This window comes from Brachycentrus maculatus, unplaced genomic scaffold (genome assembly GCF_059751285.1).
Source record: "Brachycentrus maculatus isolate JH-2025_06_01 unplaced genomic scaffold, ASM5975128v1 h1tg000166l, whole genome shotgun sequence".
NCBI classification, from domain to species: domain Eukaryota; kingdom Metazoa; phylum Arthropoda; class Insecta; order Trichoptera; family Brachycentridae; genus Brachycentrus; species Brachycentrus maculatus.
In genome coordinates, this window is record NW_028280919.1 from 414,588 (window position 1) to 486,676 (window position 72,089).

Here is a 72,089-nt window from a genome sequence, read left to right on the forward strand (position 1 = left end):
ATTTATAGTGTGACCAGAAATATGAAAGACCTCATTTGTATGCATTCAAATACCAACTTTTGGTCACCGTATACCTCTTATCTCTACTTTAAAAGTATTTGTTAATACTACATGGTTTTATAACCAAAAGTATTCCTGTAATAGAATATACATTTTTATTGCAGTTGTAGGTTTTGTAATTTAGAGTTTCATGAGATTTTTTTCTATATTTAATGCAAACACGTGGTAAGTAAATTTTAATACTTATTCGGCTACATTCGACAGGATTATTTAAGTCCACCGATTTATAACAGAAAGTGAAACTTGGAATATCCATTTAAAACATTTTTTTCAAAAGAAGTCGGTTTTTCGTTTACTTTTTGGATTCGATCGTGTAAATTTAATCACGCCAATCGGTTCACTAAAGTCTTTGCGTATTTCGTATTTTAGATCCTTATATATTTGATAATTTGACATAAAACTTTGGTAAAATTTGAAAAGAAAAATTGAGAAAAAGTTACGAATACTATTCCAATTGGAAAATTGAACAGTGACGCAGTTTAGCTGGGACAGTTTTCGTTCAATAAAGCACTGCTTCCTATACTGCCTATTATAATATATACTCGTACCTAAAAGTGGGCAAATTAGTATGAATATAAAATTAGTATGAATAATTCATTAGGAAAGCTTCCGTCAAACAAAATAATAGTAATATATTTTCATATTTTACCTAATATGAAATTATTAGTCTCATTTGTATGTATCTATCATTTCTGTAAACGGTATCGATTTTTTTTTCAATTCTAATATTATGTATTAATAATAATCAAACAATTACTATAAATAATTAGAAATATATGAATAAAAAATATTATAACTACATTTTTATATCTCCACATAGATGACGAAAAATATGAAAGTCTGTGATTTATAGGGCTTATGACCTGTCATAGGCTGGTAAAATGATCACTTTACACACGTGCAACACAATTCAACCCATGATTGTTAATCTCATGACGCTGTACATATGAGCTGACAAGAGCCATCTTTGTTGGATTGAGAAAGCTTCTAGTTTAGCAGAAACCCTTTTTGAATATATTTTTCTTCATCTATGTTGAGATGTCAAAAAAGTGAAATATTACACCTAAGTGGATAAAACCCAGATTCATGAACAAGTATTTGGACACAAAATGTTGTATTAACAACTGTTTTATCCAGTCAAACTAAGCGGTGGGTGCGATACTCAGTCAGCCATATTTTGTTTACAAAAATAATATTACTATAGAAATATTACAATATTAACCCATGTTAAACAAATATTTTAAAATATATATTAATAAAAAAAATGGGTATATAAAACAGTTCGCTGAGTGCAGTTGAGCTCCAATCCTGCCAAATGTCCTAAACCCTCTCTAAAAGCACTTAGAGCAGTGGTTCTTAACCGTGTTGGATACTGAACCCCACAAGTTTCATATGCGCGTTCGACGAATCCTTCATTGGAAAAATAATATATAATTCTTTCAAATTCAAAACAAAGGTTGAATATCGCTCACTCCTTTCAAGAACGTCATGAATAAAAAATCGTCAATTTTCAGTTATGCATGTTTTGGAATTCCTAGAAAATGAACTATATCCCAGCAAAGGAGGCATATTTTTAACTTAATATTTACCCGCTACAGGATAGACAGTGTTGTTTTTGCATTTTGAAGAGAAGGTATTGTTTAATTATTTTTTTAAATATATTAAATATTTTTCAAATGGAGAAAAAACCTTCAGGTTTTACCTAAGAAGGTCTGCTGCACAGTAAAAAGTTCAAAAAGTGGCTTGATATTTATTTTTAATACATTGTGTTATATTTTTAAACTTAAAAAACGTTCCCCTGAAAAACCAAGTATTTTGATTTATGACGTTCTTGAAAGGAGTGAGCGATATATACGATAGTTACAATTCGGCTATTGCGAGGCACTGTTTGCCAGGAAATTATCACTTCTCTATTCGATGTGATTCCCCGATTTCGTAAATCACATTTCGCAATGACGACACGTTATGACAATAGATCTCGTATGTACATTTGTTTAAAACTATTATATTAATCATATTGACTTATTTTAAGTCCTATACTAGTAAAAAAAGTACGATGCAGATAACGTGCATTATTTCTAGCATTTGAGCTTTTATATTATTATTATTGCTAGATTGATATATTCCTTTCAAATCATATACTAGATCCATTGGGTAAATGATCCATTGGGTAAATGAAAATGATACGAAGCGTCGTATCATTTTTCATTATATCGAACCCAGACTAAGAACCACTGATTTAGAGCTTTTCATCAGCCTCCCTCTGAAGCCTGAAATGTTATGTCTATGAAAACCATCTTAGTAAAAATAGTTTATACCGTAGTTTAAATATATTATAATTATAGTAGATATAAAAAACTTTATTCCAAATTTGTACCTATTTAAAAAAACAAGTTTGTTTATGTTTTTAATTTTCCGAGAGGAAATTGAAAGTATTCGTGAAAGATAAATTTCTGAATATTTTAACTGGCAAATGTTTGAATTAAATATATATATATATATATATATATATATATATATATATATATATATATATATATATATATATGTATTTATATATATAAATATATATATTTATATATATATATATATATATATGTATATATATATATATATATATATATATATATATATATATATATATATATATATATATATATATATATATATATATATATCGAGGGTGTCCTATTAATATCTGACACGACCAATTGGAACAATTTTTGATAAGGACAACGTCAGAAACCTCAATAATATATTAACTGAAATTCAGAATATGAAACGAAGAATACGGAACAGAATGAAGAACCAAATTCATATATTTATCTAAAGAACTTGAATTGTTTTAAAAAAAAATTCTCCTGTAAATGTGTAAAAATATGATTTATTGTGATTAAAAAATGTAGGAAAACAAATATAAAATATTTGTTGCTTTCGGCCTGTAACCATACATAGTAAGAGACCTAGAAAAATTAAATTAAATTGTCCACTTTTATATTTCAGCTACAAAATGTCTGCTGCAGTAATATCGCTAACCATTTTCAACACAAATTATGTTTAGCATATTTTTACGTAAAAAGCTCAAAATAAAATAAATCGATAAAATTACAATATGTATTATATTTAATTTATAATAATGACATTTTATGTTTTAAAAAATAAGCTTCTTTTAGATTTTTCCAATTTTATTTTTTTGACTAGTGACCGGGTTGCATCGTTACCACCATCAGTTTTCTGACAATATGAACTATCTATTAAATTTAATTTTGTCTTAAAAATTATATACAACCATGGATTTCAACCCATGCCTTGTTGTACATATAACATTGGTACTTTTTCTAGCCTCCCAATAATATGATGATGTCGATAACTACGAAACCCGATCACTGGTCAAATAAAATAAGAGTGTCAAATTGTTGTTTTATAATATTTTGTCTTATTTTGTTGGATACTGCTTATGTACATTAGAAATATAATTTAATGTGCTTTAACATTATTTTATTTAGTACATAGATAAACATATTTAATGTAATCAACTTTTATTGGTGGATAAAAATTAGTATTTAAAAATTTCATTTCAACAAAAATAATTTATTTACATATTAAAATTCTATAGAACTATGAAGTTATAATTATGTACATTTTAAATTCTTATAAGTAGAAAAATAAATTTGCAAAATTTAAGTAATAATATTATATTTAGTAGACGTAAATAGCGGCTGAAATAAATTAAATTAACGACCTATTAATTAAAATTAACTTATCTTGTCGGCGTTCAGTGATAAGAAGGGTATGAATAAGTAATATAATATGTAAACAACTTCATTATGATGTATTAGTGAATTAAATAAGTAAATATGTATATATTTGTAAATAAATAAATGTCTAAAATGAAAACAATGTTTATTTAAGGTTTTGATGTTGCTATTTTTAACGACAGCATCCCCTACAGGCCCCCCTGATGAAGTCAGCTTTGATTTGATAAGTCCATCTCTTCTTCTATAGCCTTTAACCCTTTCCATAATTATTTATTTTCAACGCGAAGGACTCGTCTCAAATTAACGGAGGAAAGCCTATCTTTTCAATGAGTTCTTCATTTATATAATAGGTTAGCGGATGCTTAAAGGACTACAGGCTATAAGGAGAGATGTCATGAAGCTAGTCCTTGAAGATGAGATAAAGAATAATAATTATATTGTTTAGCCCCGGGCATTGCCACATTAATAATGTTTGAGGTCTTGTGGTTGGCTGGCAACACCACCAGAGACAAAAATAAGACTAGGATCATCCCCAGCCATCTGCAGTTGGATCATCCATCCACAACGACAAGAAGATTATATTACATTACGTTACATCATCAATTCAGAACATTTGAATAAGTTAGGTTTTTCGATTACAGTATACTTTAATATATATGATGAGACGTGCCCATCTCATAATCAGGACAATAACACCACTATTCACATACACTTACACCTACACAAAATATTATACAAAAACCTTTTGACTTGTACAAAAGACCATCACGCATTAAGGGGTTTATCAAAATGAGGTAAAAACAATTTACATTTTGATAAAATATCGTACCAGAAAGATTCATAATTATAAATAAAATATATACTTATAGTACGGAATAATAAAAATGATTTAAAAAATAAAAATGTAATACCATACGAGTATTTTATATATATCATTATAATGGTATTTTAAATATTGATGTGAAAAATAATTTCTCATTAATGAAGGTCAAAATTACGGGAAGATTGTATAGCTTGTACCCTTGAGGTGATTTCTGACGAAAACGGCATTATATAAATTGTCCAAAAATGAAATAAATATTTTACCACACAATATTTTACCAAAGCAGTATTTTTCAAGAAATCGTCTACGATTAGATCACCATTAATCTTGTTAACCGAATAATAAGCATAACACTGCTATTAACGTCAGAATGGAGAGCGACACGCGGGGTGTTGGGGTGATAAATTATTCTGATCATTTATTGCACCCTAATCCAGTGCAGCTACCCCATCTGTACTCTTACCCCCGCATACAAACAAGCAATCTCTTTATGCGCCTTAGGGGATGGGAATAGTGCTTGCAAATCGAAACTTTGCTGTTATACATCATGAAATAAAAACGGTTTCTGCTACATGCTAAAATAATATTTTATAAAATAAAACTATGGATTTATTTTGACATCTCAACAAAGGTAAGGGAGAACATGACAGTCTGGTTATTTACAGGGCTCACGACCCATCATAGGCTAGTTTGAGTGATCACATTATACACAAATAACATTACTATTCTACCCATGATTGACAACCACACTACTCATATTTTTAACTATATGTATATACTTATATCATTAATTTCACACGTCATTTCATGTGTGAGCTCGCGGCAGTATCTACGGTTGATTGGTTGATTTGAAAATGTTTCTTATTTGGATCTCTACCAAATTATTTTATATGCAAAAACGCCTGAATAGATTTATGTAATGGACTTTTTATTTATTGTTTAATAAGAATATGACACGTCCTGTTACATACATATGTCACATTCTTCGTTAAACAAAATATAAGATAAAAAAATAAAAATCCCAACCGTTTATAAAAAAAATATTTAAAAAAATCTAATTCTATCAACATAATCGTTTACTTCAAAAATAAAAATCGTTTGCTAGATTTCATTATTGAGGTTTTATATTTTTTCAATCTTCAATTTTTAACGCGATTCAATTCAAAACAGTGTACATCCCTACTCGCAATCAATCTTCCCATCCAACTAGGGTGGTAAATGAACACCATGAATGAGAAGTCTTTCACCATCATTTCAACTGCCGCAAAGTAATCTTATTTACTCACCAGATTCAGTTCAAATATCTGCACTTAATGTTTACTCTATGCAAATTTTCCTGAGTGAATTCAAATGTAAATAATAATTTGATTTCCTTGCTGCTTACACAGGATAATAGCCTTGTTTAGACAGATTTATTAGGATGACTTTGATAAATGTATACAGAATGTCATATTAGGTACAAACGGTTACAGATCGACCTGTAATGATTGAATAATAATATAATTTTAATATTTAATATGTAATATTTGATTTTGTTATAATTACGGATATTAAAAGTAATCGATTGTCGAGGTCGATATTGAAATTATTATTTCGCTTGTGATACACTTGAAGAAAAAATATTACAGTCTATTTTGAAGTGTTTGAGTTAGACGTAAAATTAGAAAAATGAAAAAAAAACAATAAAATTGGTAGTAAAAATATGAAAATAGTAGTAAAATAATTCAAATTTAAGAGTATGTAACTCAATTAAAAATTAATACATATTTTTTATTGACCCCAAAATAAATATTAGTTTTTTTATTTATTATTACATTAAGGAAAATACTTATATTTTAATTATTTTCCTGCCAAAAATTCAAAGCCTTTGTTCTTTGTCCCTAGCAAATATCTTTATAGGCCCAATTGCTAGTGCTTATTTATTATATTTTATCGTTAATAATTTTTTTAAATCCATAAATTAGAAAACATTGATTTATGAACATTTATATGGAAAATTAAACCATAAAATTTTCAATTTAAATAATCAATATGTGATTTTGAAATGTTTGTTTTAATTAAACTAATCACAGAATATTCTGTAGCGCTGCTAAGAAAACAATGCTATATAATTATAAATTAATAAAAATTAGATTACCAAAATAACGCATGCTTCATTTACATATATGAATGCTTATTCTGATCCGAGTGGGGTGGAAACTTGACGCGAGGGAAAATATAATTAAGGGCTGTTCGTGACAGCACAGAAATAGTATTATGGATACAGTAGGTACCTAATTATTATTCTGATCGTTCCTACCTGTCAAAAAAGTGTAATTTTATTATGGTAATGTGTTTTATCAGAAAGTTTTGGAATTAGTACTAGAAAAATAACCAATTATAATCCAATATCGTGTTTAATCCTTCCTCCAAATGTTTAATACAATGGCTGAATGAAAACGCTACTTTTATTTAAAATACTCATGCATAATTTCGAATAAATATTGCGATAAAATAAAGTTTTTGTTAATTCTGGTCTCTGCAGTAAGGACCATAGGGCATGAAGAGAGGAATAGGCCGGTCCAGAAAATATGGGCAGATGACATTGTCCTCGTCGCGGGTTATATGTGGATTGAAGAAGCCCAAACGAGAGAAGTCTGGAAAAAAATAAAAGAGGCCTTCATCCAGCAGTGGAGAGCCGGCATATAAAGAAGAAATAAAGTTTTATCAAGAAAGAATCAATAAAAAACACAAAATTACATATTTTTTAATGCAAACCTTACTTCGTTAACATGAATGTACTGTTTTCAGCAGTTATCACACTTTACCAATAAATAAACGTACTAAAATATGTACTTTGGTACTGATTTTATTTTGTGTATATTTTTTTTAATTCTCCACCGTATTTTTAGAATTATTTGATACCTGAAACAGATTAATAAGAAATTACTTATTTTAAAGAAAAAGGTAAGGTGAGAAAGAAAAGCAAATGCATGAGAAATTTGTGAAATAGTTTGAACGTTGTTTTTTTTAACTCTAATTTAAATCATTACATAAAATCAAAAATATATAAACGTTTGTAGGTGTATTAGCAGTAGGCAACCAGAAATGCAGAACTAATCTCAAGAATTTTATGCCTAAAACACCATAAAAATCTGAAAAAATATTAAGTTTAATAATTATAAACTGTTTCACAATGGTTATTCATAAAAACAATAAACATGAATCTATGTTAAATGTTTATATATATATATTTATATATATATATATATATATATATATATATATATATATATATATATATATATATATATATATATATATATATATATATATATATATATATATATATATATATATATATATATATATATATATATATATATATATATATATATATATATATATATATATATATATATATATATATATATATATATATATATATATATATATATATATATATATATATATATATATATAGAGCGATATGTGGAGAACATATCGCTTTTTTGAGAATATTTTAAAATCAGTGTTAGTTTATGTATTAAGTATTTTAAGTATTTTATGGAGAACGCATCTACCTACATATTCTTTTTTGTTTATATAACCCAAAAACTACGGTAGTACATCAAACAGTAAATTAAGAGGAAATTATATTTTAGGTTATGAACGTCGCATTTAACAAATACCTATTCAAGCGTCTTAAAATAATAATAAAATAGTAAAATAGGTATCTCTATTTGAGATGAAACTTTATATGAAACATTTTATACTTTCATCTGCTTTAATAAAAAAATAAAATAATAAAAATTAAAACGGTGTTTCATTTCAAGTTGAGACGGAAAAAATATTTATGTATCATCCGTAGAGTAAATAATCCAGTGTTTGATAATAATAATAAATTGACAAGAATAGACCCAAAAAAATAATTAACCGGAAGCTCAAATGTTCATTACGCGTGTGTACATTAAAAATGTGTAAAACCTTGACGAGACGTAGAACTATATGTTGGGATGAGACGTTCAAGAAGGTTCGATAGTATTGTGAATGGATTTTTCCTGTTCGAAACAGCACAGAGCTTTCAGTGAACGAAAGATTTGGGGGTTGTTCGCGAAAGCGCGCGCAAGCCTCGTCAGTCTGGGCCCGGACACCGCGAGGCACACACCCCGCGATCGCGTCGGTCAAACTATTCATGCTCTTGGGTCACATATTGAGATAAATCTGGTTAATTCGACGTTCCGTTCGTGCTTTGAGCGGTCTTGCGACCGTCACGTGTCTCATCCACCTCCCTAGACAGTGTTGGGCAACTACTTCGCCTTTTTATATCCATTCCCGAATAGTGGGAGTGTACGCTGTCAGCCAAGTGCGTCGTACTAAAAGAGGTAAATTTGAATTAAAAATATAATATCATCATTTCATGTTACAACCAATATATTTAGACTGAAATTTAATAAATAAAAAAATGACAGCATGCAAATATAATAATTACATTTTTTCTCAAGAAAAACTTGATATTTTTTATACATATTCACTTGCAAACAAAGAGAAAGGAACACAAGTATTTTGCATGCATTAACTTGAATTATAATAAAAACCATTTATTACTTCATTCACATTCAATATATTATTTTTTATTTTCAAATCTCAAACTTAATTTTCAGGAAATTTATTTACATTTTCGTTGTATGCTACATTAAATTATATTTTTTTGTTTCTGAAATTTCAGGACACTTCCATATCAAACAGTTGCTGAAAAGTATTTTTATAAATTATGTACGCGTAATTTAAAGTTATAAATATATTGTGTAGGTGTAGGATTTTGTTAGATGGGGTAGTTTCACTGCGCCTGCGCAGTGGTGGTAAAATCGATGGAAAAATCAAACGGATACCTCTTATCAAAACATATCCCCTAAAAATATCTGTTTTAATTTAGAATTACGAGTATTCATATATTTTTTTAAATGGGCAAAATATTTCACCTTAAATTACGCCATTATTTTTTTATATAACGATATGGTATCCATTTTTATTTTAATTCGTTAACGCCCTTTCGTCTTCTCAAAAAGAAATATAGTTTCTAAGATACAATTACTATTTCAAATAATATTGAAGATGATTTAACTTTTCCCTCATTTAACACATGTGATTCGTTATCCATAATGTATATTTTTTATCGTTCAATCCTAGTTTTATGTTTCGGGTTTTATTCTAGATGAATTTCATAAAAATACACTTTATATTAAGACACATTGTTTTAAAAAAAAAATTAATGAGTTATATGCATGATAATCGAAAAAAACACAAATTGAAAAAAAAACACCATAAAGTATTACAATATTTTACAACATTTTGAGTGTGTCCAAATACTTGTTCACAAATCTGGATTATCTCCAATTATATGAGTCATTTTTTATATTATTTTTAATTGGTGAATGTTACATGTGTGTAAAGCGATCACTTTAACCAGCCTATGACGGTTGTCAGCCCCGTAAATGCCCAGACTTCCATATTCTTCTCCATCTATGATGAGATGTCAAAAAAAAGTAATAATATTTTTTTTAAATATCACTCGCAAACATAAACAATAAATAACAAGTGTAAGTCCCAAGAACCAGAGATTAGTCTCTTTATTTGAGAGAACAGCGTACTTTATTTTAACATTAATTAGTAGAAATATCTATAAAACTAATTAAATTATAAAAATACTTTTATTACTGTATTAAAAAGTTAAGAAATTAATAAATACCATAGACTGAAACCAGAACTTAGGAGAGAGCAAATATTAAAGTAATGCCGAAATATTTTAATGCGGTTTATTATTAATATTTTATTTCTCTTTTTTGTATGTATATTAGGTTAAAATCGTTAAAAACAATTAAAATGTATTAAAAAAGAACTCCACCGACAAGACACAAGGTGGCTTGGTGGGTCTCTGCAAAAAAAGTTCTAAATATATATTAATTGTGATTTTAATCAATGTTTACAAATAAAAATAAAATAAATAAATAAAAGTTTCCTTAACATTATCGAATGCGAATAATGAAATATTTTTCTTTTTATTTCGCGTTTCGTTTTTTTGACATTTTTTTCACATTTGAAAGTTTTCGTATTATTTTTTGACATCTCATCAAAGATGAAGAAGAATATTGAAGTCTGGGCATTTACGGGGCTGATGACCTTCATAGGCTGGTTTAAGTGATCACTTTACACACGTGTAACATTCACCAATTCTACCCATTATTGACAACCACACTACTCAAACTTTTGGAAGTTCCATATTTATGAACCAATTTAGAAACCTTGTTCTTGAATCACTAGAACTTCATTAGAGACATCTATTAGTGAGATGAAAAGAAGCTTTTTATTCAGCAGAAACTTTAATATTAGTATGTGAGGTCCGAACCTGGATTATAATCACATACACGAGAAACGCCAGAAAACATCATAATCATTTTTATTATTTTAGCTTATAATTTGACCAGTTAATTTATTTACAACATTTTGAGTGTGTCCAAATTCACAAATCTGGATTATCTTTAATTATAGGAGTTATTTTTCATATTTTTTTGATATCTCATCAATTAATTTTATTCTTATTCTTCTTAATCTTTGATGAGATATATACTCCTATAATTGAAGATAATCCAGATTTGTGAACAAGTATTTGGACACAATAAAAATGTTGCAACTTTTCGTATCATTGAACCACGACTCGATGTTGAGGTGAAACTCTCTCACACGGCTGAATGCATTCCTTCAAGAATTGAGTATACTTTTCAGCAAGTGAGAAATGCCCATTCAATAATATAAATACGTCTACAGACCAATTCCGTGCAATCATAACTAAAACGCGAATTACTTCTTTAAAGAAAATTTGTTTTAATATACAATATAATGTGAACACAAACCAATTCCAAAGAGAAAAGCTATGCTTATTAACCTAATCTGTTAAAATACTCCTGGGGGTTATACCCCTTAAATAAAAGACTTACCGTATAACGGGGCTACTTGAACTTTGATGTGTTACTTGAGCCTAGTACAAAAAAGAGATTTAAATCTGTATTTGGTCTACAATAATAAACGTATCGTGACAATAAGTGTCACCTGTCAGGGAAACAATGAATCATCTCGATACGTTCATTATTAGAGACCAAATACAGATCTAAATATTTTTTTGTACTGGGCACAAAAAAAATAATTTGAACTGTATTTGTAGCACATCAAAGTTCAAGTAGTCCCGTTCTACGGTAATCATAGGGTTTAGACCAATATTTTTTTTTTAAAGAAATATTTGTGTTTTAATTATTTTCAAAAATACTTCAATTTCAAAATATTTTCTTGAGCCTAAGAGGCTCATTAGGAAAAATGAGTATCAAATTGTGGTAGTGTGGGTTCGAACACAGAAACTCAATGACTCAAGAGTCCGCAACACTAACCACGGGACCACAACTCAACTTTTATGATTATATATACTCTCTTAAGTTCTTAAGCTAGACGATGTGTCATTTTTTATTCTGCATAATTTACCTTGGATAATTCCTAGGGACCGATAGTATTCAAATGACATCTCCCCCTCATGTTTAAAAATAAAAATCGTGTTTAAAATTAGATTCGAAATTATAGGTAGGTATATTATAAATATGGAAGCATTTCTTTTCTTAACAAAAGGGGCGAATAATCCTTTTCCAGATATGAGTCTCGGTTGGAAGTATTAAAGTAAAGATCAGTAAAATCCTTTTACCTTCCTTCTACAGGTGGTTCACGTTTTTCACCGAATTTAGAGGGGTAAACCATCCCCTAAAGTAATGATATTTTTCAGAGGGAGGTTTCCTAAAAGCCATCATTAACTTAATGAGAAAAATAAACTAATTTTAGACGTAATAATAAAGTAATGATGTTCCTGGAACCAAACCGTTATTTTGGGAATGCCGTGTAGGCGTAACTTTTTCTTTTTTTGTTAATAGCTTTTTACCCCTCAGGATTAGATTTCCAATATGGCTGTAAAGAAATTATATTTAAGTGAAAATAAATTTATTTGATTTAAATAATTTCTTCATAAACCTGTTTTGAAGAAATTTCAACAGGAAGTTGCAAGAACATTTTTGAATTATTATAGGTGAAACATTTATCTTTTTCTATGAAAGAAGATAGAGTTCTGAGCATCCTAGGGCTAACGACCTGGCATTTGACTGTCTTATGTGATCACTTTATACACTTGTGTAACGTTCACCATTTTGCTGTTACACAAGTTCTGAATGTTGAAATGCACAAGTTTAAAATGTGACGCCAGCCAAATGCCAGTTCGTAAGCTTATAGTATGCTCAAACTTCCATCTTCTTGAAAATATAAAACACCTTCAACATTGATATATCATCCGTGAAGTGTCTGAAAGAATAGATATCATTAATTGTTTTTTTTTAATGTTTACGATTGTTAACGACGGAATACCAAATTTTACAGTATAAGTATATATTTAAGTTTTGTATTGACATTTCTTGGTGGAACTGCATTTTACATAATAAAATACAACTATGTTATTTTTTCTACATTAATTTTATTTGACCAGTAACCGGGTAACCGACATCATCAGACATGTCAATGATGTCGGTTAAGACGAAACCCGGTTGTTGGTCAAATAAAATTCACGTGGAAAAAATTACAAAGTTTGAATTTTCTTGTAATATACATCTTTTTATATATTTTTATTTTATTATTAGCCGTATTTTTATCATTTTTGTGCCGTTGGTACTTATCATTTTTATATCAGCCGAATTCAAATGAAAACAGCTGAACTGCGATTCAGAAAAAGGCGCGCTAAAAACTTTAAAGTAGATTGGACATATTTTTTTAATTTTCAAAATCAATTAGACGAAACAATGTTTGTGCTTACTTAATTACAGTCTACATTCATATAATCCGTCAAAATGATAAAATATGGTATTGTAATGAATATTCAAATAATATTTGAATACATATTTTTTTTTAAAAGCCCTGCATTTATGTATTGTATTGTATTACCGTAAGTATACATCAATGTTTTGTATTGTATTTACAATTTGAGCGCGCAGTTTTTATTTTGGCTCGAGGTTCTATGTTGACCCCCATACCTAATTGGTCGCGTCAATCTCATAACACTTGGGTGAATATTCAATATTTATAAATAGATTTATTATTAATGGCTGCTATGCCAATCAAATCCATCGCATTAATCCCCAAAATAATTATGTAATCCATATTAAAGCTAATTGCGTTACAAAGCATTATTTATAATACCAGGAATACAACCTAATCTATTTCAAGTAAATTGTGTATTGATTTAGCCATCTTGTTTGTTAGTTTATTACATCGCAAGTACCTTATAATAATAAATATAAGTGATTTTCACTCTCGTTTGTATTTAATGCTAGCTGTAACCACCCACGCGTTGCTGCGACTCAAATTGGTAAAAGAAAATAGAAAGCACACATTCCATATGTATTTAATGTCACAATGCTTGTAAAGCAATTGAAATATCAAAAATCTACGAAACGATTTGTCATCGAAAACATTGTGATTTTAAAGACAGAGCAGTTTTAAGAAGCATGCTCTCTGTCGTCAGTAACGTTCGGTGTTGCGTATGTTTCTGTTACGTTCAAGAGATGGCGCTGCCATTGAGTTGTAAAAGGTTTAAATTTTTTTAAATACTTTGATAATAATAAAACTCTAACATAATAAAATAATTCAAATTTAACCGTCAAAATTTCACAACAGTCAGTGAATAATTTTAGGAAATTTAAGACTTCCAATCAGAGGGACTTCTATTTTATTTTATATAAAAAGTGCGATAGATGTTTCATACCAAGTTAAGATATCTATAATCCTTATATATCGTTGGTAAAGTGAAAAATCCAGTCTCCAATTTTTATTAGGTTTTTTTTTCAGTTAACTTATGATAAAGATTTTATTACATCAATCGTTTTTAAAGGGACGAAAAAAAGTATTAAAAAATGTTTTTAAATAATAGTTAGCATACTGAAGAATATATTGTTCTAACCCAACAAAAGCTTGCCATAATTGTCTACATTTGTCCATTTCGAACTATTTAAATTAATGGGAATTTAGTACTCATAAAATTAATAAAAAATATCCAGTGAATTTAATGTTTATAAAATATCCAGATATCAGGCGTATTTCTTAGAAATTTTTAGTTTTCAAGTTTCGGTAAATCAAAACTGAAACATTTTGATTCAATATTCTCCCCCACAAACTCTCCCTTCAGTTCCCGTTGTTTGTGTAAACCTGTGGTTCTATATGCAAAACAATTTAAATTTACTAATGAAATGGGTTTAGTCACGCTAATACTCAATTATATGCCACAGAATGCACCCTTCCCTGCTCATTAAATAATTTATCAGGATTATATGCAAAGGGAAACATTTTTTACTTTGTAATAATGACTGGGGATCATAAATAATAATGACTTTGCACAGGTACAGAAATAATAACTTGACTGGAAATGTTTGAAAGAAAGTTTGATAAAGATATAGAACGGAGAAGAAATGATGGGAATGCATGACTGTATGACTCATGAATGCATGACTGTATGACTAATTACATTACATAATTACATGATTATTCTTACTCATTACATGATTATTACTAATTACATTACATGGCACGATCAGGTATGCCAAATACTTGAAAGTGGTCAGGTTAGGAGTCGTAACAATCGGCGAGTATGTATGAGAAGATGCATGAACGTGGAAGAGGCGAAGAATGTTTGCAAAGACAGAGTGGTGTGGCGTTATATTCTCTCTGCCTATCCCTGCGGGGAAGCGGAGTGATGGTTAGTTAGTTAGTTTGTTACATTACATGATCATTACTGATTAAAATTTTGAGTTCGTCCAAATACTTGTTGACAGATCTGAATTATCTCCACTTATAGGAGTTTTTTTTACATTTTTGACATCTCAACACAGATGATGGTGAATTTGGAAGTCTAGGTATTTACAGGACCTATGATTTAAGTCACATACCTAGGTCATAAGCCCTGTAAATACCCTGACTTCCAAATTCTTCCCATCTATATTGATATGTCAAATATATAAAATTAACTCCTAAGTGGAGGTGATCCAGATTTGTGAACTAGTATTCTGACACACTCAAAACGTTGTAGATAAAATAACTGGTCAAATTATAACATATTTAAAAAAAACATGTTTTCATACGGTTCTCAGTATGTGAATTTAGTCCAGGGTTCGGACCTTGCATACAAATAAAAAGGGTTTCATCAATCCAACATAGATAACTGTTGTGAACTCATATGTACGGTGTCACGATATTGGTCAATATATTTAGGAGCTCCAAAAATTTGAGTAGTGTGGTTGTCAATCATGGGTAGAATTGGTGAATGTTGCACGTGTGTAAAGTGATCACTTAACCAGTTTATGATAGGTCATATACCCTGTAAATGCACAGAGTTCAAATGGAGAAAAAACGTTCAGGTTATACGAGTACCTAAAAAGATCTATTGCACAGTAAAAAGTTCAATAAGTAGCTTGATATTTATTTTCAATACATTTTATTATATTTTTAAACATTAAAAACGATCTCCAGGAAAATTAAGTTTTTTTTATATATGACGTTATTGAAAGAAGTGAGCGATGTGTGAATGGAAATCTTCAAAACACTCTGGGCTCAATGGTTTTTGGTTTGCAAACTTAATGATTTTTCTTCCTTCAGTCGCTATGGTGGCATTTTGATCAAGCAAGTCTCAAAGTAATTTACTGTAAAGAAATTTGGAAGATAAGTGCTTTTTTAACAATTTGGCGACCCTTTTAACGTAGCTATTTATAAGACCTCATATGTAGGAGATGGTTGATGTTTTAAATATTAAAAATATTACTTATTTTTCATTTATTTTCATTATTAAGTGCTACATGTACATTTTTTGCGGTTTTTACTATAATAAAGTATTCTTCCATTCAAAATTCGGAAATTTTACCATCACAAAATTCTTTTTTCATTCGCAGACTATCACAAAACTCTTTTTCTCACATCTCACACTTTTTTTGATTTCATAAAGCTCTAATCCTTTGACATTTCGCTTTCTTTTTCAAACTTCTCTCATTTTTACGTCTTCCAGTTTTTACTATATATATGTATGTACTTTCTCGTTTTTAAATATTGTCGCCGTGACTATACTATGAACAACTAATGAAAATACGCTCTTAAACTATTTTTATTTTAGATTTATAATAGATTAAAACCGAAACGCTTTTTGTTACAGATATCATCGTTGAAACATTGTCCTGAACCTTGGATGCGCCACTTATAATAATAAAAAATTATCTTAAAGACATACTAATAAGTGCAGTTTAAAAATAATCATTAATAAATGTGTCGGAATCCTCCGAAGAAACTATTAATACATTTAAGTGAGACCGTAGAAACTAATTTGTTGTAGAAATGTGAAAAAGTGCAACATAGCGAAATTAATGGCGGCAATGTATACTACACTCAGCGCATTGTCCGTCCGCCATCTCGAAGGGACTCGCCATGGAAGGACTACGAAGCTCTTGCTGCGTCGTCACCAACTTGGTGGGCAGACCTTTTGGACACCCCTGACCGCGTTGGCGATGTGCCTCTACTTTCTGGGAAGTGTGGACTGCCAAGGTGAGGTTTTGCCTCCTGTCACCATTTTTTTAATTTCCTATGTGTATTTTTTCTCACGAATATTTTTTTTGTCTTTGTACTTATATAACATATCTTTTTCTTCTCGCTGTAGGCCTTACGGCCTGTTTTTAAGAGGGATTAGCCTCCTGCGGTGCCGATTCCCAGCTCTTTGGTTGCCTGCCCAGGAGTCACCTACCTTGGGGTTTGCCGTGCAGTGCAATGTTGGGGAGGCTGGATGGTTTCATTCTCCTCACATGCGCATACCATTGTCTTCTTCGTTGTCTTTCCCACATGACGACATCTTTGATCTCGCAAATATTTTTATCTTGTTCTGGTATTCCTTATTCTATCTCGTAGACTCTTGTCTGATATGGTCCTTAGAGTCTTCATTTCTGACACTGAGTCATTTGATATAACATATGCTTTGTATTATGTGCGGTAGGGCGAATTGGCTTGGATCAGACCAAAAAGTAAAATGCTTTCCCTTCTCCGAATTGAAGGGAAATAGTGGAATAATCGTTTCTACTCTATCCTTCGCATACATCATGGTAATGCGTAGCATAGGGAACCAGTAAAAGCTTGCATATTATACTGTACATTAACTGGACACGATTTTATATTTACTGCTTTAACAATTGTTAGTAAAAAAAAATTGATAAGATTTAAGGATTAAAATTTCAATTTGAAATTGAACACAGACAAAGGTCAAAGATTTAGCATTATATATTTGTAAGGTGATGGATATTCCGAATTTTCATTAAAAAATATACATGAAGTCGAGATGGACAACTGTATTCAATAAAACTGGTAGGTACCTTGTTTTGATTGCTGTGATAGAAAAGACATTTTCTCATAAATAAAATCAAGATAATAGCAACTAAATTTCCATAGTCTTTCAACTTTTTACAAAGAGCAAAAACTAATATCAGTTTACTGTGGGTTAAAAGGCATATAACACACACATTTCTCTGCGGAGCATCAAAATTTTCTCGTAGACTATCACTTTGATGACCTATGTAGTATGCCCTCAAAACTACAGGTCTTCGATCATCAGGTAAAAAGTGTTTTTAGGGTGCTAGGATTTCCTTATTTTTCCTTAATTCTCTTTATAATGTATCAGCCTCTGAATTATTTAATACAAGACCAAATTATCATTACTTATTGATAACCCAGTAAGCACACAATAAAGATAGTTTATTCTTAACGGAATGTCTTAAAATCAATATATGTATTAATATATCATACGTTTGATGATGTAATAATTTAAAAAAAGAATAAATACTGCCATTTTAAAGACAATAAACATATCTATATCATTTGAAAAATTATTTTTATTTTAAACCTCCACTCATTTGTAAGTTTTTTTAGTTTAATTCCCTAAGTGGAATAAAAATAACACAACACGAGGAGTAATTAAAATAATGAAAGAGTTTAATATATTTTTATTTTAAAGTAATATAATAATAATAAAAAACCCTTATCCGCACCCCAATGGTGCATAGGGCACTGCTTCATATGAACACAGTGTTATCTTGATCGTTTACACACGAAGGAAAGGTGATCAGCCCTCCGCTTCAGGTACCAGTCCAGGGTAATATTGAATAAATATTACAGTGAAAAAATCACTAATATTTATTTGACCCCCCTGGGAATCGAACCCGGGACCTCCAGAACGGTAGCCGAGCGTGCTGACCATTACACTACAGAGGCGGACATTAAAAGTAATAATCAAGTAATAATATAAATATCATAGGTGTCTTAACTTGATATGAAATATCTATCATTCTTTTTATTTCAATGTCTATAATATTGATATATCATCCGTAGGGTGAATAATCTAGTTTCTAATAGAATAAATAACAAAAATATTGTTGATAAATTAGAATTTAAAATTGACTGTAAAATAGGATGAATTTTTAAATTTCAATATTAATTTTACAAAACATTAAAAATCATCAAAAAAGCAAATAAATATCTAACTAATCATCACGCCCCTTCTCGCAGGGGTAGGCAGACCGAATAGAACGCCATACCAATCTGTCTTTGCAAACAATCTTTACCTTTTCTACATTCATGCATGTTAAAATGAAAAAATAATCTCAATTTTCTTTATTAATATACATATAACTTTCACCTAAGGGTTAGTATGTATAAAAATACTTAATAAATTTTCTATGACGCTGAAGTCGACAGATTGGAAATGTATGTAGTGTATACTGTGAAGTGTCTTGGCCATTTATCAGGCGACAAGAAATGTAGCTTTACAGCATCCAGCCTCGCTTTTGAAGGGCGGGGGCGGGTATCGATCGGCCGCGCATGCGCCGCCCTTTCATTCACCGGCTCTCAGAAGGACACTCTCGCCCTAAACATATTGTTATTAGTGATACGCATAACCGACTAATGACAGAGCTCGTTCATTATGCTAATAACCGATTAATTAGCTCATATTTCGGTTATTCTAAAAATAGTCATTCAAAATAGAAACTGAATATAAATGGATAATGCAAGTATGTTGATCTGAAATAGATTACATCATTTGGCCATCTCTTGTTTGATTAAATGTATTAATCAATTTTCTGTCATGCATTTCTTTAATATCTTAACATAGGTCCTAAGTGGAGAGAACCCAGATTTGATAAGTATTTAGACACACTCAAAATGTTGTGAATAAAAGAGGTATTATTCATAATGGATAATGGAAGTGTGTAGATCTGAAAAAGACCGCATCATTTGACCATGTCGTATTTCATTGCATATTTTAATTAATTTTCTTTCATACAATTTTATAAATAAGTATTGTAAAATATGCCCTCGGCACGGAAATACTCGGTGAGGGCACATTATTGTAATTTCTAATTATGTGAATGGTGAATAAAAATAAAATAAATTCAAAATACTTTTTTTTCAATCAGTATCATCTCTAACTTCGACAAAATTGCATGAAATTTCCCAAACATCCGCTTCTAAACCTTTCAAAATCATTTTCATTCAATAAATTCAGAATAACAAAAATATAGAGTAAGGAACACCAGGAAAAGAAAAATATAAGAGATCGAATATGTCGTTAGGTGGAGAAGGCAACGAATAAGATAATAGTACCGTAAAAATTGCTCTAGGAGTATCAGAAATAAAGACTTTAAGGAGCATTTCTCGCAAGAGTCTACGAAATAGAATAAGGAACACCAGGATAAGAAAGACATAAAAAAAGAACCAAAAAAATAATAAAAACCATCCAGAATCCCACTGTGGGGGACATTGCACTGCACGGCCAACTCCAAAGTAGACCACAAAGAAACGGATTGACAGCTGGGAATTGACATTGCAGGAGGCTAATTCCCTTTAAAAACAGGCCACAAGGCCTAAAAAATTCTGGACGTTTAAGTATTCAATTTATAAATTTCAAAAAACAAAATACGTGTTGCATAAGCTGGAATAATTTTGTACAGTAAACTAATATTGAAGATTTTGCTATTAAAGATGACTAAAATATTATCATCCAAAGCAGATTTTTGTTGAAAAGCGTTAGAGAACTAGAGGGCCTAAATATTTTATAATATCAGGACTTTTATATGATAATATTATCGACCATTCCTCGACGCCTACTGAAGAATTGTTTTTGATAAAAAAAAATTTAATACGTAAGCGAAATAGCGAGATGTTTTGACATCACGTTATAATCTTTGTGAGGGATAAACAAAATTATATTTTTCCACCCCATTGGGCGTTTGTCAATGAATATTAAGTCTATTTATAAGCTAAAAATAGGATTTTTATTTTAATGACGCTTTAGATTCAGATTCATGTAGGAACCTTCCATCGTATCTATTCATAAGATTCTATCAATATTAATGACTGTTTTTTGGCAGTAAACAATCAACAAAATTACACAAGGCCACGTTTGGACTGTCACAGCATTAATGAAAATGATATTATTTTAAGCCATCACATCGAAGATGAAGAAGAATATGGAAGTCTGAGCATTTACGGGGCTGAGACTGTCATAGGCTGGTTTAAGTAATCACTTTACACATGTGTAACATTCACCAATTCTAACCATTATTGACAACCACACTTCTGAAATTCTTGGAAGTTCTATATATATGAACCAATTTTGAAACATTGTTCTTGAATCACTAGAACTTCACTAGACATCTATTGGTGAGATAAAAATTTCGTTTATGAAAATGGCTGATGGAGGACAAACTTCGAGCATATAATTTCACTGTTGGTACCAGCTTTAAGCATTTATGTACATAAAGCAGTGCAATATATTTAATGTGAAATGGCATACTGGACTCATGTTCGTAATAATACATTAATAATTAATACAAGTGATGTTTCATTTTTTCTTCTTCCTGGCTCCATCCCAACTCATCGTCTCTGTAGACTGTTGGGGTTAGCTCTCCTCGTCCTCAGGTTGTAGGACCTACAACCTTGGATGATCTTGTTTCCTCTGATTTACTTTGCTTGCCCCAAAATCACCCTCGACAGAGTAGTGATTTTTCACTTTAATATTTATTTAATACTACCCTGGGCTGGTACCTGAATCGGGGACTGATCACCTTGCCTTCATATAATAAATGACCAAATTAACATTGCATTATTTGATGCAATGCCATATTCAACATTGGGTGCTGGTAAGGGTCAGTAGTAGTGGTAGCGAGTAAAATTAACCAAAAGAATTTTTTAAGGTATGGGAGAACACGTAGTGACGGAGCCCCCGGTCCAGCGGGGGGCCGCCCGCATCATGTACGGCTCCGGGTCTGTGAGGGCCGCCGCGCCCCCGTCCCACATGGCGGCCCCGCCGCCGCCGCCCACCGCGCCCGTCCCGCGGCCGCACGACCCCTACAACCCGCCGCCGGCGCACATGGTCCCGCTGCCGGGCTACGAACTGCCCGACCAGCCGTTACCGCCGGAGTACGAGGTCCCGTACGCGCGCAGCGGCGTGCGCGTGCCCAACGGCGCGCCCTACGGCAGCGCCGGCCACGTGCCGCCCGTCGGCACGGGCAGGGCCGGGGAGCGCGGCGGCATCTACGGCAGGGCCGACCACATCATCGTGCCCGGCAAGGGCAGGGGCCTGAACCCCGGCATCAACCCGATCCACAGGCAAGAGCACGTCGCATACGGGATGAACCCTAACAGGGGATCCATCGTCCACGGAAAGATGATAGACCACCCGCTCGGCGGACGAGGTAACAGATTGATGCAGGGAGAAGACGACGACCTCGTAGAAGAAGGAGGAGACTTAGACGTCGACGGAGGTTGCAGAGCCGTGTGCGGAAGAGGGGAGTTCGAGTGCTCGAGCAGCTGCGCCTGCATCAGGCTGGACCGCCGCTGCGACGGAGTCTCCGACTGCGCCGGGGGAGAGGACGAGGCCGACTGCAGACCCGGCCCCGCCCGGGCCCCCTGTCTGGAGACCGCGGGCCGCCTGAGGTGCCCGCGCTCTTCCTTGTGCATCTCTCGGGATTGGCTCTGCGACGGAGACGACGATTGCGGAGACTTCTCCGACGAAACGCATTGCGGTTAGTTTATAATCCTTTCTATTTTCTTATGTGCGCCAAAACGATGCATGCTAAATGTTCGAATGCTGAAATAAGGAAAGAATGCAATACTGAGATATTAACATTATTGATAAAATTAAGAAAGATGTCTTGTGCGTTGTGAGATGCTTTGGACATTTGGAATAAATGAGTGACGATAGATTAACGGTTAAGCAAATTGATGAGGCGAATGAAGTTAGAAATAGGAGCAAACCGAGAAAGATCGAGGAGAACTTGGCATGATCAAGTATGTCAAATACTTGAACGTGGTCGGGTTAGGAGACAGAATAATCGGTAGGTATGTATGAGGCGCATGAATGAAGATGCGAAGATTGATTAAAAAGATAAAGTGGTGTAACATTCTCTATGCCTACCTCTGTGGAGAAGCGGTGTGATAGTATGTTAGTAAGTAAGTTCTCTTATCTCATCCACAAGCCTGCGTTTGTCGATATCTAATATGTATTATAGAAGGAATGAACGAAGAAAAACAAATCATATCAATAAATTAATTTTACCCATAATTTAGTTGCAGATTTTTATCACTTAGATCTAAGGACACTTCAATCACCCGTAACTAATTTTAGGAATATGACGCCTTATCAATTTGTAGACATATTTAGCTAGTATATTCATCAACACAAAAGACATAATTTACTTTTTTCCAGGCGCCCCAGCTAACTGCAGCGCTGACCAGTTCGAGTGTGCCAACGGATTGTGCGTCCACAAGAGTTGGCTGTGTGATGATGATAACGACTGCAAGGATAATTCCGACGAACTGAACTGCACCAAGACAGAGTAAGTACCAATATTCATTTTATAGTGATTTCGAAGATATTTACTGTTGTTGGGTAATATATCCAAAATAAAACAAGGTTTTTTGGATTGAATTCTACATTTATTTATGTATATGTTAATACGTGACACCTTCCGTCTTATTAGGACATTACCAAAACACTCCTGTTTTTGATAATGTCCTAAGAAGACGAAACGCATCACGTATTAACATATACATAAATAAATGTAGAATTGAATCCAACAAACCTTGTTTTATTTTGGATATATTACCCAACAATTCAATATGGAATTCTACCAACTGTCTGCGTTACATTAAATATTTAATGTTTTCGCTAGAAGGTGTTTACCAAGTATTCAAAATTACTATTTTTTACATAATGAAAAACAGCAAAAAATTGATGTCTTAACAAAGGCAAAGAAGAATATCTGAGTATTTACAGGTCTTACGACCTGTCATGGGCTGGTTAAAGTGGATTATTCACTTTTATAGACAATTCAATATTATTGACGATTGTCAATTATGCTATTAAAATTTCGGAAGTAGTATTCATGCTTCAATCAATCTAGGTCCCAACACTTTATTTCACGTGCTATTTCCGGACTCCATCTATGGTTGAGTTAAGCAAGTTTTTAATTAGCGAAGACCTCTATGAAATGCACTTAAGATTCATCCCGATTTTTTTTTACATATTAAGAGAAGCTTTAAAACATTATTTCTAATTTTTATTAAACTTATATTTCGACCAGTCATTTATTCTTTGTTCACAAATCTGGGTTTGTTCACTTAGGAGTTATATATATTGATATTCATATCTCAATATATATAAACAAGACTTTAAAAATCTGGGTAAAAATTTACGGCTTATGACCTGCAAAGGCTGGTTTTAAATCACTGAATTCTACCCATGATTGACAACCACACTCAAATTATAGAAGTTGCATTTATGCTTCAATTGATAGCTTTCTTTATATGCTTGTTCTTGGTACAATTTATGGTCGAGTCGAGTAAGTTTTTAATTAGCAGAGACCTTCATGAAAATACTTCATTGAAAATACAAACATACAAACATTCATACAAACATCGTCACATAATCCACTGAGAACACCATAGTCTCATTTTAATTTTACGCCCGTGATATGCAAGCTGGTTTACAACAATACATCCGACCCTCCCTAAATTTTAATAATAGTCACCGTTTGATTAGGCGTAGTACGAGCTATTCGGATGTCCAAACTCAAAACACAGTAAAGGAGATTTTTTTGTAGCATTTTTTTTTGCATTTTTGGACTAAGTAGATTCTACTTAGTCCAAAAATTCTACTTAGTCCAAATGCAAAAAAAACATACTACAAAAAAAATGTCCCTTACTGTGTTTTAAGTTTGGACAGCCGTATTGCACATAATCACAAAAGTCAAAATATAGGGTCGACGAAATGCGGGCAAAAGACAGATCTCCTGGCTCTCGAATATACAAGATTGAACGGGGATCAGGACTGTTGAGGCGCAGTATAGAGCTACCTAAGACAAGGACAATTACTCTCAAGTGATAGTCGACGATAACTATCAGCTAAGGCAGTGCTCCGCAACCGGTGTGCCGTGACACACTGGTGTGCCGCGAGTACAATGCAGGTGTGCTGCGGTCAAATTAATTTATTTGGCATTTTATAATTATTCATCATATATTTAATACAAAATGACAAATTAATTTTAATAATTTTGTCTATTTTTGAAAATGTAGCAAAGAATGATTATTATAACAAAATAATTTTTCAATCGTCTATATTTTTTAGCTTTTGGTGTGCCGCGGAATTCTAGGAAGAATTTTGGTGTGTCGTAGGTGGGAAAAGGTTACGGAGCACTTAGCTAAGACACCAAATATAGGATTGTGTGCTTTTGCGTTAAATTTTAGCTAGTTTTAAATAATTTGTAGTAGGTAAGTAAGGATATGAAAAATTGAGGGTAAAGCCACTTTTGCGTTGACAGCCTCAACTACTCTAAAGTGATAGTCGACGTCAGGTGAACCTGATATGACCCAACTCAGAAAAAAATAGAAGAAGTTATCATTTACAAAATAATAATATTCTTTTGTGATAAATAGCTTTCTCGGATCTGTCAAGTCATCAAAACATGTATATCTTAATTGATTTCTGGCGTTTGTACCATTCGGTGACATTGCTAAATCCAGCCACCGAAATAAGTCGTAATTCGAGGTCGGGGATAGAATTACCTTCGCCGAAGGGACAGGGTCGGAGCGGAGGGTGGAGTTAGGGGTAGATTCTTGTGTGGGCGTACCCCCCGCGCCCCCGCGCCCCGCGCCCCGCGCCGCTCCCGCTCTATTCATCTCCGCTTGAATGACTGTTTTTACCCTAACATTTACGCAATAAATATCTTTAGAATTTCGGCGCTAGAAAAAAACCTTTGTAGATCCTCGTATTTGTGCGATACCTTACAAATATTAATTAAGTTTTTTTTTCACACAGCGATGACTGATGAAATTATAATTGTGATAATATCACGCGGTTTTACATACCTCTTCTCACAACATTTTGAGTGTGTCCAAACTCTTTCATTTGTATGTGAGGTCCGAATCCTGGATTATAATCAGATACACGAGAAACGTTAGAAAATATGCTTTTCATTTTCTTATTTTAGCTTATAATTTGACCAGTGAATTTAATTACAATATTTTGAGTGTGTCCAAATACTAGTTCACAAATCTAGATTATCTCCAATTAGAAGTTATTTTTTACATTATTTGTTGACAACTTAACGTAGATGAAGAATAATATGAAAGTCTGGCCATTTACAGGGCTTACGACCGTCAAAGTCTTGGTTAAGTGATCACTTAACACACGTGAAACATTTATCAATTCTACCCATGATTGACGATCACACTACCGAATTTTTTAAAACGTCTACATAGATATATTGATCAAACTCGTAATACAATATGTGCGAGTTCACAACAGCCATTTATGTTGGAATATATACAACTGAAAAAATTGTGCTAAATAAAAGATTTCCTCATTCCAACAAAGATATTTTAATTAATCTTTATTTGTGTTAAGATATCAATATAAAAATCTATTTGTGTGAAAGCACAGAGAAACATGAAAAATAATTTTCATAATAGTCTCTCGTAATTAAAAACAACTTACTCAACTCAACCATAGAGGGTGTCCAACAAAAGCATATGAGAAAAGGTAGAAATTGAAGAATTAATACATCTTCTGAAATTTGAGTAGTGTGGTTATCAATCATGGGTAGAATGATGATTGTTACACGTGTTTAAAGTGATCACTTAAACCAGCATTTGAAAGGTCGTAACCCCTTTAAAAACCTAAAATTTTCATATTCATCTTAATCTTTGTAAATTTATTAATATAAAAAATCTATAAAAATGCTTTAATTTTTTTTTAATACACAGTTTTTTCCTTAGGCCTATTAAATTTAAAAAAAAAACCTTGGCCCGATTCCTATTGCTTTAACATTTTATTCTATCAGTCTTTATAAATTAACTTTATATTGTTTTACCAATTGATCAACATTTACGTAAACAAAATTCCATAATTTCATTTTTTTAATGAAGCGGTACCTACCTTCCTCAGTTTTAGTCTACAAAATAATAATGCAGTGCCTATTTGAGCTCTTTATTTTAAGTACCTACTTACAAAGAGAAGATCACTCGTTTTTTAAGCCAATATTATGTATGTAACACATAAGTAGGTATGATATTTATGTACGTCTACCTCCGCAATGTAGTACGATCGCCTATAGTAAATAACGTCCAGGTTCGATTTTACAAAGTAATATTTGATAAGTTACTTTAAACTGACACTCGAATCGTAAGATTACGTTATCTTCATATCTTCTTATTCCTGGCTCCATCCCAACTTATCTTCTTTGTAGACTGCAGGGGTCTGCTTTTCTCGTCCCCAGGTTGTAGGTGCTACAACCTTGGACGAACTTGTTTCCTCTGCTTCACTTCGCTTGGTATTCCGCAATCTGACCTTAAACATTGTTAGTCTCTGGATGGATCACTTAGTGCACAGGTTCCCAAACTTTTTTAGTCTGATGTACCCCTATAAAAATTTCTCGTCAAAGGAAAATAAAATCGCCAGAATGTCCCATTGCAGAAAGAGGGAAGGAATAAAATATATTTCTCACTTCTTAGCACTTCTATCTTTTTGGGCTCCTTATGCCCTTCTTCTAGAACGCCCACAGGGGGGCGTTATCTCCCACTTTATGAAATACTGACTTATTGCATTTAGCGATTGTTTTTTCATAGAGCTTTGGTTTAATTTACTATAAAGTTTCTACGTTATCATAATGAAGTTTATTATTAGGATAGTGGTACATTATCTAATACCATACCCTAACTGATACGGATACGAAAAAGGTATAAGAAGTCAACAAAGTCAACAATCCTGAAATGCATTTCTCGTTCAAATATTTGCAGAACTCAAAGTTTTCTGAAATCTCTTCATTGGCATCTGTTATTCAAGGCTCCACCCTCCACTTTCCTGACCTAGGAAGACTTACAATCCACCCTTACTTAGTTATTTCTATGGATACAGACAGAGAGGGTGCACAGAAGAAACACCCCAACACACTTTCCCTTTAGACTTTCTACTATTATGTGGTGAAACTTTGATTAAGGGATACATATTTGGTTTATTGTGCGACTAAATAGGAGCAAACGTTTGACCTATTTCCATTTAAAAGATTTAGATGATTTTAACAGCCCTCTGTGAACATATTTTGTTAAAATCAAAATAAACAAATATTTTTTAGGTAATTAAACGGTTATCACTTATTATTCGTATTTATCTAGTTATTGTGGAAAATTAAATAAAACCACGGTACAGGGACACATTTAGGTAGGTTGGTGTTCAGTGCGGAAACCAGAGGGGTGGGGACATTTGAAGGGGACACTTCTAGGGTCCTAAAGAATTTCGAATCAATTTCTAAATACATAAAAACATAAATAACGCATTTAAATCTGAAGACAGACCGAACGAAATATTTATATTATATATACCATACATACAGTGTACATAAGACGATGATTTCCTCTAACTGAAATAAAAGTGGTGATACGAGTACTACAGATATGTATTTGCCCGTTGTTCAATGCGGGTGTTATTATTGTCTCCTTTTTATTATAATGGTCAATTTCATTTCCAGTAATCCGGTTACTGGAGGCATTTTATGTATTTATTTTTTTCTTTTAGCTACCTTCTCTGTATAATACAACGTATGTACCCAGACACATAAAAGTGATGTGGCGTCGCAACGCCCGAACATGCGACTGTGCAATGATTGCATTTGGTAGGAGTTCCTACTTGTATTAGCTCAACTTTTAGAGACGTCGATGTGTATGGTATTTGTAGGTACCTTCATTTTGTAGGTTTAATGGCTAATTTTATTTATATTTTAAGTTGAAGAAATAGTCTGTACGAATATAGAATAGTGAAACAGTACTCTACGTCTGAATTACTTTCTTTCTTATCATCTACCCTCTGGAGAGAAAAAGGGCAACCGTACTGGGACGTCGATAATAGCAACTTAATTAATACCAACCGATTGGGGTGAGGGGTGACTAAATCTGTTTTCTCATCGTTTCCTGTCGGGACATTATATTATTTGCATGCGGTCATCCGGGAGGGTTGGTGACTCGCGTGAAAGCCTTCAGAGGGCGTACAGGACTACCACCAGTGGCGAAAATTAAATTATTTTTACCATGACCAACCTTACGACCGGGACGTGGGCTTGGTCGGGAAATAGCGACGTAGGCCCAGTGCACATTTGAATCGTTGAAATATCCACGATTATTTATAGATATTCCGAGAATAAATTATTAATAGACACCTTTGATAATTGTGTATTCATGATATTTCTTTGCTTTAAAAGTAATTAGTAACATTTTTGGCAATGAATATGAATTCGGAATGCGTTTTAGCGCATTAAAATCAATGTTAAAATGCGTTTTATTGCTGTCAGAAACGAAAGCATTAATTTTATTTTTCTATTTCCCATATTCCTACTCGATGGCGCATTGGGTACCTCATCGGATCGAAGCGGAGTTAACTTGATCGTTTATCATGTAAAGACATGATCAGACTGTTCCACATTCTCGGGGATGGATTTTTATTAAGAAAAAAGCTGTTTGATTTTAAAACAATCGATCCAGCCATAGCCCTACATTTTAACATAATATATATAACATGCTCCAATCTCATAAAGGTGTACTAAACTATTAAGTGATGTAATATTAAATCAACAAAAGAAAACCAGAAATACCATACTTACACAATCCATGAAATATTTATTGTACAAGTAAATACAGGGATTAATTATCATTTGAATTTTGTTAAACATGATATGTTGCTATCAGTTGCCACGTTGGAAAGTGAATAATCGGTTCTATTTTTTTTTACGAAATATTGTCCAAAACTACATTAATTTACCAACTAGCCGTAACTCCTGTTTGGTGTGATAGAGCTCAAAGTATTCTTGTAACTAGCTTCTATACAATCACAGATTTTGCTTTATCTCTTTCCTTTACCGAGATATTCATTATCCAAATAGCCGCAAAATTGTATTAATTTGATACATATGTTGGCAAAAAGCATCACTAAAAGTTAACTTTAAACTCGTTTATCTCAAAACTAATGTTTTTTACTTCCGGCTTTGCACATTAGTGGTGCGGATCGCGTAATATGTTTTCTGTGCGGATTTTTGTAACAAGCTCAATTTTTATCAGGATCTCGGATAACCTCCAATGGCAATTTTAAACAAAATTGGTGTAAGAGTTATAATATGTGGAGGTCCTCACCAAAAAGTTTATTTCCAATATTGCACAAAAAATCCTTTAAATGCAAATCTGTTCTGTTTGCTGTATTATATCGAAATTGTAATTAAAGTTGCGACAAAACGTGACTTATCCTGTGTTAAACCAATATGAAATCATTAAATTGCACCAAAACGTAACAATATTGCAAGTTAGAATTCCTGATTACTGAAAATCGTTTAAAATGGAAATGTATTATTTTGGTGAGGATCTCCACATAAACATAATAACAGAATTATATAATAAAAAATATGAGACTGCAAAAAAAAACTATTTTCAAGTTGATACCATTACAGTTAAGTTTACCAAGTACACTGTGAACAGTTGCGAGGGGAAACGCGGGCGAGCGGGAAGAGCAGGTGTAAAGTTAGAAGAGGAGAGGAATAGAGACAGATCGATAGAGCCTCCCTTGTAGGCTGAGGTGGAAACTGGCAGAAGATGGTTCGGGGGGGATGCGGGGGGGAAGCTACGTCTCCATAGCAACCTTCTGAATGTAGCAAAAACGCCTTTGAGTGGGCGCTTGGGCGCCTCACCCGGCGAAAAGCTCCATTTATATATTCCCTAAATTTCTCAGTAGCCCGGCTATTTATAAAAAAATTCGATAACGCGTGTCACAGAACATCAATGAAAACATTACCACCCTCTTTACTAATTGATGTAGATTGGTTCTCATCACAAATCAAACGACGCATAGAGGTGCGTTAAAAACCTAATGATCCATCAAATTGAACAAAACATTATTTTACTTAACAAACTGTTGCACTTTTTGCTATTTTTTCCTATGTAAAATATAAATACCTACTTAAGTAATAAAAATGATTTAAATTAAATTTAAACTAAATTTACGTAAACATTTTTTAACTGATAGCGAGTACTAAAAAAAGAGTCGGATAGCCCGGATATTCATGTCATCTCTAAGTACACATACATGCGTATCTTTATCCGCACCCAATAATGGTACATAGGGCGCTGCATTACATTGACGGAGCGTTATCTTGATTGTTTATTTCACGAAAGCAAAGTGATGAATTCTACTATTCTTGTACCAGTCCAGGGTGCTATTAAATCAATATGAGAGCAAAATTCCCTTTTATGTATTTTGATACTCTTCGGGACCTCCAAAACGGTAGCTTAACGCGTTTAAACGCATTATACTACAAGGTAAGACCGTTAGTCCGATTTAATAATCCACCAATATTAAAAAATAAAAGTAAATACTCAACTGCGTTCATAACAAATTATTATGATGTTAGTTTTTATTTACAAAAATAGAACACACTAATCCTTGGTCAAGTAATTTCAATCATATCATTGTCTTGATATAATTTGTTGATTTACTATCATTTGATTTATTTTTGAGATTAAAAATTTGCTACAGTAGTTGATAATAGCCCTCGGACCTAATAACAGCTCGTATTTTCCATAACGGAAAACGTTTTACAACTTACCCCTAAAAAAGTATTATGTCGATTTTCATGGATGCCCACCTATATTAATTTTTTTTAATATCTGCATTCATCTATGGTGCACAACATTTAAATTTCAAATGGGTTGTCGATTTCAAATGTTTCAAATTTGTATTTTAATGCAATTAGCGAGTCTGTGATTTGTATAATCTTCGTTTGCGTTTGTGAAGACGTCCGCTTTTTGCCCGCTCAGGCCGTCCGTAGCGTCTGCGGGTCACTTTAGACTAATAGGAAAAGAAATACTGAAAAAGCCGGATCATAACAAGGGATTCAAAATATTATCTTAAAAGATGTCAGTGACAAACATAAAAATACGTAGTCTATAATTTTCAAGAATTTACTCAGGTCGTCTAGGATTGTGAAGAAATTTATATTATATTGAAATTGTGGTCTCTAGATTTGGTTCTAACTTTTTCAAATGCATTTTGAAAGTGTATTAATTTGTTTTAATATCTTTTGTTTTTTTCACAGATGCACATCTAATGAATACCGCTGCGCAGATGGGAAGTGTATCTCCCTTGCTTGGAGATGTGATAGGGAAAATGACTGCGATGATGGATCAGATGAAGTGGAATGCCGTAAGTCTAATATAAATATATTTTTAAATCATCAATCAGGGAATAATTTGCTAAATTAGAATATGTAAAGGATTTTCTGAGACAATTATTAAAAATTACCAAGCATTTTGCAAAAATATAAACTGTTTTGAACTGTGTTGAAAATTTTCTAACCCTTGTGCATTGAGCACTGGATCATATAAAAGCAATGTTATCTTGATTGCATTTGTTATTTAACACATTAGTTACGGCAATGTTTTGATAAAACTGTATCTTGAGGCGGGCGACATTAGACAGCTGTCCGGAAATATAAAATATGTCAGTAAACTTCATATTTTGAACATGAGGTTGAACTCGAAAACAATACAAAAACGGTTAAATGGTCTCTAACGTCTCAAAATAAAATCATGTTAGTCCACAAATCACAAAAGTAAAAAAAATGTTAAAAACACTAATAAAATATTAGAAAATAACAACACAGTTTAACAACCGCCGAAAACTCAAAATCTGCGAACAAAAAATGATTTATGGGCTTTCCCCACACGCGTTTATTGCTTTGTAAGTACCAACTGCCGACTTAAGTAAAGGACAATGATCTTTGTATTTTATTTCATTTTAGGACAAAGAAAAAAACGCACCTTCTGTATCCATTGTTTAAAGTTAATTTGTAACATTTCCTTCAAAACAGATTACGACCATTAGCTATGTTTTGAACCAGTAAATATCAGTATTATTTTTTATATTACAACGACATCTATCCACTACACAACAAAAGCAAAAAGGCCAAGAGATTAGAAGTTTATGACGTGTTTTTTGTATACTAAATTGAAGGTAGCCGAAATGCACAAAAATGTGCACCCCGCCACCACACAAGGTTTCTGAAACGCACAAATATGTGCACATCGTACACAATGTGTTAAGAGTGTAAAAAATTTTGAACTGCAAATCACAACATAATATATAATATAACATATACATAAATAATATTTTGCAGTTTCGCAATTTTCCTATCGGATTGACAATATTTCATCGCCATATTCATTCATCGCAGGATTAACCAAAAAATCAACTCAACATATCGCTCACTCCTTTCAAGAACATCATAAATAATAAAAACTTGATTTTTCAGGAGAACGTTTTTAAAGTTTAAAAATATAATACAATGTATTAAAAATAAATATCAAGCAACTTATTGAACTTATTACTGTGCAACAGATCTTTTTATGTAAAACCTGGAGGTTATTTCTCCATTTGAAAAATATTTAGTACCTATGTTTGAAAAAAAAATTAAAACAATACATTTTCTTCAAAATGCAAAAACAACACTTTCTGCCCTGTAGCGGGTAAATATTATATTCTCAATATTATTAATATTTAAAGCATTTACTTTGTGGTTAGTCATTTTTACTTATTTATTTTTTTACAAAAATGTTAATAAAATTAGTATATAACCACTCATCGAAGTGAGTGACTGGTGAGTGGTTATATACTAATTTTATTAACATTTTTGTAAAAAAATAAATAGGTAAATATTAAGTTAAAAATATGCCGCCTTTGCTGGGATATAGTACATTTTCTAGGCATTCCGAAAACATGCACAACTGAAAATTGTCAATTTTTGATTTATGACATTCTTGAAAGGAGTGAGCGATATATTACACACATTTTATCACATAAGCTCACAAGTCTGGGTGTACCGTCATAATAAATTAATTGTATTTTTGTAGCTGTTTACCCACCAACATGCAGTGAAGGAGAATTCCAGTGTACCAACAGAAAATGCATTCGGATGGACTTCAGGTGTGATGGCGACAATGACTGTGAGGATTGGAGCGATGAAGATGGTTGCCCTATGCTCAAAGGAAAATGTAACTCTGGAGAATTCAAGTAAGAAATTTGGCATGGCTAAAATATATTGTGTATAAAAAATTATGAGAGTGTACACACCGATTCCAAATAAGATTTGTGGAATTTATTTATTTATTTAACAGCTAATTTAACATAATACATATATACAGTATCTAAAATAAAAATACACTAATGAATACACTAATAGAGAAACAAAAAGTCTCAAACATAAAATAAGAATAAAATAACAAATAGTAAGCACTGGTAAATACATGTCTCCTTCACACACTATCAGCAAGCAGCGAAAGAGAGTGAAATACAAAATTTAAATTTATCCATTATAACATGGAGAAGAAATGCTGAGAAAGTACAGACTTCAAGTTGGATAACAATATATTAAATAAATCTATACTTTCTAAAGCATTGCCTAACATGTGAAGCTGCGGAATCGGAGAATTGTATTTAATTATTTTGTTTATTACAGGTGTGACGATGGTAAATGCCTCCCCTCCATCTGGAAGTGCGACAAGGAAAGAGATTGCGACGGAGGAGAAGATGAAGAGTCGTGTGGTCCAACCAACTACAGAACTTGCACTCCTGACGAGTTTACTTGCATGGATGGGAAATGCATCTTGGTAATGCAAACAATATTGATAAATTGAAATCTTTGTTCAAAATCTGTCATATGCTTGTTGACCCTTGCAAGAGCCCTTGAGTTGATTGGCTGTATTAGTAAAAAAAATCACTATAACTCTTTCACAGTAATAGATTTTGAACATTTTAACAAAATCCATCATGGTGCTTTCAAGATAAAAAAGACTGATAAATCTTTTAGGAAGGTGTATCCAACCCATAATAATTTACCGATTTTCTGATTCTTCATTCTCATTCATTCTTTGGATGTATCTAACCCATCATAATTTACCAATTTTCTGAATCGCCACAACATCTAGTCTGCCATATAAGGGTCATGCTTACAGCTTTTGGTTTCGCGTGATTTTCCTTAATCCAGTAGTATATGTAATTGTTGAAAATATTGAAATGATTAAGTATTTATTTGAATTTGTGTTGGGCTACTAAACTTTTCACAACCAAATTTTTAAAAAAGCCACTGCTGTGAGCATCAAGTTGGGGACTCTTTCAAATGGCAACTTCTTTATTTGGTAGTGTAAAACAGTCCCCAGGCTTTCTTTATTGTAATGGGTCTTTTTTTTAACTTACGTCATTTGTGTATTAATATTTTAAATTCTGCAAATTGGTTCTGGAAGGTAATTTTTTTCATTTCATTCATTCATTGCATTTTTTTCTCAGTTAACATGGGTATGCGATGGAGTTCCGGATTGTTCCAATGGGGATGACGAAACAAAGTGCGAAGTGTCTTGCGAAGAGGGCCAGTTCATGTGCAAGGCCCACACAAACAGCACCGTCAGCACCGCATTCCGGTCCTGCGTCAACAGGAAGCACATCTGCGATGGCCAGAAGGACTGTCCACTGGGAGATGATGAGGATAACTGTCCTCAGAAGAGGAATTGCGAAGCCGGCACCAAGTGTGAACAGCTCTGCATCACGACAGCGGCCGGAAAACCAGCCTGCACTTGCAACCCTGGCTACCTTCTCTCTGAAGATGGATTCTCGTAAGTCTACTCAAAATCTTTTGAAGTGGTGGTTTACCCATATACCAGTGTTTTTTGTTCCCATAATGTAGTTGTTAGTGTCTTCTGATTTTATCACTCCAATATTTATTTGATATTACATAGAACTATACCAGAATCACCTTTATAAGTTTAATGACTAAGTTAACACAGCACCAGTTAAATGTAGGGCCCTATATACCATTGGGTGCGGTTCAAAAGATAATAGTTTCTTGGTATTCGTTTTATCAATTTTTTTTCTTGATTTTCATATCATCTTTGATTATAGATGCAAAGATATTGATGAGTGTATGTATGAGCAAGATCCAGTCTGCTCCCAAACTTGCAGCAACACCATAGGATCATTCTCCTGTGGCTGCATGACCGGATATGTCCTCCGCCCAGACCTCAGAACTTGCAAAGCACTCGGAGCTTCGCCCACTCTTCTATTCACCAATCGAGCGGAAGTTCGACAGGTAACATTGGATGGACGTGCCTGTAAAAAGCAACAACTATCACTGTATGGCGTCGTATTTAAATGTGGTAAACTTTTCCTTTTCAGGTGTCTTTGAATAGTGAAAAGTATACATCTATCTTGAAAGGATTACACAATGCAGTCGCATTAGATTACCACTATGAGAAGAAGCAAATCTTTTGGGCTGAAGTCATGTTGGATTCTATTCGAGTCGCTAATGTCAATGGAACCAACATCAATGGTAAATATTTTAAATCTTATCAAAGGCAATTATCATTCCAATGATTTATTTCTGCAAAATGATTTACAATTATCAAAGGTTCAATTGAGGGCTCAATTGCGATACGATTTCAAACATTTTTGGTAATATCAGAAATCTGATTGATTCTACATTTTACATATTTGTCCTTTATCCCAGATGTGATAAAATGGGGATTGAATTCTCCTGCGGGTGTTTCCGTTGACTGGATTCACAACCTCTTGTTCTGGACTGACTCTGGCACTCGCCGTGTGGAAGTAGCCACCTTGGACGGGCGACAGAGAGCTGTCATCGCCGCCTGTGATTTGGATAAACCCAGAGCCATTGCCGTACACCCCGGAGATGCTATTGTCTTTTGGACAGACTGGGGTAAGAGAAGAAGAATTTTTCTATTATATTTTTACTAAGTATTCTAATATCACATTATCCCAAACCCAATTATTGTGTCTATACAATGACGATCGCTTCAGTTTCCACATGCCCGATAGATAGCCCGTACTTTGTCAGACTCTTGACAGCATCACTCTGTTATATACGGCTCCTCCATGCATACCTTCCTCTTATCATACCAGCTACTGCAACTCTTATATATTGCCCATAACCTCAAGTATTGCATAATGTGCCTCAGAGTGGCCACTAAAGCTTATTATTTAGGTCCCTTTAATATTAAAAGAATTATGACAGCCAAATTTATATTTTATAATGTTTGTAAATCATTGAAAAAGGTCTGTTTTATACAAAATTCCTAATATGGAATTTTTTTTTGTGTAATGTAAAACTACATCACACAAAATGTACAAGTATGTATGTCTATTAGGAAAACACACTGATTTTTTAAAAATTTCTTGTGAACTGAACACTGGATTAGCAGCTGTTGCTGTCATTTGATTTCATACTAATTCGGTAAAATTCTAAATTGGTATTACATGAGTCAAAAAAAGTATAAAAGAAAAAAAAAATGTGTTTGTTGTACAGAAAGCAAAATATACTATATAGCAAGTTATATTTTTATTTAATATATTAGTTATTTGGTGATCTACACCAAATATATGTTCATTATATAAAAATTCAACTCTATTATTAATACATATTATTTATTTTAGTAAATTAATGACACATGTGTAAATTTCCACTTCGCTCCCACAGGTCCGAATCCGAAAATTGAACGATCAGATATGGACGGGTCCAACAGAAAGAGCATCGTGACAGAGTCTATATTTTGGCCAAACGGTCTAACCCTCGACTACACAACTAGTCGGGTATATTGGGTAGATGCCAAACATCACGTCATAGAAAGCTCCCACTTCGATGGAAGCGACAGAAAAAAGGTAACAAATAACACATAATCCATCCACGTACCTCTTTATTTCGGATTTACATTTTACTTATGTTGATATTTTTTACTTGTAGGTTGTAAGTAAGGGTTTGCCACATCCTTACGCTATAACCATTTTTGAGGATGCAATATTTTGGACCGATTGGCATACAAAGAGCATATCAACTGTCAACAAGAAAACTGGAGTCGGATTTCAAACCGTTCACAGTGGCTTGAGTTTCCCTATGGACATCCACAGGTTAACTATATTTATTTATAGTCATATCTCAATAAAGGCATCGTATTTTACTCTCTATTATATATTCTCCCTATATTTTTGTACAATAATATTGGTTTGTTACAGTTTCCATCCCCAAAGACAACCTCCTTATAACAACCATTGCGGAAAGAACAACGGAGGGTGTTCTCATATGTGCCTTCCTAATCGATCTTCCTTTACTTGCCACTGCCCTTTGGGAAACACTATAGGCAGTGATGGGTATGTTACGCCTTAATTTTCATCAACGTCATAGTTTTATATACGTATTTTTTAATGTTATTGCAACTAATTTCATATTCCTCCTATTAAAGGCATACCTGTGAAGACTCGGCCGAAAAACTTCTGCTATTTGCTCGAAAACGTGAAATTAGGATAAAATATTTAGAGTCTCGCAAACCTGAGACCAACATTGACATGGTAAATATCTCACACTGCTCTATCAAATTAACTCTCAATTGTTTTCTCAATGATCATCCAATACATTACTATCTTAAAATCTGTACTTATCTCACACATTATGTTCTTGTACAGGTAATTCCTTTGAACGGAGTCAAATCAGTTTCTTCTTTGGCCTGGGATCAGTTGACCAATTCAATATTTTGGGCCGACATTGAAAAATATACCATCAACCGCGCTTCTCTGAATGGCAGTCAACAATCTGTTATTGTCAGTACCAGCATATGTAAGTATATAGATAATCTTTCACAGTACCTATATGCATATCCATCAACTTTTTCTCCATTTTATACATACTCAGTATAATAATACCTGTTTTATTTTATTTTACAGCAAATGCGACTGGACTGGCATATGATTGGATAACAGACAAATTGTATTGGACAGACGAAGGTACAAAACGCATTGAAGCCTGCGTTGCTGATGGCAGTATGAGGACTGTTCTTATTTGGGATCAGATTGACAAACCGAGGGATATTGTTGTTGATCCTTTAGGTAATTATTTCACATAATTCATTTGGTTATTCTACCTTAAAGAACTCGCACTTATTTACAGTGTACAACTTGCGCCACCTAGTATGACTTTGGGTTTTGGACTCCAATTGCCCTGGTCATTCCTTTGATCCTCTTCTAAAGCATCTAATATTCCCCCTTTCACATATAGCCATAATGTCCTTCACCCTGAGCTCCTCAATCGCATTATCTGCATCCCATCAAACATATTCCACTCTAAAATTGAGTTGAACACCGTGTCGATTAAATGTGGTTCCCTATGCACCGCTTGCATCCGGATAGGGACCATTAGAATTTATTTTATCCTTTCACCGTATTTCAAATTGGTTGTGACATCTTACTCCTGTAAATATTTGGACATTTGTACTCCAAATAGGATAAAGCTTTGAACTATTTTGAATTTGTCTATAGGTGGATTAATGTTCTGGTCCGATTGGGGTAAAACACCCAGCATCAACAGCGCCTACATGGATGGATCTAATCGGAAGAAAATCATTTACACCGGAATCATATCTCCACAAAGTCTAGCTCTGGATTACAGCAGAGGACGAATATATTGGTCGGACATTGGCGCACAACGCATTGAAAATGCCAAATTTGACGGCACTGATAGAGTTATCATAATCGGTAAGATAGTTTTCCAAACAGCTTTCTTTCAATCATTATTTACCCTGGAAATATCTGTGTTGTCTTTTAAACAATTTTTTTATTTAATTTGTGCCATTAAGTTTATTTCACCAATGGCTTTCAAAATGTAAAGTAATCAAATATCATGATACCACATCATAACATACAAGTTAAATGGTTACAACATTTTACTTAAAATTTAGTGTCTTTTCCCTCCCGATGCAACACAGATCGCTCTTATACAAAGAGCATAGTTTTGAAGAATGTTTTGAAAATTATAATTTATCAATAATTTTTTTCATGATTTTATTTTAGAACTAGATGAACCACACCCTGTTGGCCTGGATATTTATGGAGAAGATTTATTCTGGACCGATTGGAAAACTAAATCCATTCACTCTGCTAACAAAGTCAATGGGAAAGGACTAAAAACCTTGTTTACTAATTCTATGGTGCTCAACGATGTTCAAGTGTTCCATAAGGACAGAAAGATGGGCATCAACAGATGCGGAAAAAACAATGGTGGCTGCTCTCACCTTTGTCTTCTGAAACCCCAAGGGTTCTCTTGCAGATGTCCTATCGGTGTTAAACTTGGAGTAAGACGATTTGTTTTTTCATATTGACTACAATGTACAATAATACAGACTTTGTATTTTTTTTTTTAATATCATGTTTCAGTCCTCCCTCAATATTTCCAATTTTGCATATTTATTCATGTATTTTGTTACTGTTATTTCTTTACAAATCTCTCAGAATATAATGATCAACCTCATATTTAGATCAAAATAAGTCCTTAATGGAGCATGGACCAGTGATACGGGCAATCAAATTAAATAACAACTTTCAAAACAATTGTTACTTCAATTTGTATTTTTAATCAAATTATTGAAAGCTAATCATGCCAATCAGTGAACAAATTTAATTAGATATTGCGTATTTCTAGCTCCTGATATATTTGACATAAAAAATTATGCTTTAAAAAAATATAGACCGAAAAAAAAGTAACAAATACCATCCCAATTGAGTAGCTGAAAAAATAACAGTACCCATTAGCCTCATGTCCAGTATGATCAATTATTTTGAAAAAATAGGACTCATAGTGACATCTGTAGACTTATTTGAGTATTACACAAATTAAATTTTAATCAACTATACCTATTTATTTTGACAACACTAATAGTTGAAAATTACTTGAACCCGCTTTCAGTTTTATGTAGGGAAAATTCCCTACAATTAAATAATTGAGATTAAATATATTTTTATTTTTGATTAATTACTTATGTTAACTGTAAGTATAAAAAAAAACTCACTGCTTGCATATAGTTTAGCCCGCAAGAACCCATGCAATTGATTGCAGAAGAATGGCCGAGTGTAGTCTTGCTATTTGTGATCTTTCCAGAAAGGTTACTTCTGGAAATATGGATTACTGTTCTTGTTGATTGGGAAATAAATTGAACTGGTGATTCTCTTCCGTGTTCTGTCTTGAAGTATTCCTGGGGCTCGATAGCAAAACACTTACCTAATTGGTTTTGAGTTCAAAACTAGTATATTTACGCCAATAAGCATTAGCTGAAACAAAATTGAGTATGTTCAGAAAATGGTTGTACCTGATTGTATCTGTCCTGCTGAAAATGCAACTTGACATAAAGGTGAAGAAAAAAATTCTTCAAACAAACCACTTTGATAAGTTTTACGGCATCCAGGCATTCTACAAGAACACAATCTTTGGGCTATCAAGATATTGTAAGAAAGTCACCAATTCAAATTATTTCTCAATTCACAGGCAAGTAAATTCTCATGTCCTTGAACAAGATGATAATTATCCGGTATTTATTTATCTATCATATCATTCAAGTATGTATGGCTTTTACTTAATTTATTGTATATGTTTAAAGGATGACAAGAGGACTTGTGCCAATGGACCTACCAATTTCCTAATATTCGCCCATCGAGTTGACATCAGACAAATATCTTTAGATGTCCCTTATATTATCGATGTGGTTCTGCCGTTGCCTCGCCTCAAAAATGCTTTAGCTGTGGACGTCGACAGAAAATCTGGTAAATATATGTGACTACTTTTGACTAGGTTTCTCAAAATAACAATTTGTCAGTGATAGAACAGCATATACATATGCATCAAATAATCTTTGTCAAAAGGTTCTCTCTATTTATAAATAATTTTAGGTGAAATTTATTGGACTGATACTGCGGAAGATATTATTCACAAGGCCACTCCGGATGGCAAGAAAGTCTCAGCAGTTATAACTACCGGCCTCCATACGGCAGATGGAATTGTTATCGATTCTACCGGAAGAAAGGTAATTCAAAGCTTTTATCTTGGTTTCCATATTTGAATTCAAATCATCCTCTCTATCAAATTATATAAATACATAATATAATAAGCTGTATTTAGAATACAAATATATTTTTTCACGAGTACTGTTAATGATAAAATACAAATTAGCTCCTACTGCAGGTTGAGTCATTGACTTAGAATGGATTTTTTTGTCGATAATTCCTTTTTCTTCTATCCCTTATCCACACCCATTGGTAAATAAAGCATGATCATATAAAAACAGTGTTTTGTTAAATATTTGAAGGAAAGGTGTTTATCCCCGCGGTTCAGGTACCAACTCAGGATAATATTAAATTGAAATCCTCTAAGAATCGAACCCGGGACCTCCAGCACGTTAGCCAAACGTGCTGACCACTACAAAGGCAGAGGGTTTTCAAATGTTTACCATGATTTTATCATCTCAATATTGTAACAATCATTTCTTAATTTTTTTACAGCTGTATTGGACTGATGCGGGAAGAAACAGTATCGAAGTAGCTGAGCTAGATGGAACAAACAGAAAATTACTTATCTGGAATGGATTAGGTAAACTGCTGAAATTAAACAGATTATTCTTATCCTTTGTTAATATATCTCCGAATGTATTATAAAACGTATAAACATTTTAGATTCACCTAGAGCCATCACTTTGCACTATCACAAAGGAATAATGTTCTGGTCAGATTGGGGAAGACACGCTAGGATTGAACAGGCTGATATGGACGGACAAAACAGGTTATTATTTTTGTAATAAAATAATTTTATAATATATTTAAAATATTTTACCCTTTTTTAGGTGAACGCTATTATAGATGCATTAAAAAATTTGCAAATCGGAATGCATAAATTTAGTTGTAATAAGTGAGCCTGTCATGCAGTGGTCAATGCAACATCGACCAGCTACTGATAAAAATATGATTGTTTTTACCTACTGTTTAAATTTACATACCTAAACAATTGAAATTGAAAAAATATCATAGAATTTTCTCTAAAATCTGTTTTTTTTTACTTATATCTTAGAAAAATTGTCATCGGTGACAACTTGGTTTGGCCAAATGGATTAGCGATTGACCGTCCGGCAGGTCGTCTTTACTGGAACGATGCCAAACGACTGACTATAGAGTCGTCTGACCTGGCCGGAAAGGACAGAAAGGTGGTCTTGAAGGATGTCCCCTATCCGTACGGCCTAGTGGTAGTCGGGTCACACGTGTACTGGACGGATTGGAAGACGGAGGCCTTGCACAGAGCTGACAAGCGGAACGGAAGCGAGCGGACAATCATCAGAGAGAAACTGGAAGGACTGATGGACGTGAGATCTGTGCAGGTTTGTTAGATTATTACATCTTCATTTGCACCAACAATATACAAAGTATAGCCTACATTTACATATTTTACCCTCTCGTACATATTTTTAAAAAGGTTTTAAAAATCTGTAGTGTAGAACTCATGCAGGTAATTAATTAGACCCAGAAACAAGTTTTTTTTTTTTTTAAAGAATTTAAAAAGAGCCACATATTACGCTAATTTGTATTTGAGGAAGCATGATATAGAATTTTTATCATAATGTTACATTTTTATCATAATGTTAATAAATTACATGTATTGGTAAAATAAAATATATTTCTTTATTCTTATATGACAAAACAATATATGTAATTAATATGGAAAATGTTACAATTTACTGCACAAATTATAATAATATAAAACAAACAGATTTCATGGAAATCTTCAAAACACTCTGGGCACAATGGTACTTTGTTACTTCGTTCTGAAAATGCAACAAGTTTTCTTCCTACAGACGTTTTTTATAGAACTATTTTGGAACTCGGCAAACAAATTTGTAAGATAAGTACTTTTTTTCAACAATTGGGCAGCACTTTTAATATCGCAATATTTAAGACTTCATATTAGGGCTTAAGTAGGGAGGGTTAAATTAAAATAAATAAACAATAATACTTTGTTTTTAGTACTCATCTTTTATTTAATTTAGCATTGACCATAAGCTTACTTACCAATAACATTTTTTAAATTCCAGGCTGACAATATAGCGGAGAACGCCTGCGGACGTAACAACGGTGGCTGTTCGCATCTGTGTTTGCGATCTCCAGTCGGGTACACTTGCACCTGCCCTACCGGGACTCTGTTCGCAAACAACCCTTCCAACTCTAGCAATATCTCCCTCACCGAGTGCCAGCCTCACCCTTCCAACTTCTTGGTGTTTGCGACGAGGACCACGCTGGCCAGAGTGTCACTCGACACCCCCGAACTCTGGGACGTTTCTCTTCCCGTGACGGATATACAGAACGCCATCGCCGTGGACTTTAGCTGGGAAAAGAGACTGATATTTTATTCAGACGTCAATGCGAATGTCATAAGGTTGGTATCTTGCGCTTTGATAAAACACTAAAAATGGCTTACTTGGGAACATGAACGTTTAGATTACAATAACGATTTTGTTTCATCCATAACATCACCAGTGAAATTCCAAAATGGAAAACTTAAAATGAATTAAGCGAGACGCTTGTACTTAATTCATCATTTTTACTTTAACCCATTGAATGATGAGTTTCAGTGAATATTTTATTTGGAAAAAGGGCTGGTTTTTATATTTCTGATAGTTAAATAAAACATTATTGCAAGGCATTAAATAACAATATGTTCCAGTTTTGTTTTTTTTTTTATTTTTGTGTTTATTGACAATTTTTAGCTTCTTTTAAAACTGATCTTAGTTACAAAATGGTTTTCATTTATTATTTATAGCCCATAACTCCATTATAATCTACTCCTACCGCCGTTACTATGGTAAAATCAGAGGTATTTCTTAGCCATGGTGCCCGTATTAGGTACAGGAAAATCCACAAAGGCTTACTTTTTTTGCCCGTATGTGGTACGGAAAATCGGGCAAAAGGTTAAACCTTTTTGGTTGCGTAAATGTTATGTGTTTTGAGAAAATGCAAAGAAGACTACATAAAAATTTATGGCATTTCCCTTTCAAAGATGCTAGACATTCCTTTAAAGGATAAAATCAACTCTTTTCTCCTTTGGAACATTAACATCTGTTTTTGAATCTTACAATGTTTTACTATGTAGCAGGTAGCCCCGTTTATTTTAAAGTACATTTTATGAATGACTTTTTCAATGATATGTATGGTTGATTTACAGGAGTGTGAATATGTTGAATAATTCCGACACCAAAACGATTGTATCAGAAAATTTGGAGACACCCAATGGACTCGGAGTAGATTGGATAGCCAACAATATTTACTGGACTGATAATGATCACAAGGTTACTTTTGGATTTTATTCTAATGTATAAACTTATCATAACATAGTGTCGTTACAAAAATTGCTGTAGATGTATCGAATTCTTATATTTAATTCTTCTTATCTGATTAGGTTCTCGAGGTTGCAAGATTAGACGGGTCGTGCAGGAAGACGCTCATCAAAAAGGGTCTCGACGAACCGAGGGCATTGGCTGTATTCCCCAGAAAAGGGTGAGAACTAAAATATATTGTGTATTCTGAAAGAGGTCTGGAATCCAATGTCATGAATCATCACTTTTTTTGTCACATATATTGTGGTTTTATTTTCTATTCTCGGGTCGCTATTTTTGTTTCTACCGTGCTACTAACATTCCAGTTTCCTTATTTTTTCCTCATAAAGTGATTATTTAAAGAGTAATTTTATTTCACATTAAAAAAAAATATATTCTTACATCCACTTTCTATACATTTGTTTTATTTTTCAGATATATTTACTGGACCGATTGGGGTGACGTTCCCAGAATAGAACGCGCCATGCTGGATGGTTCCCAAAGGAAAATTATGATTAACACGGATCTCGGTTTCCCTAATGGCTTAGCGTTGGATTACAAAGCAAAGCGATTGTACTGGGCTGATGCACTGAAAGATCGCATCGAAACGGCCGACTTACATGGTGGTAACAGAGTCCAACTGGTACCCGAAGCTACCCATCCTTTTGGATTGACTCAGGTAATAAAAGCTCAATTGCTTATTCATAAATTGATCTATGGTAATCTCTTAAAATAGATTCATCTTTATATTTTTGACCTTTCTGCTAATAAGTGAAGTAACCATTGCTTTTTTATCTTTTATTTCTTTTCCATACAGCGGTAATTTCCTTCAGTCGTTAGTATTCCATCACTGCACTGGTACTTCGCTCCTTGACTCAATAATTTAGAACACAAAACTGATCACCTAGAGGTCTTTATAATTAGCGAACAAGTGGTGATCAGATGTAGTGCCTTAGCACCATTGGGTGCAGATAGGGGTAAAAGTTATCACATTTGTTTGTTTTAGTTTGGCGATCACATCTATTGGACGGATTGGTTCAAAAAGTCGGTCATGAGGGCTCATAAAACCACCGGCAAAAACGTGACCGCCATCAAGACAGACTTGGAGGTGGTGATGGAGATCAAGGCCGTATCTGCGGAGCGGCAGAAGGGTTGGAATCCTTGCCGGGAAAACAACGGAGGCTGCTCCCACCTGTGTCTCTTCAGCGGAGAAAATTACACATGCGCTTGTCCCGACATCCCGGACGAAAGGATCTGCATTACAGGTAGATATAGAGTTACATAGACCTCCTTTTCCTCTTACTAAGTGCTGATGGTCGTGGGTACCCAGATGTCTGGGACCCATTTTACCCTAGTTCTGAACCATGTTAACACATTTCGGACAGTTGTTTTTTACTTCTACGGACTGCTGGCGATGGGATTTGATAATTGTATACGTATAGTTAAGACCTTAATATAGAGATTGGTACATAATATTCTTATAAAAACAATAAATAATTCCCTTTTTTCTGACTTTGAAATGTAAAAATTCCCTTCCAGTCGACCAAACGGGTAGAAATATCTTTCCCGTCCTTACAGTGCTAAAAATGCGCTGTTTGAGGAAGATCTCCTTTATTACAGTTTAAATGTCACATATTGTTCTTCTTCTTCTTCTTGGTGTAGGCCTTGTGGCCTGTTTTTAAGAAGGATTAGCCTCCTGCGATGTTGATTCCCAGCTGTCGATCCATCTCTTTAGTGGTCTGCCCGGGAGTCGTCTACCTTGGGGTTTGCCGTACAGTGCAATGTGGGGGAGTCTGGACGGTTCCATTCTGCTCACATGCGCATACCATTGTCTCCTTTGTTGCTTTCCCACCTAATGACATCTTCGATCTTGCATATATCCCTTATCCTGGCATTCCTTATTCTGTCTCTTGCCAGATATGCTTCTTAGGGTGGTGACTTACCGGAGCATTTCGTCGTAACGTAACGTCGTAACATCGCTCGCGGAGAGCATCTGAAACTATGGACGGAGCTCTCGGCTCGCTGTACTGATTATACGAATGCTCGCATCGTAATGTGTTACGTTACGACCAAATGGCTCCGGTCAGTCACCACCCTTAAAGTCTTCTTTTCTGACACTCTAAACACATTGTTACACGCAACATATAATACTTTTGATAAACAAATTGCCTTTTTTCATTCTAGTTCCCGATCACTGGGTTTCCATGGTCCGCCCTGGTTCCGTTGCCGCACCTGACGAGTACGACCAAGAGAAGGAGTATGACGACACATTCATGATTGATAGCTTCTTCAATGTGAGCATACCCGTGAAGCCGCCCATGAGGAAGGAATCAATACCCATGCCCATTGTCATAATGGGGCTAGTTACCAGCTTCATCGTTCTGATTGTCGTCTTCGTAGCAGTTTGCCGTAAGTATTATTGCTCTAAAAATCTCAAAAATCCACACCCCACAACTGCTCACTTTCCCTTTCAAAAATGATCACAATATCTATCTGATACAGTGCCTTATGCGGCGTTATGTTCGGCTAGGGGGCAGATAAAAGTGTAATATTGCTGAATCACCATTTCATACATTTTCCAGAATATGGTACAAGGAATATTTTTGGCTAATTAATTACCTTCGCCTCACAACCACAGGGGTAGCCAGAGAGAAGAACGCCACACCAATCTATCTTTGCAAACAATCTTCGCCTCTTCCGCATTCATGCATCTCCTTATACATACCCGCCGATTATTCCGACTCCTGACCTGACCACTTTCGAGTATTAGAAATACTCGATCATGCCAAGTTTTCCTCAGTCTTCTTCTCTTTCTGTATCCAACTACATTCGCCTCATAAGTTATTTCTACACTCATTCTATCCACATGCCCACACCACCTTAACACACCTTTCTTAACATTATTAATAATGCTTATCTCAGTCTTCCATTATTTCCTTATACCACCTTTCAAACATGTATCATACATCATTTTGCCGCACATTTGTCTTATAAGAATTTATGTAATTTTTATTTTTAGTATTGTGCTATAAAAAACAGCAAACTGATCAGAAGGAATACAATTCGAGAGGCAGGCGGGTGATTTCTTTCCCCAATCCAAACTACAACTGCAATACGGACAGGAATGGGGCTAATGTCGGAAGTGGGGAACGGCGAAGGAATAACCGCTTCCCAATATTCAAATACGACCGTTCACAGGTACGTCTTTTGCATTCCTAACAGTAGGGTTTTTTCACAAAATCGTGATAACATTTTTAAAAATTTGAACTTTTGATTTGTATTTTTACTATCCTAATCATATTAACCTATATTAATTTATTTATTTTGTTTTTTATTTTTTTTCATATTCATAATTACAAAATAAAATAATCCTCACTGAGTTTTCCCATGCCGATGGCAAAATGACAGGACAGGATGATAATATCAGAAACAAAGCAAATGGAGAGAGTTTTGCCAAATCCAACAGTATTATATTGCACAGACAAAATACAATTATGACATCTTCAAAACTTTTTTATTTCAAAATATTATAAAAAAATATACCGCTATGATAATAATTTATAAAGCCCCGTTGATATTAATTGGTTTGTAACATTGTTGTATGTAATTTTTGTTGATTTTATTATTACCTGTAATGTTTCAAATGTAACAAGTGAAATATTCATCAGCCGTGTTTGTTTGCTATTTTTGTTAAATTTTGACTAAATATTCTCGAAAAAGGTATCCAGCCGAAGTGCAATTTGTAATAATAATAAAAAACAGCAAACAAACTAATGTATCGGTGCGAAGCCAACCTTGTTTCATATGAGTAAATTGTTTTGTTTTGAAACGTGACAGGAAAGGGTGACCAATGTGTACTCGCCGGAAGGGACCAGCCTGATTCCAGCCCCGTCGACCACGCACACTCCGAGCTCGTCCCACTGCACCGTCACCCCCGAGTCGCATCCCTCCCCGCAACACGACGGGTTCGACTCCATCGCGCTCAACCCCATCGGCTGAACGGCTACCCGGCCCCCCGGCCCCCCTCTCCGCAGCTCCCCGGGAGAGCTGACCAATCCGGATAGCGAGAAACAGACTATACTACGGAATATGTAAAAAAATTACGCTTTATCGCGGTCATCTCGACAAACTACCTAAATTAAATCAAACGGGAGAAAAGTTAACATCGGTAAAGGCAAACATTTCGTTTTCATTACAAAAAAGTGATGAAAGATACGGCAGCTCATTTTACTTATAAAAAAAGTAAATACATCGTTTTCATTCTTAAAAGAAAATAGACACAATATCACTTTGATTTGAACATATTTACGTAAAACTTCATAAATCATTTGTATATACATAGTTTTGTATAAGGTAAACCTAATATGATTGTTACTTCTATATACTGTAGGTACAGGGTTTAGATCTTTTTTTCACAAATGGAGAATTTAATTTGGTGGCTATTTCAATACGATAACTTGCAGTCGCGTAATTTTGGTAATATTGAGAAATAGTCGAATGTTACATAAGTAATCTAGGAACCCGCTCGATATGTTATTGTAAGTGATAACTAAATAGATGAATATTGTTGTCGGGGTCTGTTGACATATAAGCGCGTATGTATGTATGTTGATAAATTTGTAATACAGATCATTTTATAATTTCTCAACACGGAAATGATCTATTTTCTCCGTCGCGTCTCGAGATGGGAATGTATCTCTCGGATGTTGGGATGAAATGTTAATATAAGATATGGTACTTATCTTATACATTCATACATATCACATTGTTGATTTATTAACCGTAATATCGGCGGATGGAAAATGAACGCCGTCCCCGTTCCGACACGATCCAACAGCCTGCTGCAAATGTTTATGTAAATAGATTCAACTGTTATTTTGCGAGATTTATCATTTATAGCGATCCAAAACGGTCCCACCTTCAGGCTTACCAAATCCCACGTTGCTAAGATTGTAAAATTGCAATCTAATATTAACATATCTAGGCCGTTTTAAGTAATAAACTCATAACGTTTAATCTTGTTGAATTCTTTAACTACGCACATCGAGGGTGAATAATAACGTCTCTAAAGAAGACAGATATTCTGAGACAAATTATTATATTCATGTACTCAAATCCATTGAGTATTATAATAAAATAAATTGATTCTTTTTTTCTTTTGGCCTGGTATGTTTATCAGGCATGTCCTTGCCTAAATGTAACTGTAATGTGATGTTTAAGATATTTGATGTAAATAAATAGATACTATTAATATATTTATAACCACACATTTGTTCTGTTTTATAAAATAAAATATGTAAATATACGCAATATCTTAATCTCCTATGTAAAGCCCTCCAACTGAAAAAACATTTTTCTAATGTAATAGTTAAATTATTCAAAAATATTTGTGTTGTATAAATGACTAACTTTAAAGGTTTCATTTATAAAAATTAATTAACATATTAATGCTAGTTAATTCATTTTAAATCTTTTAGGATAATAATAATGATGGAATTATGATGGAAAAAAGTACTTATCAGTAAAAATCAGTTGGAGTGCTTTACTTAGGACAAATCAATTTTTTTGTTAACAATAAAATATAGAATATTTTATCAATTCCGAATTTGTAATATAATAAAGAAACTTTGAATTTCTCAAATTTCACTTATCACTTTTATTATTTTATTCTTGAGCAGCCAAAATTTATATCTGATTCATTTTCTGATCTTCCAATTCCTTCCGGATTTGTGAGAAATATAAATTGAATTGTTTCTAATAAAATGGATGGATTAACGGATCATTCTGATACATTCAGAATCTAAATAATAAGCTATTAGTAAGGAGTAGCAGAGTTCAAATAAATAGTTCTGTCACAACCGGACGATATCGAGTTGTCTGAGTTTTACAATATTAAAGTAACATTATTATAATATGATATTCTCAATGCCAAATTAAAGTATTATGTACTTAAGGTCTCCATATGTTTTCATTTGAAAGTGTTGTGAACTGATTTTATAAATACAGACGGAATAAATAAATTAGTAAACCGAGAAGTATGTAAAAGTCGTTGTGTAATGAACTGTTTAGGATTTATGCTGAAAAAACATCCCCTTCCGAAAACAGGACTGCTTATTATTATGTTATTATAATGTATGTATGGGAGTGTGTATGTATGATAAAAAGAGAAATTTAGTTCTCTGTCTGAATTATAAGTTTTGAAGTGATCTCAAACACTTACGGGAACCCAGTGCGAGTATCAAAAGACATTTTATTAAACAAGTAGATAAGATTATAATCTGCTGTAGAAGATAGTAAAGTTGAGTTTTCATTTGGTGAATGAGGCTGTGACTGTAAAAAAAAAAAGATTTATTTTTTCTTAATTATTTTCAATAACGAAAAACTTTATTTAAAAATTAAAACACCCTTATATTACTGTTCCAATAAACTACTTAATGATCAATTATTGTATTGTTATTAAGGTTTGAAGACATTGTACGAATAATAACATTTTTGGGATGTACAAATTAGCCAATGTCCGAAAGTCGAAGACCACCTGTGTTGATTTTGTAATGCGGGAAAAATAAAGCATAATTATTTTTAATTAAATATACGAGTTATGAATTATAAAATAGTTACTTTCTTCAATGTAATATAAACACCCGATAGCGATCTCACAAGGTTTTCATTTCCTCAATGACAATATTTCATTTTTGTAGACTAAAATTAGTTTTGGAAGTATATTTTTATATTACGTACTTGAGATTGTATACATACTGAATCTGTTTAACATACTGATTGCATATTTGTGGATGCATTATTTTAAAAATAAAATTGTATATTCACATCATTTTTTCTTTTTAAAATGCATTATATTTTTAAATAAGTGATGTTTTGAAGAATGTAATATATTATTTATGTATTATAATGATGTGTCTATGTACATTAATAATAATTGGTATATCAGCTCAACTAAAATAACTTTTAATAACTACTTTCTTAGTTCATTATAAAAATTATTTATTTTATACTTTTGTTTCAAACATCTGTTATAGATTATAGATAATTGAGAAATAACAAGACGCGTTTCCATATTTTATATATTTTTTTTAATTTACGTAATTGTCTTTTTTAAATTGTAGTCTATAACAAGTACATACTTGAATTATTGAAATAGCTGCTCTAATAATTATATTTCTGCATTAACCAGATTTCCATAATTATCTCACTACTTAAAATTAATTACTTATAGCACAAAAATGTAGTTTTTAATTGTAGGTAATAAATTAAATTATTTAATTTCTATATTTTCGATTTTTTTTAAATGCACTGAATAAAATGAAAGCATCATAATTACTCGAAAAATAAAAACACTAGTAATAAATTCTTAAAATAATTATTCTTTTGTTATTTCAAATAATTGAAATTCTTAAAATAATTATTCTCTTGTTATTTCAAATAATTGAATTGAAGAGTTTTTTTTTCTTTTTATGTATTTTGCTTTTATTTTGGAATTCATGACAAAATATTACTATGATAATTATTTGGTACCTACACAAACAAACTAAAATACCGTAGAGAAAAAATTAAATACTTTTGGAAATAATTATTGTATGTACATCATTTCAATTGAAAAAATTGTGATTTATTTTGAATTTTTTCTGAATATTGTGCATGCTCTTTTTGTAAATGGGGAATACAAAATAAAAACGATTGAGTAATTTTTTTAAACATAATTTTATTCATAGTATAGGTGCCAGCAAAATATGTTTCATAAAATTGAGAGTTTGAAGCAAGGAGCTGCTAAGTATCGGTGTTCTTGCTCAGGGGACCGTATAGTGTCATAATTGCATCTCAAACGATAGTTAGTTTGCTATGTTAAGGATGAAGTTGTGACAAGGCTCGTTGCTGGAAACTTTCTGTAGCATTTTGTCACAATTATTATGGTTGTGTGACAGGCAGTCGGCAGTTTAGCCTACTTCAAACCCGAGGGTTTGATTGGTAAACAAAACCTAGCAAATTTATACAACCGGAATTTTTATGTCCGGTTGTATGAACACGCTATGTGACTGATATAATTTTTAATATTTATTACCGTTCAATACACACTGTGTAACGAAATTAATTGTTTATCCATAGAAGATGAATTCATTGTAGGTAATAGGTACGCAGAAAACATAAGTATTTCTATGGTGCCAAGTAAAAAAAGTTGAAAATAATTTAAAATGGCAAACAAAAGTTTCTAAAAACTTTCTTAAACAAACAAGAACAATCTCAACAAGTCCATTGTTCAATATTTTTATAATAAATACTGAAATTTGTATAGATATTCAGCAAATAATTGGTCTAAATGTATGTATTTTTATAAGATTTAAGTATTTCGCTAAACATTAAATTTGGTTTGTGACACTACACACACACACACACACATATACATTTTTATATATATAATTATATATATTTAATCTAACATTATATATTTTATTTTGTACAATTTTTCATGTTTAATAAATATTTTTAGCACAATACATAATTCCTTCAGGAGTAACAATTTTGTTATTTTTTTATTAAATCCTATGTTTGGAAAATATTATATAATACTTATTTTAGTAATATTTGGATTGTTTAATTTGTCAGGATATGTCAAATATTCACATAATGAATGTTGGTAAAATGATTAATTTATAATACTATCCCGTGTCTGCATGATGTTTCATTCTTGTAAATTAATATGTAAACAAGTCTAGCGGTGAACAAATGAGTCATATAATATTATTAAATGGAATGATCTGTGATAGTTGTCATCTTAAGAAGAACTCGTGGTATCGGCTAATAGAATGTAAATGCTCATTTGTGCACTGCTCGATTTTCTTGAGCCAAATGTATGAATCATTCGACACTTTAGTGCTGCCTCCAGTGAAGTACTCGGATGGTTATTGAATAAAATTTTATTTTAAATGTTTTGAAGTATTATTATTTGTCAAAGCAAATTCATACACCCTGAACCCCCAAAAATGTATATTTTTTAAGGAAAAATATCCTGAGCATACTGTGAAAATTCAACGAGTATCATTTTGAAAGTAGGTATCTAAAAGTAATACAATGTATAATACATATCGCTCACTCCTTTCAAGAACGTCATAAATAAAAAAAAACTTGATTTTTCAGGAGAGCGTTTTTAATATTTAAAAATATAATACAATGTATTACAAATAAATATCAAGCCACTTATTGAACTTTTTACTGTGCAACAGATCTTTTTAGGTAAAACCTGAAGGTTTTTTCTCCATTTGAAAACATTTAGTATATTAAATAAAAATCATTTAACAAAACCTTTTCTTCAAAATGCAAAAACAACACTTTCTGCCCTGTAGCGGGTAAATAGTAAGTTAAAAATATGCCTCTTTTGCTGGGATATAGTACATTTTCTGGGCATTCCGAAAACTGTCGTTCGTTACGTTCGTGACGTTCTTGAAAGGAGTGAGCGATATATGTACATATAAGTTGGCCATAATGAAACTACATACGGAGACATTTGAATGATACATTGCTTCAAGTTTGCAGTTCAAAATATACAGTTACCAATCTTTCTGTATTTAATAACGAATAAAATATTATTTTAAAAATAATAAATAATTTTTAAAAATAATTAAGATTAATTTTTCCAAAACAAAAGATGAAACTATAAAGTAATACGTAGCAAAAATAATACGCCATAATAAATCAAACTTGTCTATTTTATCAACTAAATGCGATACAAAAGTGTTGCTAGCTGCACTTAAAATATCCTAAAATACATGTGATCAAGTTAATAAAAACACAATTTTAGCTTTCTTTTTTAACATAATTGGAATTATTTTTTTTTATAATATAGTGTAACAGTGAAACTGAATATAGCAATAAAAATAAATAGACATTCCAAGTATTTTGATGAGATTTAAGTATTTTTGTATAGATAAATCTAATACTAAAAAAAACTCTTGACAAGTCTTTCTCGCTGACAAAAAAATGAATAAAAGTATTTAAATTTTCAGTTATTGTAGAGGTGCATTTGCAAGACAGAAAATTTTAGATTTAATCTGGTTACTATGGAAAACGTGGGTTTTGAGTTTAAATCAAGATCAAGAAGTTGAGAACACATTTAGGGATAATGACCTCTGTGAGCTGGAGGAACAACCAAAGAGAAACAATTCAAATTTATTTGACAGGTAACACCATAAGAAGTATTACCAACCTTGGTGGAGCAAAAATGATGTTAGATGTTGAATGTGCTAGAAAGAAAAAGAAATACCCAGCCCATTGCTCTGACAGCTGTTATCCACTTAAATGTTATACATCCTGACATGGCTTCACTTTTTGTGAATTGGCACACTGCAATTGAGTACATATATCACTCATTGGCTTAACCTCAAATAACATGTAAACAGCCTGTGGTAAAATCCATAGAAATTGTCACAATACAGAAAAAGTTATGAAGATGTAGTAATTCAATATATTAAAGTCAAATATTTCTACCTTTGGAGTATAAGAAATAAAAATTAAGGAGTGTCCATTAAAAGAAGTTTGCATATCGATAGCTTACTAAGTCCATAAACCCTCTTTGGGTTATACCAGCGATCCAGATTTTGCTTAATTATTTCTTAATTTCTAGTGTGAAATGGAAAGTTTTATCATAAGTAGTATAAAATTCTGTTTAAGATACACGTATGAATATCTTTATGCATAAAAGAAGGAAAAACAATAAAATAAAAATTATGACTAGATTTTTTGCACCAAAAAAATGCAAGTAATTTAACATAACTTTGTCCATGACTGCCATTTTACCCTACATGAATTCAGATTGAATCTCATCAACTTTCTATAAACGGTTTCGTCAGCTTAGTGGTAAATACGCATCTAGTCAGAAAACCTAAAGTGCTGTATATTTTGTTGCACGATTGTCAATCAAATAAAACTACATGTATCTGTTGATGCGTGAGTCATTTGGTATATGTACAGAAAGTGATTAATCTTTCTGGCTTTGATAAAAAAAAAAACAATTTTCTGCCTTTAAAAACATTTTGATATGATTGTAGAATACCGACAGTAAAAAAAGTAACAGCATACATGGGGCGTTTGTGTACTACACGGAATTTTACCGTCCGGCAGTCTGGTTTTGAAAAATGAAAGCGACTACGACAGTTTAGCGTGATTGAATTTACGCGCAACGTGTTCACGCACCAATCTGAAGAAAGATGGACAAAATCACAAGCCAATCCAATCCAACCATCGTTTTAAAACGCTAACTGATGTGCCGGACGGTAAAATTCCGTGCAATTCCGTGTAGTGCACAAATGCCCAAAGCGTTACTTATATCAAGTTCACAGGAAGTAACTTAAAGTTTATTTTTTCTTATATAATCATAAATTAAAATTTTCTTTATACTGACTCTGCATTTTCAAAATTATTGGAGAATAAAATATTTTATAATTAGATAGCATTGTTTATTTTTAAAAGTAAATTTCTCATTTTTGGAAATCTGTCATTCTAAGATGATACTTTAATCATGATTAAGAAATCCTAATAATTTTGATATAAAATGCGTTTTACCTTTAAGCTGACAAACCCAGATTTGCGAACAAAGATTTGGACACACTCGAAATATTATGAATAAAGTAAATACTTATTTAAAATAGTATGTTAATACATATTTTCACAATAAAATAACAATTTGTGGCGAATTTGATTAATCATTCAAATGCAAATATTCGAGATTTGAAAAGACATTCATTTAACATGCGCTGGACAAATTTCAGTGGCGACAATTTTATTAGTATTTTTGGAATGGATATTTTAAAAATATAAAATCCTTTTTCGTAAAATTAGTGTTAAGACTTAATTTTTATTAAAATCTATTATTATTTTAACTAATTTTTATAAATAATCATTTAAAAAATTGCATACATTATGAATTTAAGATAAATAAAAAAATGGCACTGATAATTTGATAATTTGGTCAGTTACATGAGTATTTATTTCTTACATAGTAAATATACAGTGGAACCGCAATATTAATCATTTATCATTTACTTGGAGTTTGACAAAGAAACAGTTTTTTTTACAATCAAATAAAATTTAATAAATCTGTTCCCAATTCTAAAAGATGGTACATACTCGTATGTATATAAATTTAAAAATGGAAAAAAAACCTTTATAGATTTTAAATCTAGTTTCGTTATGCCGATATACTAGAACATCTCCAATGGAAGTGATGAATATCAAAATAAAAACATAGAGTTTGACAACAAAGTCATTCCACCATAATATAATCTGCTTTATTCAATGATGTCCGCTTAATTAAAAACAAGAGAAATGTTTGTAAAAGTTATTAGTTTATAAAAATATTCCATTGAAAAATTCATATTGCATTTTTCTATGTACATATGTTCATAATATTTTATTGTCATTTTAGATTTTTCAACCAAATATCAAAAATGGTGACTAAATAAATTTAACACAATAAGCTGCTTCCAAAATGACAAATGAATTTTAAATTTGTCTCTAAATGATGGAAATTAAAGAAGAAATCTGGTTATCCATCTAAATCAAAATGATCTAAATTGTGTAGCACACTCAGGAGCATATGGAACTATTATTTTTTTTAAAATTATTTTTAAATGAACATTGGGCATTCTGTACGCTTTCCAATTGAAACTGAAACTGTTCATCTTTATTATAATAAAGATGAACAGTTTCAGTTACCTTGTAAATTGTGAAACATCAATATTTGCAGCAATTTGTAGGAAGGCTGCGAAAATAATTATTAAACTATCTCAGTGAATTGCGCTTCCAATAATTACAAAAACGCACGCTTCGTAGTAATATTTGCTATCGAAACAGATCAAATTTGCTTGAAACTGCAAATCGGTTTGCTTGGAGCATGTAAATACATCTTATAGCAATCGCAGAGTGCTATTTGTCGACAGACAGTGGATATGCAGCTTTAATAATGTTAAAATTTTAAGAACATTCAAAACAAGATTTGTATTCTATCAAAATGGTTGAAAGTTTTTTAATGAATAACTTAAAAACTCTTTTACTGGAGAATCTTATTTTTTCAACTTTTGAATGTACAATATTTATGTATTGGTACATTAAGACACAAATATATATATGAGATATTGTCATACATAATAACTTAATTGAAATATTAATTAACAATTACTTTCCGGTATTTAAAAAAATCTTTTAATTAGTAATTCTACGCAATTTCAAGACCATATTGCATATGTACAATTTCCTTTAAAAATAAACGTAATTATTATTATAAACACAATTATTTTTAAACAAATAGCATTGTTCAAAATCTAATACCACAAGTAAAATAAAAAGAATGCTATTACTAATCTAATTATTCTGCACCAGAAACTGGGCCTGAAGCATTGTAATCTTACACAAAATTTTGTGTAATATCTGTTTATATATATTTTTTTAAATGAATTCAAAGCACAAATTAAAAAAAAAAAAAAAATGTAAAAAAGGTTACAAAACTGAGAAAAGAAAGCTTTAATGGCTTTAAAATAAAATTTTCAGTGTATTGGACATCAAACCTCTTTTAACCCTTATCCGTACCCAATGGTGCACGAGACACTGTATTACATATATCGAAGCAGTGTTATCTTGATTGTTAATGACAGGAAGTCAAGTTGATTAATCCTACACTTCAGATTCAGGTTCAGGATAATCAGGATATTAAATAAATATTATGTATTATATTATATAAAGGACTTTACACTACAGTTACATAATTTACAAAGTAAATTCTATTGGGTATTGATAAATATAATATTATTAATAATACAAGTATCTACCTACCATGTAAACACAATTAAGTGAAATAATAATCAAGATCTGTCAAGTAAAAACAAAACATATAATGGAATAAAATGTCAAGATCTATAAAAAAAATAGAATAAAACCCGCTTGTGTAATTAGTTCTTTAAATGTCTAAACTAAACCCGAACTATTCTTAAATTTCTACATTAAAATATTGAATTAATTACATTAAACATTGAATATATAATAGAAATGACTAAAAATCTTGTTAAACTGATCAGTCATAATTTTTAAATTAAAAAAATTGCATTGATATATGTATAAAACAATAAAAAAAATTACCAGCAGGGTGTGCACCCTACATTGATTTAATAACCTTACAATTTAATATCATTCATGAGATGATTTAACTACTGTTTTATCATTTCATTATTATTATTTGATAAATCTTAGAAATAGTTTTTCAATTATATAATATAAATGTCACAACATATTATAGATTTTTTGAACAGAATTCTTCCGAAAAAGATTATAAAAATATTTGGTGGGCACAATCATTAACTGGCTATAATACTTAGCAACAGTTATCAAACATTGTTATCTCTAATGAAGCAAAACTGTAAAACTTTGATTGGTTTCATCAGAATGTATTGCAGAGTATCCTGGGTAAACAAAATGGCTGTCATCATTTTTTACGGTAACTGTGTGTACATTAATTTGATTATCAATCAAGTCAACAGAGATATAGAAAAACATATATGTATTCATAAATGCTGCTTAAGTTCTGGGAAGACTTCCACCAGTAGAACCTCAAATAGTTCCTGAAAAAGAGAAAATAATGTATAAAAATGGTCACACTACTCCCTAACTGTTGTATTTGTGTGTGCACAAACTTTACACTGAGGGTTTTGTTAAGGTTACTATTACCGTTGTTACCATTATTATTACGTTACCATTTGACATTATTTAACTGGGCAGTTATCTGAAATAGAAACTACCTCTTGTGAGCTGTATAAGAAATTTTCTGATCCCTTTCCGTACTTAATGGTTCATAAAGCACCGCATAGAAATAACGCAGAGTAAACTTGATCGCTAATTACACGAAGGCGAGTGATCAGTCCCATACTCCAGATTCTTAGATGGATGAGTGGAATATATTTGAAGTGAAGGAACTTGGGGTGATGGATATATTCAATACAAGTAAAAATAACTGCCCAGTCTAGGACTCTTGAAGTAGGCAGTTACTTTTTTTACTGAGATTTAATTTATTTTTTAAGTTATAATTATATTTCATTTTGTTGTTCATCAAAAATAATGGCAAATAAATGCTCCATTTTTACTTACGTAAAAAAGCTGTTTATTTTGCATATGGTTCTGCAGAGTATCAAATATTTTCTGAGCTCCCCTTTGTGCTGATTGTGCTCCCATCAAACTGGTCAACACTTCCGGAATATTATTGATGAACTGTTGGCGAGCTTGATGTCTCGTCTCATCTGAAAAGTAATAGGATAATAAAAAAGGGTTACATATTTACACCCGGGAGAAATTCAAATCTAACATGCTTTTAAAAATGATAATATTTTTTTGTATTCATAAAAAAACAAAAATCAAGTATTTAACCTGCTTAGAAGTGAGTTTCTGTAGACAAAACTGTATCTGGGGAGTGAGTTTAATTATTTTTTTTTACTTTTATTAATTTTACATCATATTTAATGTTATAAGCAATATATTTTCTTGAATAAGAAAAATATTTACACCAGTAAACATGATTTAAATAAAAATTATTCATGGGTTTTCTTTGACAACGTCATTACGTCACACAAACTTTGTTTCAAGTCATGGGTAAAACAGAAAAAGAATCCAAAGTGTGGTTCAAATGTTTAAATACAACCACAGATGGCAGTACAAGTGCCATTTTAGAAATAAATATCACTGGGCTTTAGTTATAAGTGCGGGAGTTCATGTACGCTTATACTCTTTTGAGGAAAGTTTTGTTTGGATGACCATGTACACCAATACTCGTGGTCAGGTTAATTTATTATTTTCATTAGATTGTTGGCTACATATTGCACTATAAAATTTGCGCATCGTTTTATGTTGCATATTTGCAATGAAGTTTTATGCATTCTGTTTTGTTCCCTTATTTGCATTAGCATATTTTAATAAAGATCTCAAGATAAAGGTTTAGAAACCTGGTAATTAATTTTTTGTACAAGTAATGGTCTCACAATTTGTTTATTTTACACCATTTTAAATTTAAATAGTGATAGATAGCCTTTGTACTTTTCCTTATAAATATACAAATTTCAATAAGAAAAGTATCAATTATCTTGTTTTTTTTGTGTGAATGTAGTTAATAAGGAATCCGCGTTCATTTTTAAATGTTAGGAATTGTAATTTTTTCATAAATAAATATATTTAAAAAAAGGTATGACAATAAGTAGTTTTTCGCTTTATAAATTTTCAGAAAAATTATGAGTATATAGAACAAGATAAGCCTGAAGGTTCCGTTTTGGGAGAATATAGCGTAATTTAAAAACACATGCAATTTCTGATACCAATATTGATTTTTAAAACTCTGTGTAAAACGACTATCCACTATGATATACCACTATGATGACGACATACAGCGGAAAACTGAGAACTTCTGTAGTCGCATATCTTTAATGCGGATATGCATAAGAGATGCCTATGACTATTGACTATGGCAAATATAACTAACCTTTGATTGCCGGAGTTCTATCTTCAGTGGGATGTGACAACACACCTCCCGGCCACCAAGACTTCATTATTATACTGATGTAGTAGTGTAGCATTGGTTCCGAAAACACCCACGTTATTGTATCTCGAATTTGCCTAAAAAAAGAATTACACGCTTCATTAATTTTAAAATATTTTTATAAATACATATGACTAGGTTCTATGCTGAGTTTCATACAATATCGTATTTAATTATATATTTGTACTATCGTCATTTAAAAGCTATTCTTTAGATATTAATTTAAACAAATCCAGACATTCTTCATTAACCTTTATCTGCACCACATCTTTCTGGTGTTATGTCAACTTGATCAGTCGAATTTTAGTCTTCCTTTTTATTCTTTAACCTCGCAAGGATACAGCTCTAAAATTTAGATTAAGCTTCACATACGGTATTTGAAAATGCTGTAAAATGATTACTTGATACAATGGTTTAATTAAATTTAAGTGACTACCGAATCAATTAATGAAATTTTGAAAGTATCATTAGGTTGGCTTTTTACGAATGACAGGTTCACATTACCTATTGATAGTGCGGCCGTATGTAATCTGCACAAAGGAGATGAGCGTTTTCCTGAGCCACTTGAAGACTCCCCTCATATCGAACACTTCACCCATCAGAGTGTAGAGCGGCTCAGCTATCGCGTCCTTTCCATCGTCAGATCCCGACTGCACACCTAGGATGCCCCGACTGCCATTTCCGACCGTCTTGGAGCCAGCCTCTCCGCTCTCCCCGTCCAGGTAGAGAGATATCTCCTCATCCTCACCAAACTCCCGGATTGGTAGATCACCACGGTCCATTCTTGGAGCGCTGTCATTGCTACCACTAAGAGAAAAATGATATTTTCGATACACAAGTCTCTACATAAATACCAGATTTAATCCACGATTGAAGTCACAATATTATTATAGATATATCAACATATGACAAAAAACTACACCAGCGAGATTTTAAATTAATAAATTTTATAATGTACCTCTTGAATAGCGTTGAAAATGAAAATCTCGACTTCTTGGGTGATGGCATATTGTGTTTCAGATGCTCAGAACTTGGACTGAGAAAAGCGTAAATAGCTTCACTTTGGTTGAGGTGTTCGTCTTCCAAAATAAACTAGAAATAAAGCAATGAAAATTGTCTCATAACTGTATAAATAATTGATTAACACAATGACGATGATTTTTCGTATTGATTTTTTTTTTAACTATTGTATTTTACAAGTCTTTTAGTTGGTGTTTGGATATTCCGGAATGTCGATACTGCCAGTGAATGCTTAACAAAGAAAGACTTTTTAACCAACATATTTTTGAGAGGTAGGATATATAGGAATGACCTGGGAAAAATGTGCTAATTTCCCAAATGCATTCATGCAATCATAAATGTAATGTATAGCGCCATCTACCCTTGGTTGATTAACCACTTACTTAGCATGAGTGTACAGTACTTACCAGGGAGTACAGTACTTACCAAGGAGAACAGTACCTACCAGAGTGTATAGTACCTACCAGGGTGTACAGTACCTACCAGGGTGTACAGTACCTACCAGGGAGTACAGTACCTACCAGGGAGTACAGTACCTACCAGGGTGTACAGTACCTACCCACCAGCCAATTAAATAAGTATTAAAATATTTGCATATTAATCAATCATATCCTTACATCGAGGTACTTCTGTATTTGCATTTTAGCTTTCTCCAGGGCATTTTTGTCAGTTTTACCAAACAAAAACTTGAAGGTATTTGAGGGCAATTCCAGATTTTTGATGCCAGAACACAAAGGGCGTAATTTTCTATGTAGTTCCTGAAAAACAAAAACAGGAAAATTTTATCTGATTAAATTATATTTGTCAACAAATATTGATCAGGAATTGAAAACAGGAAATAAAGAGAAATAAATTAACCATCACAATTAATATCGAAACAATAATTAGAGTTAAAATATATTTTTATACTATTTAGCAAGTCATAACCTACAAACATTTTGACAGTTATCATAAACTTAATAAAATAAAATAAAGGTCTAATTATGCGTAAAGTGATGGAAATCTTGGATCGGACAATAGATAAGTATATACACTATACAATTCATGAAATATTGCACAGATTCAGCCCTGGCCATATGTATTAGACACCACCTACAGAATTGGTTTGTGTCTTCAAATACTGCAATTCTTAGAATTCTTGCAATCCTTTGGGATTGTATTGTATTTTAAAATCAAGACTGATTATTCTACCTGGAAATGTTGCAATGATCTCAGCAACACCCAACCAGTAGATATAGCTTCAGGATCATCCTCTTCCCCATCTCCGGATGGTTCATCTTTCTGCACCACCAGCACAAACTGGGGGGGTTGTGACTCCTCAATTATCTACAACACAGTAAAAAAAAGTCTATTGAACTTTACCATATGGTAGAACCAAATGTGTAGTTCCAACAAAATGAATCACAAGGTTTATCATGCACAATCGTATATAGGTTGGAGAGTTTGGCTACCATGCTGGAGGCCGGTTCGATTCTCAGGGGGTAATGATTTCTCACTCAAATACATATTCAGTATCATCCTGGACTGATCACCTTGCCTTCACATTATTAATGATCAAGAAAGAACTACTTCTATATGAACAGTGTCATATGTGGCATTAGGTTCGTATAATGGTTATAAGAAGAAGAATCACATTGTTCTAGGAATCAAATAAAAAATTAACAGTTACCAAGCGCATTGTGTCTAAATACACCCTCACTTTCAAGGAATCATTTGATTTGTTTTTGGAAATAAAATGATGGAGAAGTTTTAATATATCGCTCACTCCTTTCAAGAACGTCATAAATCAAAAATTGACAATTTTCAGTTGTGCATGTTTTCGGAATGCCCAGAAAATGTACTATATCCCAGCGAAAGAGACACATTTTTAACTTAATATTTACCCGCTACAGGGCAGAAAGTGTTGTTTTTGCATTTTGAAGAAAAGGTATTGTTTAATTATTTTTTTAAATATACTATATATTTTTCAAATGGAAAAAAAACCTTCAGGTTTTACCCAAAAAGATCTGTTGCATAGTAAAAAGTTCAGTAAGTGGCTTGATATTTATTTTTGAAATATTGTATTATATTTTTAAACTTTAAAAACGTTCTCCTGAAAAATCAAGTTTTTGATTTATGGCGTTCTTGAAAGGAGTGAGCGATATGTATTTTTGATTGGAATATGAATTGTTGAAGAAACAATATGAATGCACAGATGTGATACATTACCTCAGCACTCTGCACGGTGGCTCTCCACTTGCCCAGGTGTTGTGCCCAAGTGTGGGCCCGAGAGAGATGTGCCTCCAGCCGCCTTCTCTCTCCTGCCAGGGCCGCCACTTCCCTCTGCAGCAGCTCCAGGACCTTGGATTCCGGTTTCAGTGAGGCTCGTAATGCTTGCAGAGCCTTTAATCATATAAAACAATATACATAGTAAAACAAGTAATTTTAAGATAGTAATAATTTAATAGATTGAAGTAGATAATTCAATAGTTAAGTTATTTAGTTGAAATCCTGAGGATGTTATTTTTGGGTTAAATGATATGCGTTGTGACATCACAACCTAGATGATGGAGACTGCAATGTGGTCTAAAACATCACCTGTATATTTTTGTATCTCAAGGACACAAAAAAAAATATTATTTTTTTTACACCGCCATGTTGTGAATTTATGTTGGAACTAATTTTTCCAACAGGCAATAGTGATACCAAATTAGAGGGGTCCGAATGTATTTTTAAACCTATTTTAACCTGGTAGGTCCCATGTAGAACTGTTACTGATAATTGTTACAAATAACACATAATGCAAGGTAAACATAAACTCCATGTCAAAACTGCAACTGAGAAGGAATTGGCATAAATAGATGCTAAACCCTAGTCGGAAAAGCTATAAAATAAAAATAAACATATTCACAACTAAGAGAACACAAGCATAATTATTGTATCAACTATACCTGGGTTTTGTTATCAAATCTTTCTTGAAGTTGCTCCAACTTTTTACGGGCATAGCTCGAGTGTTCACCAACATTCAAAGCTCCGAGGGCACTATCATTAGAGGAAACTGAATCGCCAGATAACTGTCTCTCTTCCATAGGAGAACTCTCAATCACTTGTTGGTCTGCAAAAAGAACATGTTTATGAATTATTATTAGTGCATGTTTAACCTCGGCTCGTAACGCATGTTTGTGCTGAAACCTTTAGTGCATGTTGGTCTTCGGGTCGACCAAAAATCACATGTGTTAACATTTTGTGTAGTTTTAAGTGAGTAAATAGTGCTATGGTAGTGAAGGGTAGCATTGTTTGCATGCTGTGGTAGTTATTGTCCTGACGAAGAGACGGGTACGTCTCGAAACCGGTAGACATAAAAATCTCGGTGAGTGGTTATATACTTATATTATCAACATTTTTGTAAAAAAAAAATTATTATTATATTACAAATTTTTTTAATCTCAAACTTCTTCAGCAAAGGTTGAAAGTAAATTCAGAAAGGTACAAGTTATTAAAGGATAAATCTGCAGCTTTTTCAGGAAATTTGTCATGGCAAATACAGGTAATTTTATACAATAAGTAAAGTATTTTTTACAATAACTAAAATTACCTTTATTTTCATCATCCGCCAAAGCTTTTATCAAAGCTCTATATTGTTCACTGATGAGGAATGATTGGTAATATTTATCTTGGAGAGTATTGATGACCATTTGTTGAACTTCATAGAATACTTCAGGACCTTTGTCACCAAGAAGGAAAGCTTCCATTCTTTTGCGAGTTTCCTAAAATAAAATTACAATCGGTAGTTTTAATTCAGATGCATATTGTAATAGCAAAACGAGTATAGAGATATGTTTATGTGTACATCACCATCTTCCAATAATTAAATAAATAGATTTTTTCTCGACTGAAACACTTTTGATTATTTGTTGAGATTACAATATAAAATAGTAGATATAGAATAAACTCCGCAATAAACTTCAAAATCAGAGAGAGCATTTTTTTTTCTTCATAAAATACCAAAAATAAATCTTTAAATTGCACATACATAATATTAAACTTTCTTGTCCTATAGTCTTGTAGATAAAATAAAAATATTAACATGAATTTTAAAGATAAAATAAAATACTAACATGAATTTTGAAATAAGCATACAAAAATTAGAAATAATGGTTCCCAAGAATTCACTCTTTTTTTACTATCCCCATTAAAGCTATTTGCTTTTATTGTATGTTTCTATTGGTGCAAATGCAGTGCCCTATGCACCATTGGGTAAAGGCAAGAAAACAAAAATATAGAATAAAGAAAAAATTATCAAATATGTCTAATTTTAATATTGACAAAAATATTAATAGAATTCTAGAAGCATTATACGAACTTTATCAACTTTGATTTCCGCACTGGGGGAGCGAATGTAAGTGTAGAATATTTCAGCACCGAGCTGATGCCAGTTGCTTCGGTGGCTAGATCGAAGCTCCTCGACCGCAGTCCAGTAGCCCACCAGCCCTTGGGAACACAGGGTCTCCAGGAATAAGGAGAGGTGGCGCCGCCCTAGCACACTCTCCAAGATTGTACCAAGAGACAGCATCTGGAAGATTGCACCATAAGATTATTATAAATTTTTGCTATTTTCAATTTCAATTAATTCATTTTCAATTAACATATACATTACAAACATTAAAATTTAAAGCGTATACATTAAATACATACAAAAATCGAAAATATGCAAGAACTATTGCTAAAGGTGTAGAAGAATCCCGCTTCGGAAAACTCCTTCAGACACGTGGAACAGATCAATATCCAATGAGATATTGTTCAACATAGCGGTAGCTTTTCTACAGGCATAACCATCGGCAGTTTGGTCCTGTGTATAGGAATGTGAAACAATCTATGCCGACGCTGTCTTAGGTAACTATCGGGAACATACAGACCAATATTCCGGATAATTTCAGGATTATCAATCATACTGATAATCTTGAAATTTTCATATTATCATAAATATGAAGCTCGGCAAATAAAGAAGTTGACAAAGTCAACATGAAACGCCTTCAACTCAGCTCAGGACTGGGAAGGATGAAGGCGAACTTTTCATCATCTTTTAGATACACCAAGAGACCACATCACTCGGCATTGAACAAGATGAGAAGATAGTAGAAGACTATGTTGGCTCCCCGCCACCTGCCGTTGGCCATTCATAACAAGGAGCTCCGCAAGCTTTTCTCTGACACATTAATTGATTTTTCTCTTTTCTACTGCACATTTCAATCAATTTATTGTTATCATGATTTTATTCAATGGCAATGTAACTGGATTTTTATTTGTTTAATATAAAATTTTAATGACACTATGAGAAAAACACTATTTTTACATATTTTTTTGTCCACAATGTTTCTCGAAGAGTTAAAAGCAAACACAAGCTTCTTCACTTTTGTTCTTAAATATACCTGCTAAAGGACTTTTTTTTGCTAAAGGCATAGTTTTTGCAGATCGATAGCCCTATTAACCAGTTCCCAGTCTAGCCCGAGTTATTGCATTGACGAGCCCGAGCACTGCTCTGGTAAATGGTATTCCGACTCCTTGATAGTGATTTGTCCCAGTTTCATAACTAGACTCATTTGTTTTTATTGACTGACCCGAGCGGTGTTCAGGCAGTGTTGTTTTGACTTATGGGTGACGATTTCCTGTAGCGACGATTTTCTCGCCAAAGGTCAACTGTTAAGTGGTAAACTAATCTCTGTTTTATACCTTAGTATTATCAGAATCATGGGTAGGAAATGGCCCTTCCCACCCCAGTGCCGTGAGGGCCGATTCACACTGGCTTTTGGCGTAAGACAGCTGCGAGATGTATCTCCTCAACTTCCTGGCCGCGGCCACCTGTCGTCGGCCAGTTCCTGCGCCCCCTGCTCTGGCCCCCGCGCCGCCGCCGCCCCCTTCCGCACTCACATCTACCTCCACGCCACGGGCCCTGTTCATGTTCTGCAGAGTGGTCGCCTGCATTATCTCTGCTACGATATTGTACCTAAAAGAAAAAGTACAAACATTACTTATATAATCAATATCCTACATGCAGACAATCCTCTAAAAGTAGAGGCTTCGCAGGTTATTCCTTTAAAAAAAAATTGTCACATAATACATTAATGTATGTATATTTATAATTATTTTATTTATGACTGATCCAGCATAATTTTTTTTTTATTTGTATGGGAATTGTACAGCTTTACATTTAAAAAAGTGTATAATAAACAATAGTTATTTGGGGATGTGGTGACGAGGAGGAAGACGGTTGTGTTGAATAGATATTTATTTAACAATAAATGTTACACAAGACGGTGCGGCGTAGCGGTGGCGTAGATGTACGGTCGGGCTGACTGGAGTAGCTCCTTGATGCTGACGAGGGTGATGGACTGGAGGTCGTAGCGAGGTCTTGATGCGGCAGTCTCGTGACGGTGGGACTGGAGATCGTAGCGAGGTCTTGATGCGGCGGTCTCGTGACGGCGACGGTGTTACTTGGCGGATTCCCGGCGGAGGAGTGAGAGGTGGAACTTCGTAGTCGCACTCCCGGTGGAGGAATGAGATGTGGAACTTCGTAGTCGCGCTCCCGGTGGAGGAATGAGATGTGTGGAACTTCGTAGTCGCGCTCCCGGTGGAGGAATGAGATAGGGGGTCCGAGGCTGTTCCTCTTTTATATCGTTTGGAACCCATTGTTCCTTTGTCTTTAAAGTGCTAGTCACAATAAAATGCAATGGGACGTGTGCACTTCATTGTTCTCGGTCAGTGCATCCTTTTTTCCTGCAAGTTGCAGTGATTGCATTCTGAGAATTCGCTCGTATTATCAGTAGGGGTTACTGGCTTGCTGACCACTACAGTTACATTAACAATAATAAATGTTACATTACATTAACATAAATAGTTACATTAATAAAAATAAAGCTAATAAACAATTCCACATTTATGTTAATAATAGACCAAACATAAGAGAATTACCTTCTTCTGCCCAAGCGGCTAGACTCTGGAATGAACTACCTCTACATGTAAAAAATGCACCTTCTATCTTAACCTTCAAAAAACGCCTGAAACATCATTATCTTACCTTAGAACCCTAACTGTCCATCTCCTCCTCCCCTGACCCCTCCTCTCTTTCTTAAACTTGCTACCGAATTCTACCTATTTATCATTAGAATCCTAGAATACTTTTTTGTCTAATTGTTAATTAATTGTTTTTAGTTTTTTGATAAAATCTATTACATCAGACAATAATATGTATTAACTTTTAAAAACGTCTGAGACATTACTATCTGTCATTAGAATCCTAACTGTCGATCAAACCTCCTCCCTCTACCTCCTTCCCTAATCTCCCTTCTTCCTTTGCCCTCCTTATTATCGTCTTTTGTTAATTTATGTTTCTTTTTTAAATGTCAATTTGTAATTTATGTTTTTTTTTAAATGTTCAAGTACTATCTGCCCACTGATTGCAAACGGCTATATATGGTATCAAACGTTTTGATCAATATCACTAGTCCGTCTTTGGTCGGTTGGAAGATATTGCTTTTTAGCAATAAGCCCGCCAATGTACTTTTTATTTTCTGTACATGAAGTTTAAAAATAAAAATAAAAATAAAAAAATAAAAAATAATTACCTTATACATATCATAAAATATACATTATAATATTTTTTTTAAATAATTAGTTAAATCTGCTTACCGTATCCTTTTTAAGGTATCAATATCATTGCAATTATGAATAAGCTTAAGAAAATCTTCGAAACTTCGGGCGTATTCGTGGGTTCTGTTGTGTACAGCTGCAGCAGCTCTCTGGGCTTCGAGATAACTCAGAATCTTCTGGTTCAAATAGTCAGGTTCCGTTATCATATTTACAGCCGGCTGCAAAACTAAATAACACAATTTCTGAGAATGCAAAAATAATGTAATTTAATCCCCCCCCTCTAGTTTTTACCCGACCCACTTCTACATATACCTGAATAATTTTTTGCTCATTAGTTTTTGTCAGTAAAAATATCTGTAGTTTTTGAAACTAGTAGCGTAAAAAAACTCAATAAGTGGTATAATTTTTCTAATACTCAATAAGTGTATAATTTTTAAAATAATCAACATGTCATTCTAGAAAGTAAATGCCAAATCAATAAATAATATCCAATGTAGTCCTGTGAGTTTTAAAACATTCTATCAATATAATATTATAAACTCAATCACATTACAAATTTAGAAAAGCATTTCATACTGTAAAATTTTGAAAATAATTTAAAGGAAGAAAATATTATGGACTTAAATGTCTTGTTGAAAATGTACACAGTAATATAATACTTGAATGTAATAAACACAGTAATAAAATACTTGAATGTTTGTTTTCAATTATTTGTGACTAAATATGCATCTCTGACGCACAATGTGGTAGAAAAAAGTTAACTTGAGTGCATTCCAAAAGTGTGAGACGTTCAGTTTTTTGTACAGGTTTGTAAACGTGTTTGGCATTTTCAGAGATCATTTTATTGTTTTATTTTTATCTAATACATATTGGTCAGGAATCGAAAAGAGTACAAATAAAACAATGAAACATAAACCATATATCGTAAAATACATTATAAACATTAAACATCATAGCTACATTGTAGACTGTTACGCATTCCATGGATCAATATGGTCAGCAATGTGAATATGCTCCAAAGTCTGGAGAGTGTCCTATCTGGGGCATGTGCTTAGAGAAAAGAAATACGAGGTATTGCATCTAATCATAAAATGCAAAGTGGAAGGTCAATGAGGTGTGCACAAAAGATAGATCTCCCGACTCGGATCAGAAACATTGAGGTGCTGTTTAGAGGCTGCCCGAGACACGGACCATTACTCTCAAGAGATGGTCAACGTCAAGGGGACCTGACATGAAACGCAAAGAAGAAGAAGAACAACAACAAAAATCAACTGTACATCTAGCATTTCTTGAATAAACAAAAACATAAAAAGTACAGAAATAATAATAT

General features: G+C 32.8%; 3 protein-coding genes across 4 annotated transcripts in view; 2 read left to right on the forward strand and 1 right to left on the reverse strand.

The window, feature by feature from the left end:
• The window catches only part of Lcch3 (Ligand-gated chloride channel homolog 3), a 25,340-nt gene extending 24,855 nt beyond the window's left edge, over positions 1-485 (forward strand). Inside the window, exon 10 of the mRNA XM_088261700.1 lies at positions 1-485. This exon is cut by the window's left edge and continues 979 nt beyond it. The gene's annotated coding sequence lies outside the window, so the exon portion shown is untranslated.
• An 8,272-nt stretch (positions 486-8,757) lies between these two features.
• On the forward strand, positions 8,758-51,885 carry Lrp4 (LDL receptor related protein 4). Its single transcript, XM_088261802.1, has 32 exons — positions 8,758-9,005; positions 16,892-17,277; positions 21,969-22,799; positions 23,483-23,612; positions 32,403-32,509; positions 34,216-34,375; positions 34,821-34,971; positions 35,648-35,970; positions 36,257-36,443; positions 36,530-36,683; positions 36,861-37,070; positions 37,848-38,029; positions 38,112-38,275; positions 38,381-38,515; positions 38,608-38,713; positions 38,828-38,978; positions 39,086-39,247; positions 39,677-39,892; positions 40,208-40,488; positions 41,788-41,950; positions 42,077-42,210; positions 42,686-42,773; positions 42,857-42,962; positions 43,248-43,551; positions 44,263-44,603; positions 45,390-45,513; positions 45,624-45,721; positions 45,976-46,219; positions 46,547-46,805; positions 47,725-47,949; positions 48,560-48,738; positions 49,378-51,885. The coding sequence occupies exons 2-32, from the start codon at positions 17,100-17,102 to the stop codon at positions 49,537-49,539; spliced, it is 6,255 nt and encodes a 2,084-aa protein (XP_088117928.1). The 5' UTR covers positions 8,758-9,005; positions 16,892-17,099; the 3' UTR covers positions 49,540-51,885.
• A 7,887-nt stretch (positions 51,886-59,772) lies between these two features.
• snz (sorting nexin snazarus) overlaps positions 59,773-72,089 on the reverse strand; it is a 17,153-nt gene continuing 4,836 nt past the window's right edge. For both annotated transcript variants that reach the window (XM_088261803.1, XM_088261804.1), the window contains exons 5-17: positions 70,799-70,985; positions 68,843-69,116; positions 67,476-67,685; positions 66,708-66,879; positions 66,064-66,227; positions 65,342-65,515; positions 64,325-64,459; positions 63,751-63,891; positions 63,072-63,205; positions 62,618-62,920; positions 62,057-62,190; positions 60,679-60,827; positions 59,773-60,155 (exon numbers count right to left, since the gene is read on the reverse strand). In XM_088261803.1, the coding sequence (XP_088117929.1) occupies positions 60,099-60,155; positions 60,679-60,827; positions 62,057-62,190; positions 62,618-62,920; positions 63,072-63,205; positions 63,751-63,891; positions 64,325-64,459; positions 65,342-65,515; positions 66,064-66,227; positions 66,708-66,879; positions 67,476-67,685; positions 68,843-69,116; positions 70,799-70,985 (2,234 nt within the window). In that variant the 3' untranslated portion in view covers positions 59,773-60,098. The remainder of the gene's footprint in view (positions 60,156-60,678; positions 60,828-62,056; positions 62,191-62,617; positions 62,921-63,071; positions 63,206-63,750; positions 63,892-64,324; positions 64,460-65,341; positions 65,516-66,063; positions 66,228-66,707; positions 66,880-67,475; positions 67,686-68,842; positions 69,117-70,798; positions 70,986-72,089) is intronic.

Coding starts and splice junctions, on each gene's coding strand:
- Lrp4 (XM_088261802.1), top strand. CDS start 17,100: ATGGCGGCAATGTATACTACACTCAGCGCATTGTCCGTCCGCCATCTC. Junction 32,510..34,215: donor ATCAGATGAAGTGGAATGCC/GTAAGTCTAATA, acceptor GTATTTTTGTAG/CTGTTTACCCACCAACATGC. Junction 45,514..45,623: donor GGACTGATAATGATCACAAG/GTTACTTTTGGA, acceptor TTATCTGATTAG/GTTCTCGAGGTTGCAAGATT.